The 72089-nt window shown below is 45.2% G+C and overlaps 2 protein-coding genes and 1 long non-coding RNA gene across 6 annotated transcripts in view; 1 reads left to right on the forward strand and 2 right to left on the reverse strand.

Moving 5' to 3' along the window:
* Positions 1–13049: 13049 nt before the first annotated feature.
* On the forward strand, positions 13050–18223 carry LOC143785829 (uncharacterized). Its single transcript, XR_013218101.1, has 4 exons — positions 13050–13797; positions 14533–14774; positions 14907–14965; positions 17966–18223. It is a non-coding gene; the product is annotated as an uncharacterized LOC143785829 (long non-coding RNA).
* Positions 18224–22172: 3949 nt separating this feature from the next.
* On the reverse strand, positions 22173–54754 carry LOC143784320 (lanosterol synthase-like). The gene is made up of 22 exons (XM_077272463.1): positions 54608–54754; positions 54132–54291; positions 53684–53822; positions 52944–53052; positions 47918–48039; positions 47699–47795; positions 46974–47109; positions 46652–46760; positions 46215–46333; positions 46038–46135; positions 44261–44288; positions 30434–30490; positions 30157–30228; positions 29516–29566; positions 29177–29326; positions 29004–29100; positions 28821–28926; positions 28179–28244; positions 27455–27535; positions 26608–26772; positions 26147–26225; positions 22173–22408 (listed from the first exon to the last, which is right to left on the reverse strand). Exons 1-22 carry the CDS (start codon positions 54661–54663, stop codon positions 22262–22264), a joined length of 2244 nt encoding a protein of 747 aa, XP_077128578.1. The 5' UTR covers positions 54664–54754; the 3' UTR covers positions 22173–22261.
* Positions 54755–59158: 4404 nt separating this feature from the next.
* Positions 59159–72089, reverse strand: part of LOC143785830 (endoribonuclease YbeY-like) — a 56067-nt gene continuing 43136 nt past the window's right edge. For 2 of the 4 annotated variants that reach the window (XM_077274969.1, XM_077274970.1), the window contains exons 2-5: positions 68926–69139; positions 68338–68469; positions 63943–64011; positions 59159–60364 (exon numbers count right to left, since the gene is read on the reverse strand). In XM_077274969.1, the coding sequence (XP_077131084.1) occupies positions 60269–60364; positions 63943–64011; positions 68338–68469; positions 68926–69139 (511 nt within the window). In that variant the 3' untranslated portion in view covers positions 59159–60268. Of the gene's footprint in view, positions 60365–63942; positions 64012–68337; positions 68470–68925; positions 69140–69503; positions 69853–72089 lie in introns of those variants that run through there. The other 2 variants (XM_077274968.1, XM_077274971.1) reach the window with 2 other exon arrangements.

The following is a 72089-nucleotide window of genomic DNA, read 5'->3' on the forward strand; positions in this document are numbered from 1 at the left end:
CCAATCTTGAAATCTGCCAGACTAACATCCAACATGATGAAACACACCAATTCATGGATTCAAGATATGTCAGTGCACCAGAGGCAGCTTGGCGAATATTGTCATATCCAATGCATAAACAATCTCATAGCATCATTCGCCTTGCTGTACATCTACCGCATTCTCAGCCACTCTATTTTCATGAGGATGACTCTATTGGAAACATCAAACAAAAGCTCCATCAAAATTCTACACTTATGGCCTACTTCAAGCTTAATCAGAACGACCATCATGCTCATATTTATTTATACCGTGAAATTCCTGAAAACTATGTTTGGAAAGAAGGTTCTTGGGAAGTTAGAAAGCGAGCAGGTGGTTCTGTGATTGGACGAATGTATACTGTCAGTGTGAAAGACCAAGAACGCTACTATTTAAGATTGTTATTGTTACATGTCAAAGGTGCAACCAGTTTTGACAGCATAAAAACTGTACACGGAGTCACACATGAAACCTTCAAAGATGCGGCATTAGCTCTTGGCTTACTATTTGATGATAGTCTGTGGAGAAATACATTACTTGATGCCAGTATTCTCAACATGCCAGCACAGCTACGTGACATGTTTGCCTACATTTGTATTTTTGGTCCTCCAGCTAAACCTCGGGACTTATGGGATGAATTTAAGGAACACTTTGTAGAAGACTACTGCCATGCATACCACTCCGACACTCTGGAGTGTGTCAATTGTGAAGGCTATGCTATGACAGATGTCCAACATGTTCTTAAAGCTCATGGCAAAACTTATACTGATTTTAATTTGCCACGTCCAGTCAAGAAACAACACCTCCTCCCACAGTATGATAAAGATTATGAGTTATCAGCAGCTGCTGAAATGAAAGCTACTCTAAATGAGGACCAACTTTTTGCTTTTGATGCTATCACTCAAGCTTTAGAAGACACTAATTCTACAGCAAAGTGTTTTTTCCTTGATGGTCCTGGTGGCAGCGGAAAAACGTACCTATATCATCTACTCCTACATCAGCTAAGAGGACAAGGAGACATTGTGTCACCTGCTGCCACTACTGGAATTGCCGCCAACTTGCTACAAGGTGGACGAACCATTCATTCTCTTTATGGGATTCCAATTCCTGTGAATGAAACATCTGTTTCCAGGATTAAGAATGATACCGATGGGTGGCCTGAACAGCAAAGAGGCAAGATGTCTGATCTGTGAGCTCCGAGACTCCAACTCATTAAATCTGCTAACATCAGACCAAGATCACCCTCTTTTACTCAGCTGACAACAGCAATCATAATTATAAGACATTAGATTCCTTACGAGACCAAAATTGCCTGGATTGAACTCTCTTTTCTTCTCCACCGAGTCAGGCCGCATGGTCTGGGCCTAGACGCAGGCCCCAAGCTGCAGTCGCCCTTATACCCAGACTCTCAACTTGGCGCCTCCATCCAAGGTACCGACAGCTATTTCACTCAGCCTGAGGGTGTTTCCCGCAACCCGCACCCTCCAACCCGACGTTGTTTATCAGGGGTCGGTGCGTTGAGCTGGGTACCCGTTCCTCCCCCTCAGGGACCGGGACGGCGTTAAGAAGAGTACTTCCCACCGCCCACGGCAGCTGCAGTGAAGGAGCTGAAAGGGACGCCGGAGAACGCCGAATGGCAAGACCTGAAACGCCCCTAGGCTGGATCTTACCCTCGCTGCAGCCGGACCTCGGAGGTAACGAGCAGAGCAGTGACACCCTCTCCTTCTCCCGCGAGGTGGAGGAGCAGTGAAGTCCGGGGATCCATCAGAGGACGGGATCACTAAAGCAGCGCCTAGACTTGCAGAGGGAAGACTGCGAAGGTGCACCACAGGGATCTCCTTCACAACGGAGGTAAGGGATCCTGTGATCAAAGCTCAGAGATCTGTCTCCCTGCTGCGGAGCGTCAAGAGAGGTGCGCCTGTGACTGCGGCCCTGACCCCTCCGTGCTCCAGCTCCTCTCTACCAAACCATCGTTTGGTTTCATCCGGTGCCCCCACACTTCCCTAGCAGTGGTGTCTGAGATTACAAGGAAACTCCTAACCCCACTAAAACTCATTGTGCCACATTACCGTTGAGGGATAGAGACAGTGGTGACTTACACAAAAGAAGAGCTGAGGTTCATTACACCCATCCCACTAAGCTTGGATCTGGAGGAGCCCTTCTTATCCTCTATAGCAGGGTTCACCTCCAGAAGCAATAGGAATAAGCTTACAGGACTTTGATAGAGGCTGACAACACCAAGAAACAGCTCACATCTATTGCTTTCAGTCCCTTCAAACAATCCACCCCATAATCAGCAGTATAACTAAACAAGAATTTTAGGAGACTGTCACAAACAAGGAAGAAGTGCCGTCTTATATCCTATACCTTATAAGGCCTCCGCAAGTCTCGCAGAACGAAGGGACATCAACCTACCCTTTACAACAAAAATCCAGAAATCCATAGATTTCAACCTTCAGAGAATTAGATCTAACCACAGGGTTTCGGTGGTCCTATACTGACACCTAGTGGCCACGCAAAAGACTGCCTGCCCAGTTTATATTTCAACTCCTTATTCTAAAACACCCCTAATACCCTCCAAACCTCCAACTAGTTAATCTTTAAATCGAAACGAACTTTTTTGACATCTTATAATTAACAAAATGCTTATTTAGTAACCTATTCCTGCAAATAGGAGGAGGAAACAGCAACTTATTCTACTCTTATTAACATATCACACAATGGTGAGATCCAACACAAAAACATCTAAGCAGATCAAAGCAAGCGGTTTAAACACCCAATCAGACCTAGATAAATACTTAAAGAAGCGCCTCATTGCCCCAAGTGCGGCCAAAACAAACTACACGCCTAACTTAGCACAGGAAGGAGAAACAGACACAGAAATGGAGAGCGACTCAGACATTGGCTCGAGTGGCAAAGACCAAGCGGTGACACGTTCCTTTATCAAACGCATTCTATCTGAAGCCCTGGGTCCCATAGGTAAAGAACTGTCAGACATTAAACAGGAAATAACCCAGCAAGGGCATAGATTAGAGACCTTGGAAAATACACAGACCAGCTACACCGAGCACTCCAACGCTATTCTAACATGCATTAAAGCTCAAGAAGAACAAATGCACATCATACACTCCACCCTTGAAGACCACGAGAACAGGGAACGCAGGAACAACATTAGAATAAAAGGACTGCCTGAGACAGTAGCTTTTGAAGCCTTAAATAAGGCTGCTACAGAAACGTTCCGCTCTCTCCTCCTAGACCAAGACCCTCAAGACATCGAAATTGTTAGAATACATAGAACGCTACACCCTAAACCCAAACAAGGAGACCCGCCTCGCGACGTTTTGTGTCGATTCCTTGATTTCCGCGTTAAGGACTTGATATTAAAGCGCGCAAGAGAAGCACAAGAGATCACCTATGAAGGCTCGCACCTAAAACTATTTCAAGATCTATCATCTATCACTCTGAGGAAACGACAACTCCTTAAACCACTCACTGAGGCGCTCCTTCAGAAAAAACTCCAATACCGTTGGCTCTTTCCATTTGGTATACAAGTTATCACCGAGGGGAAAAGACTACAGGCCAGATCCTCAGCCGAGATACGATCGCTATGCAAAGACCTAAACATATCCTTGAGCCAGTACCCAGTTATTGAGACTTTTCACGCAGCCTCTGATGTACAACCTCTCCTCCCCCCTCCCCTGTGGCAACAGGTCTCCACTCCAAGGTCTCAGAAGACAAAGCGTAAAGGCTCAAGACTGACTCCTTCTAAAGATCCAGACTCATGAGAAGGCCCCGGCCATTTAATATGATTTTTTTTTCTACATAGATCTATTCGATCATATTCCCTCCGACCGACATGATTAATACTCCCAGAAGCTTAAGTTTATACTAGAAACTTCTCTAGTAACAATATTGTTGGATGTTCACTTGTATGCTTAGTGTTTAAGTATTTGAATGTTTAAATGTTTAAATATTTTTTCTCTTCTCTCTTCTTAACAAGAGTAATGTAATGACTAACGAGAGCTAACTTGCCTCCTCCATTGCAGGTAATGCCTGACCTTTTCCAGGTATTTAATTCAATACAAAATGTATTCAGTTCAAAGAATGCTATGGTTTTTTTTCTACTTGTTAATTCATCTTCCTAACATTCCTATACCCTTTCCTTCTACCTCTACCACCCTCGCTTCCTCTCCCTTCTCTCTCCCCCTCCAGGCACCTCGGTGGGAATGTCACAAATGGACCAAACCTCCAGATGACTAACACACAAAAGGTATTTAAATTACTCACCTACAACACAAATGGGTTCAATTCCCCGATCCCCAGAGGCCAAACCCTTTCAAGATTTAAAAAAAATAACTATGACCTATTACTCCTTCAGGAGACCCACTTCACTAAGGATAAACTACCTTCCTTCGACAAAGCTCATTATAACAGATGGTACCACGCTACGTCACCCCAAGTTAAATCAAGGGGAGTGTCTATAGCAATAGCTAGGAACATCCCCTTCCTTCTACACGACCAATTGATAGACGAAAATGGCCGTTATATCCTAATTAAGGGAATTCTGGCAGGTGAAGTGGTTACCATAGGTAACATATATGCGCCAAATAAAAAACATCTAAAGTGGCTTCGATCTATATTTAAGAAAATAAGAGAATTCAGAGAGGGTATACTCATAATGGGAGGAGATTTTAATCTGGCTCTTGAACCTTCAATAGACACGACCAAAGGGACAAGTACAATTTCCATGAGAGATCTGACAGGAATAAAGTCTGCCCTACACTCTCTCAACCTCATAGATCTTTGGCGCTATTTTAACCCATCCAAACGTGATTACACATTCTTTTCACACCCACACAACTCGTATCACCGAATTGATTACTTTCTTGCCCCTAGATCATTACTACCAAATGTCCAACAAGTAGACATAATTCCCTCAATATTCTCGGACCACTCGTATGTATCAATTGAATTAATCCTCTCTAAACAGTATGCACCGTGCAGATCGTGGCAACTAAATGATACGCTTTTAGATGACCCTGCCTCAAAAACTCGCATTAACAAAGCCATCCGAACATATTTTGACCTCAACGATAACTCGGACACCTCCCCTCTAATATTATGGGAAGCCCATAAATCAGTGTTAAGAGGTGAACTTATTTCATTAGCTTCCTACCTTAATAAAACAAAGAATAAAGAAATTGAACTCCTTCATAAGAAAATAATCCTACTAGGAAAACAACATAAGTCAACACTACTCCCGCAAACACTTATTGAACTCACGGCTGAAAGACAAAAATTAAAGGACTTACTTAGAGAGCAATCGACCAAATTATATATGTCTTGGAAAAATCGTATATTTGTCCACGGCGACAAAGCCTCAAAATTAACGATGTCATTATTAAAGAAAAGACAAGCCCACACTTTTATACATACCATTAAAACTAGAGAGGGTACTAGAACCCAAAACTACTCTCAGATAGAAAAGGAATTTTTGCATTACTACAAATCTTTATATCAATTACGTCCGAGAGAGGAGGAGAGTGAGGTAGACAAAAGGAGACAAGATATTCAAACCTTCTTGAGAGATTTGAACCTTCCATCCCTAAATGATACACAACAGCGCCTACTGTCCAAACCGTTCACACTCTCGGAGCTCCGGTCCGCCCTGTCGAGCAGCCCCAAAGGTAAAGCACCAGGGCCAGATGGTTTTTCAACATATTACTATAAATCTAACTCTGAAGTGTTACTTCCCCATCTCCTTAACATGTGCAATTTTCTTCAAACGGGTGGAGATGTTCCCCGCCAATTTCTTGAAGCCAAGATCTCTTTGATTCATAAAGAGGGGAAGGATCCAGAACAATGTGGGAGCTATCGCCCCATATCTTTGTTAAATACGGATCTCAAATTATATGCAAGAATGCTGGCTGATAGAGTGGCGGGAGTTCTACCATCCTTAATCTCACCAAACCAAACTGGTTTTGTAAAGGGACGAGAGGGGAAGGATAATACTTACAAAATACTACATCTCATGCAATATGCGAAAATAAGAGGTACACCACTGGCACTAATGAGTATGGACGCAGAAAAGGCATTCGACAGGGTGGACTGGCTCTTTTTACGTGAAACTCTAGTAAAGTTTGGCCTCCCTTCCTCAACAATTATAGCAATTATGAGCATGTATACCTCCCCCACAGCACGAATTAAACTAAACGGCTCACTCACAGATTCATTCCAAATACTTAATGGAACGAGGCAGGGATGTCCCCTCTCCCCATTACTTTTCGTCATGACTATTGAACCCTTAATACAGGCCATACAACAAAACCCAGAAATTACGGGCATACAAATTCGAGATACTCATTACAAGACTGCTGCATTTGCAGATGATCTTTTGTTGGTGATCTCCAAACCCTTAAGAAGTATACCTGCAATAATGAAAACCGTGGAGAGTTACAGTAAACTATCTAACTTCAAAATAAATGAGACTAAATCAGAAATGTTAAATCTAGGCATACCAAATGATATAATGAGGAAACTCAAATCTACATTCCCCTTCCCGTGGCAACCCAAAAGCTTAACGTACCTAGGAATTCAAATAAGTGCGTCTCACAAAGATTTATTTGTACTCAATCTCAACAAACTATACCAAACTACAGCCACCAATCTCAGATCTTGGAAGGACCCCTTTCTTTCCTGGATTGGAAGAAAAAATATACTAAAAAGCCTTATTCTCCCCAAATTTATATACGTCTTCAATATGCTCCCAATCCATATACCCATATCCTTTCTAACTAAAGTCCACTCATTATTTTTTAAATATATATGGCAAAAATGTAAACCCCGCATTAATTTCCAAACCCTCACCCTACCGAAAGACAAAGGTGGCATGGGTGCCCCAGACATTGTCAAATACTATCAAGCCTCTCACTTAGCTAGAACGATCCAATGGATCAGAAATGATAAAGGGAAACAACAATGGCTTCAAGTAGAGGAAGCAATGTCTCCCATGCCACTGCGCTCTATCTTATTAAACCGCAATAAAATACTAAATCTTAAGGACCATAAAAACAATTTTACGCTAGCTACCTTAAAAATCTGGAAGAAGTGGGGTGAAATCCTGGCTCCATCCTTCTCCCCATTGACCAGAATCTCTGATTTGATAGACACTCTCCCCATATCCGCTGCCCATATATCAATTGAGCAATTGTTTGAAGATGGATCACTTCTCCCATTACATGACCTACGTAAAATCCCAGGCTTATCGGGCCTCACCTTTCTTCAACATGGGAAATTGGCCCATCTTTTCTCTCCACCAAACCGGCCAATTGATTTGAACAGATTATTAACTCCCTTTGAGGTCCTCTGTGCCAGATTTGAACCCCCTCGAAAAATTCTTTCAACAATTTACCAAACCTTATTAACCATAGATACACCCTTGAAACGAGCATACTTAGCCCACTGGGAAAAGGACATAGGGATCCCTCTAACTGAGCAACACATCAAGTATATTTATAAAAATTCTCATGGGCCCTCAAATTGCGTCCGCATACAGGAGAACTCTTACAAAATTATCACAAGATGGTATGTCACCCCCAAACAGATACATAAATGGCACAGAGCCTCATCTAATAGTTGCTGGAGATGTGGGACCAATGAAGGAAGCTATTTTCATATCTGGTGGACATGCCCACAGATCTGTCCTTTCTGGAAAGAAGTATCCCAAGTCATATTTACACTTTTGGGTAAACGTGTAACACTGAAGCCAGAGATCCTTTTTTTGAATCTTCCGATCTGGCCTCAAGATAGCAAAGCTTCAAAATTAGCTCAATATGTTCTAGCAGCCGGGAAAACGCTAATCCCATCTATATGGAACTCAACTATTACGCCCACCATCCAGCAACTTTACCTTAAAATAGATCAGTTATACTACGTGGAGAAATTAGCGGCAAGAGTCAATAATACTCACAACAGATTTCTTAACGTCTGGTCTCCATGGACTCAATTCAGATCTCAATTAACCTTTTTAAGTTCAGTATCAGCTAAATGAACTCACCCTTGGTGCCCACCCTTCTGTCCCCCTTCCTCCGCCCCGCCCTACCCTACACCCATTTCCTTCCCCACCTGAGTCCCCTTATTCTTACCTTTTTTTTTTCTTTCTCGTCCTCCTAGCCTACATTATCTTCCTATCACTTACTAGATACAGTTCTTCTTTTATTATCTGACATTTTTAAGTTGTATGTGAATGAATGTAATAATATACTTAATATGTCAATATTTCTTTTTGTTCGCTCAAAGCTCATTTGTAATATTGCATATTATTTAATAAAAAGATCATTGAAAAGAAAAGAATGATACCGATGCAGCAAAAGATTTGCACAGCACTAAACTTTTTATTATTGATGAGTGCACAATGCTATCCAAATATGCATTGCATGTCATTGATAGAGTTTTACGTGATGTCATGACAACAAATGTAGCTCACAAAGAAAAAACACCGTTTGGAGGTAAAGTGATTGTTTTTGGAGGCGACTTTAGACAATGTCTTCCTGTCATCCCTCATGGGACAAGAACTGATGTTGTAGAGAGCTGTATAAAATATTCACAACACTGGCAACATTTTACTCGCCTGCCACTTATTAACAACATGCGCTCAATTGATCCTCACTACAGCAGTTGGTTGCTTCAACTGGGAAATGGTGAACTATCTAATGAACATAACCTTGGAGATGATGTAATTGAAATTCCTCCAGACATGGTATGCACTGGCTCTTTAATAATTGAAATTTTTGGAGATAATCTTTGTATTGATGTGAATGACACCGAAAGCATAAATACAGCTGCATCTCATGCAATTTTATGTCCAAAAAATGAGGACGTTGAGAAAGTCAATTCCCAAGTCATGGATTTATTGATAGGTGACTATACTGAATATATCAGTGATGATTCCATCGATCCTGATGAAGCTGATGACCTCGATCAATACCCACTTGAGTTTTTGAATTCACTAACACCAACTGGAATGCCTTCACATCGGCTGAAACTTAAAATTGGCACCATTGTCATGTTATTACGTAATCTGAACACGAACAAAGGTCTCTGCAATGGTACGCGGCTCATTGTCACTGCCTTACATGCCAATATCATACTGGCTAAAGTAATTAGTGGGTCAGCAGCAGGAAATGTGGTATTCATTCCACGAATTGATTTGTGTCCATCAGAGACTGATTTACCTTTTAAATTAAGACGGAGACAATTTCCCATCAAGCCCGCATTTGCAATGACCATAAATAAATCTCAAGGCCAGACCCTCCATCGAGTTGGCATTTATCTACCAGAACCTGCTTTTGCCCATCGTCAATTGTATGTTGCTTTTTCCAGGGTGAAGCAATGTTGCAATGTGAGGGTAAGGGTATGTGCACACGTTGCGGATTTCTTGCAGAAAATTCCTGAAGAAAACCTGAAATTTTCTGCAAGAAATCCGCATTTTTTTTTTTGCGTTTTTTTTCCGTTTTTTTCGCGTTTTTTTAGCATTCTGCAAGCGTAATTAGCTTGCAGAATGCTAAAGTTTTCCAAGCGATCTGTAGCATCGCTTGGAAAACTGACTGACAGGTTGGTCACACTTGTCAAACATAGCGTTTGACAAGTGTCACCAACTTTTTACTATAGATGCAGCTTATGCAGCATCTATAGTAAAAGATAGAATGTTAAAAATAATAAAAAAAATAAAAAAATGCTTATACTCACCCAGACATCTCCTCAGCGGCGTCCGTTCCTCTTTCTCTAGCTGGCGTGTGCGCACAGGACCTTCCGTGACGTCACGGTCCGGTCACGTGAGCGGTCACATGACCGCTCACGACCAATCACAGGACAGTGACGTCATTCGGCGAGGTCCTTCAGCGCACACCAGCTACAGGAACCAGCCAGCGTGCAGCACAGAGGCGGGAACACAGCGCCGGACATCGAGGGTGAGTATAGGACTGTTTTTTATTTTATTTCTTATTTTTTTACCAATTATATGGTGCCCAGTGCGTGGAGGAGAGTTTCCTCTCCTCCACCCTGGGTACCAACCGCACATAATCTGCTTACTTCCCGCATCGTGGGCACAGCCCCGTGCGGGAAGTAAGCAGATCAATGGACCCCTAGGTGTGCGGAATCCCCGCAATTCCGCATTTTTAATGAACATGTTGCTTTTTTTTCCGCTATGCGATTTTTTTCGCGGAAAAAATCGCAACATTTGCACAAAAAATGCGGAATACCTTGTAAATAATAGGAGGCATATGTTAGCGTTTTTTTCGCGTTTTTATCACGTTTTTATAGCGAAAAAACGCGAAAAAAACGCTAAAAATCCTGAACGTGTGCACATGGCCTTAAAGTGGTTAATACACCACTTCAAGGACAATTATTGGCTGATAGTACTAAAGTCTTCACACGTAATATTATCTACAAAAATATTTTAGTTTAAAGTTACTTTTCTTTTTTTTCATTATTCAGTTTTTCTAATAACATAGACAGCAATAGGTAAATTCTATGTATAGAGATAAGGAAAAAAAACAAAAACAAAAAAAAATTAGTGTAGCCATAGACATATAGATTTTAAGTACTTATGTAGGAAATACGTATATAACATACGTACTCATTAGCATATAGGGTTAATAACTCTATATCATATCTACATAAATTTAGAAATATGATATATCAATACATATTTTTATAGGTAAGTAGAACACACATTAAGTACAAGATGTAAGATGTGTATCATCCAAATGCCTGTATTTGGTGATAGGAACCTGTATTTGAAGCTCCAGCAGTATAGCTGCTGAGAGATTTCATTTTGTTTTTAAAAAGGGTGAGGTTTTTGTGAACAGGTAAGAGACGGGTGGGATGGCTGTTCACACACATCTCTATCTCCAGGTGTGTTCTGTACATAGAAATAGATATATAGATAGGTACATATTTAGATAGATAGGGAAAGAATAGAGATTTTGCTTTCACATCAACATTTTTCTGCTATTTGGAGAATTTATGGTGGAAAAAAGGCTATTTCTGCACTTCCTGCCTAAGGGCTGACCCACGCCACTCTTGCTGTAAGTTGCATGCAATGTATACGGAATTTGTACTTCACTTGCGGCAGGTGCGGCACATGTGGTTTCTGCAGTTTTCGCCACAAAATCTCCACTTACCAGTGTTTTTGTTGTGGCTGCATTTAATGCAATTGTCGAAGCCGCGTTTGCCGCATTTACTGCAAGTTAACTCCAAGCTTCATCTACATTGCATGGCACTTGCTGAAAGTGTGTTGTAGGTCAGTTCTTTGGTGCCAAGTGTGGAAGTTGTATTGTTTTTAACATTACTTCTGCAAATATCAGAAACATGCAGATGTGAAAGAGGTCTGAGTATTAAGAAATAGGAATCAGTTAGTTAGGACCCATCAGTTCAAAGGCTACCGTGACGTGGTTGATGGGCATTTTATATTAGCCCATCGGTGTACTATGAACGTTGATTTCTTAAATTTTACACTTCTGTAAAAATAAACACAAAAAATTTGGGTACACAAAAAGGCTTTTATTTCTGTTGTACCTATTAGAATTATTTAAAATGAAGGCTTAGCTAAGCCCAAGAGATGATTAAAAACGTTTCATACCAACCCATCAGATGTAAAATTACTATGAAAATACCTCATGGGCACACAAGTATGCGCCAGTATGGGTACTAAGAGCCCTTCCACATAATAATGAAATATTTTAAAATGTCATAGAACATACCAATATACATAGTTATTGATACATATTATTTATTATTTACATTATTGTTCTTAAGCAAAGAACCGTTGTTGTGGCATTTGCCACAACACGCAAAGTTGTCGTCTGATGTCTTTCATCCCTCTCCTCATAAGCATGTTCATGGATCCTGTGTAACTGTACCTCTGTACCTTAAATAACAAGAATTGTCAAGAGCTGGTGAGTGCAGCCATTTTTTGTTCTTTCTTACTATTATTTATTAATTGTACTATTCTTACATTTGAATAAATAAAGTATATATGGATTCTAGACACCCGATTCTTTAGAATCGGGCTGCCATCTAGTATATATATATATATACACTCACTGGCCACTTTATTAGGTACACCTGTCCAACTTCTTGTTAACACTTAATTTCTAATCAGCCAATCACATGGCGGCAACTCAGTGCATTTAGGCATGTAGACATGGTCAAGACAATCTCCTGCAGTTCAAACCGAGCATCAGTATGGGGAAGAAAGGTGATTTGAGTGCCTTTGAACGTGGCATGGTTGTTGGTGCCAGAAGGGCTGGTCTGAGTATTTCAGAAACTGCTGATCTACTGGGATTTTCACGCACAACCATCTCTAGGGTTTACAGAGAATGGTCCGAAAAAGAAAAAAAATCCAGTGAGCGGCAGTTCTGTGGGCGGAAATGCCTTGTTGATGCCAGAGGTCAGAGGAGAATGGGCAGACTGGTTCGAGCTGATAGAAAGGCAACAGTGACTCAAATCGCCACCCGTTACAACCAAGGTAGGCCTAAGAGCATCTCTGAACGCACAGTGCGTCGAACTTTGAGGCAGATGGGCTACAGCAGCAGAAGACCACACCGGGTACCACTCCTTTCAGCTAAGAACAGGAAACTGAGGCTACAATTTGTACAAGCTCATCAAAATTGGACAGTAGAAGATTGGAAAAACGTTGCTTGGTCTGATGAGTCTCGATTTCTGCTGCAACATTCGGATGGTAGGGTCAGAATTTGGCGTAAACAACATGAAAGCATGGATCCATCCTGCCTTGTATGGAGCATCTTTGGGATGTGCAGCCGACAAATCTGCGGCAACTGTGTGATGCCATCATGTCAATATGGACCAAAATCTCTGAGGAATGCTTCCAGCACCTTGTTGAATCTATGCCACGAAGAATTGAGGCAGTTCTGAAGACAAAAGGGGGTCCAACCCGTTACTAGCATGGTGTACCTAATAAAGTGGCCGATGAGTGTATATATATATATATATATATATACTGTATATATGTTTTTACGAACATTTGAGCACATAAATCCATTAGATGTCGGTTTTGCAAGCCTGCGAGAAAATATCGCAGTACGGATGCCATACGGATTACATACGGAGGATGCCATGCGCAAAATACGCTGCAACACCCTGCCTACGGATGACATACGGATCACTATTTTGGGAACATTTCTGCGTATTACAGCCGTAAAAAACGGACCATATTTACATACGCTGAGTGTGACGCCGGCCTTAGCCTGATTAAGCAAACTCCTCAGTGTGCCTCCTCCCTGCTGTTACTAAAATGTCATAGTGCTCAGTACATGCTGCAGCTGTCAATCAGGCTGGGCAGGTAGAGATTGAATCCACTTGCACTCTTTATTTCTCACTCTTTATTTGGGACCCATGTCTTGAGTCCAAGTAATATTAATACTAGGATTGTACAGACATTTTGAACCTGGATTTTCATAGTGAGTACACCAGTTTTGTCAGGTCTCAGAAATCTATTTAATAATATATATAGTTTGAGTTGTGAAATCTAATGACTGATCTGCTTTAAGCCTATTTCCAAACTACCCAATCATACTCCTGGCTAGCTGTATTTGTCTAGAATCGCCTTTTCTTCTTACAGATATGGTAGAAATGATGCTTATGCAGAATGCCCAGATGCACCAGATCATTATGCAGAGCATGATGCTAAAAGCACTGACCCCCATGGCCTTGTCACAAGCTGCTGGTAATGCGCCACCAGCGCCACCTCAGACACAAGTACGCTTTTGGCTTTTCTATATTTCTATATTCTTAAAATGTAGCAGTTTTTGTTATTTTACAGGATGTTTTTTCAACTGACAAAGTATTTGTTACTTGCAGGTAAAGTTTTTGTTCTTTTGTGTTTTTTTTTTTTTTAGCCTGCAGATTAATCTGATATCTGCAGGTTACTAACATTATTTTCCATGACAGGTTCCCTTTAAATGGAATCTGTCAGCAGATTTTTCTATGTAATCTGAGAGTAGCATGAAGTAATCGCAGAGACCCTGATTTCAGTGATGTGTCACTTATTGAGCTGCTTGCTTTAATATTGATACAATCCCAGTTTTCTCTGCTGCAGGTCTGGCAGTTCTCTGAATGCTGAGCTCTTTATAACCGTGCCCACACCACTGATTGGCAGATTTGTGTACACTATATATTGACAGAAAGCTGCCACTCACTGGTGGGGGTGGGGTTACGCAAAACAGTTGACTAGGAGGCAGGAGACACCTAGTCCTGCAGTGATAATCTCCTGATGATAAAACACCGATTTTTATTGAAACAGCAACACAGTCCACTAAGTGAAATCACTAGAAGCAGGGTCTCTGCTCAAACATCAAGCTGCTCTCAGATTAAATAGCAAAAATTTGCTGACAGATTCCCTTTAATTAAATATATTCATAAATATCTGGTATGTAATATTGTGTAACTCTTTTACCATTTATTGCACTTTTTAACAGTTCTTCATCATTTTAGGATCTTCATATTGGGAACCCGGTCATGCTGAAAGCTGAGAAGATGCGTCCATCATCAGTACACCATCACCACCACTATACACCACCAGGCCTTCCCCCTGCTGCGCCCACAATGCAGCCGGGAATTGGATATCCTATGTGGCCTCAAATGATGCCATCAAACAGCATGGGGCAAGCGGGAGGGTTTCCTCAGGCCGTGCACCATGTCACCGGTCCAACTACTACACTTCCAGCAATGCACATGTAAGTCAACTGCACATTTCTTGATGGAAACCCCAGTACATGTCACTGTATGAATCAGCGTCATGTCTCAGGAACCCGGTGCGTTTGTGCTTCCGTTTTGTCCTCTGATATTGTTTCCTATTTTAAGCGCAGTAATGGATGGAATATCAGCCAGAGTCCCGAGCGCACTATAAGACCATGAGCTGACCAGGGTAGGTGGCAAAGATCAATCCGATTCATGCTTTATTATAGAGATTTATACTTTACACATAAAATAAAATGCTCTTCCAGTGTTATATTACCGGAAAGTATACAATAGTGATGAGCGAACGTGCTGGGATAAGGTGTTATCTGAGCATGCTTGGGTCCTAACTGTGACTTCGGCATGCTCGAAAAATATGTTCGAATCCTCACAGCTGCATGTCTCGCGGCTGTTCGACAGTCACAACAAATGCAGGGATTGTGTAAAAACAGACACTCTGCATGTGTTGTCTGCCATATTTTTCGAGCACGCCAACGACTCTCAGATAGGACCCGAGCATGCTCAGATAACACCTTATCTCAGCATGCTCACTCATCACTATTATACCATGCTGTAATATACGATGCTTTTATGCATTTACTATCCATTTGTAAGATATTTGGTTGCAGTTAGTGAATAACATTTTTTTTTACATCTAGAGTAAAGCATTTTTGCTTAGAAGTAGAAAAATTGCCTAATCTGTATACAAACAGTCTGTAGTCCTGGGAAATATATACACTGTAGCATTAAGGTACCTACACATTAAGCGACGCTGCAGCGATACAGACAACGATGCCGATCGCTGCAGCGTCGCTGTTTGATCGCTGGAGAGCTGTCACACAGACCGCTCTCCAGCGACCAACGATGCCGAGGTCCCCGGGTAACCAGGGTAAACATCGGGTTGCTAAGCGCAGGGCCGCGCTTAGTAACCCAATGTTTACCCTGGTTACCAGTGTAAAATGTAAAAAAACAAACACTACATACTCACCTTCGCGTCCCCTGGCGTCCGCTTCCTGCACTGACTGAGCGCTGGCCCTAACAGCAGAGCGGTGACGTCACCGCTGTGCTGTGCTTTCACTTTACAGCCGGCGCTCAGTCAGTGCAGGAAGCGGACGGCGGGGGACGCGAAGGTGAGTATGTAGTGTTTGTTTTTTTACATTTTACACTGGTAAACAGGGTAAACATCGGGTTACTAAGCGCGGCCCTGCGCTTAGCATCCCGATGTTTACCCTGGTTACCAGTGTAAAACATTGCTGGTATCGTTGCTTTTGCTGTCAAACACGACGATACACGCCGGTCTGACGACCAAATAAAGTTCTGAACTTTCTTCAACGACCAGCGATATCACAGCAGGATCCTGATCGCTGCTGCCTGTCACACTCAACGATATCGCTAGCCAGGACGCTGCAACGTCACGGATCGCTAGCGATATCGTTTAGTGTGAAGGTACTTTTAGGACAAAAGAGAGATTTGCTTAACAATACTGACACAACTGAATGTCTGGTGGGATAGTTTGCTAGCCATTTTTTTCTTCTTCCACTACTTTTTGACCAGCTTTGATATGTACCAACGCCAACTCGTTAAAAGAATCCCCTATGGGCTATGTTCCCAAAGTAAAAACTGTACAAATCCTCCTACAAATCTAAAAACTCTGCAAAAAGATTCTGTGTGGCCTTTTTGAGGGGTTTTCAGAGCAGAAATTAAGCAGAACCTCCAAGTTTTTGAAGAGTTTTGTGGAGAATTTCCGCTTATTAATTACGTGCACACGTCTTTTTTCAGGCAGATTCTGCAGCAGAAAACATAAAGAAGAAAATGCAAATGTTCAAAAGAATGAACATATGCATTAATATGGAAAAATAACTTGCTGTGCATATCTTCAGGCTTATGAATGTCTTTTAACTGCTTGAACAAACGAAAACCATCAAGAAGTTAAAAGAAGTTAATTTTTCTAGCCTTTTCCGCTTGCAAAACGCTCTGTACTTTACAATTCAATCAGCGGGAAAACTCAAATGACGCCTGAATGTCTGAGTGTTTTTCAATAGTTTTTGCTTAGGAAAAAAACGCTAACAGCGTCTTCATTATTCAATGGAGGGGAAAAAAACAACTGGAAAACATTAAAAAGACTTCATGAAAACCTTTTATAAAGCCCTGCAGAAAAAAACAGGTGGAAAAAAAAACATCCAAAAAATGTTCAGGAAATGACCGAAAAAACTCAAAGGCCATGTGCACACGTTGCGGATTAGGCTGAGGATTTTTTGGTGCGGATTCTGCATCTCTTGGCAGAAGACGCAGGTGCGGATATGACGCGTTTTTTGTGCGGATTTACTGTGTTTTTTACCTCTGCGGATTTCCATAATGGAATGGGTACAAAAACGCTGCAGATCCGCAAAAAAAGAAGTGACATGCTCCTTCTTTTAATCTACAGCGTTTCCGCACAGAATTTTCCGCACCATTAGCACAGCATTTTTTTTTCTACCATTGATTTACATTGTACTGTAAATCACTTGCGGATCTGCAGTGTTTCTGCACTGCAAAAAACGCTGCGGATCCGCAGGAAATCCGCAACGTGTGCACATACCCAAAAGATGAGTTGGGGGGGGGGGAGATAACTCGTTTCTTAAAGTGTCTTTTACTTGAAACTTGGTTGGTTCACCTGAGTTTAGACATTGTGTGCACATAGCCACTGAGCAGAAACTCTCCAAATCCTCATCCAAAAATATTGAATTTTTGCTCAGTGTCTGCTCCAAAAACAAAGCAAAAATACGTTGTTATCACCTAGCCCTTCAATATACTTTTATTACCTGCACTTCTTCTCTGGGCGCATCTCGCATTATTTAACGTTGACATGCAGTTCCTCCTTCTTGTGCCGTATCAGACGATCCACCCTTTGCCAGGCTCTGGATTCAATCAGAACTGGAGGAACACATCAGCGAGCGTACTGCGATAAGGTGTTATCTGAGCATGCTCGGGTGCTGAGTGTCTTCTGCCTGCTCAAATACTATGTTGGAGTCCCGCGGCTGCATGTCTCGGGGCTTTTGACAACAGCAACACATGCAGGGATTATCTGTTCGTTAGGCAATCCCTGCATTTAGTAATATTAATTGAATACTAATTGAATACTAATTATGATGTATTATATGTACAGAAATATTAACTTTTTTTTTTTTCTTTCAATAATATTTTCTTTTAGAAAATCACTTGCTCAGCCAGGAAATAACTTTTTGATTTAGCACGGAGCAATTTATGTAGGAATCCTGTCGACCACACAGCGTTATTCTCATTTAATGCAGTAACATCTACTAGGAGAATCACCGGAGAGAGCTGCTGTCGTCATTCTCAAGAGATACCTCTGACAATGTGCGCAAATATAATAAGAGAAGCCAAACGACTGTACGGAGATACAAATAAAGCAATTGGTCGTATTACGTATTTTATTAAAATGTACAAAGCCGGTTTCAATGTTTTTAATTATTAAAAAGAAAAAATACAAACAAGTTTGGAAAATTCTGAATTGAGAAAGGATGGGAAGTTTTGTGCATGGTTTGAAAAAATGTCCACTTGCCTACCGTTAGCTATGTACACACATCAAACCATGAAGAAGACACCCAGGGGCGATGAATCATTGATCATGGTTGTGCACGTTATTGCAAATCACCTCCATTCAACTCAACGGGGCAAAGCTGCAATACCCGACAGAAACCAAAGTCAGGGGTGGCGCCGTTTCTGAAAGACAACTGCCTTGTTTCTCTAATCCCGGATAACCCTTTTAATAAGAGTTTGTACATAGGTTCAAAACACTTACTATGACAATATCAACCTCAAAGTCTTAATTAAAGGGGAAAACACTACTACTACTTGACCAACCCCTTGTTAAGTGGGAACCGGTCATGTAAAATAATGCTACTTACCAGCACATATGGGGATAAACTGCAGGTTAATGGTGTTTTGAAACCGTGTAGCGCCGGCACTGAGAGCCCCCAGCCAGGAGGAAATTACCTTTATTCCTCCCGGCAGAGTACTACTTCCAGTCCTAGGGGTGGCGCTGACAAAACTTTATTTTAAACACAAAAAAAATTAAAAAAAACTAGATTTTTAATTCCTTCTCTCCAGCGAACGATGCTGGGGAGAAGGAATGAATGCCGGCTTCAGCACCACACGCAGGGGGGACAGCGCTTAACTCTAGCGCTGTCTCCTGCAGGGTCCGTGTGGTCCTTAGTCGGCACACGGGCGGCACATGGCTGCCACCTGTGTGCCACACTGATGTGCCACATGAGCACACGGACACGGATAACTCCGGTACCGATTTTTCCGGTACCGGAATTATCTGGACGTGTGAGACTGGCCCAATAGACACTTCATGTATTCAGCATAAAACAGAACTAGTATTGTAAAATCCTTATCTAATATATAATTGCCTAGAATACTACTTCCTGCAATTTGTGCCAACTTCCGTGGCTTTGTCCGGAGCTAATGTCCGGAGATAATGTCCGGAGCTAATGTCCGGAGATAATGTCCGGAGATAATGTCCGGAGCTAATGTCCGGAGATAAGTGACGTCACCAGTGTCCTACACCCAGGCAGAGCACAGGGGCCCCAGGCAGCATATGGGGCCCCAGGCAGAGCACAGTGGCCCCAGGCAGAGCACAGGGGCCCCAGGCAGCATATGGGGCCCCAGGCAGAGCACAGTGGTCCCAGGCAGAGCACAGGGGCCCCAGGCAGTCTATGGGGCCCCAGGCAGAGCACAGTGGCCCCAGGCAGAGCACAGGGGCCCCAGGCAGCATATGGGGCCCCAGGCAGAGCACAGGGGCCCCAGGCAGCATATGGGGCCCCAGGCAGAGCACAGTGGCCCCAGGCAGAGCACAGAAGCCCCAGGTAGAACATGGGGCCCCAGGCAGAGCACAGGGGCCCCAGGCAGAGCACAGGGGCCCCAGGCAGCATATGGGGCCCCAGGCAGCATATGGGGCCCCAGGCAGAGCACAGGGGCCCCAGGCAGCATATGGGGCCCCAGGCAGAGCACAGGGGCCCCAGGCAGCTTATGGGGTCCCAGGCAGAGCACAGTGGCCCCAGGCAGCTTATGGGGCCCCAGGCAGAGCACAGGGGCCCCAGGCAGCTTATGGGGTCCCAGGCAGAGCACAATGGCCCCAGGCAGAGCACAGGGGCCCCAGGCAGAGCACTGGGGCCCCAGGCAGAGCACAGGGGCCCCAGGCAGCATATGGGGCCCCAGGCAGAGCACAGTGGCCCCAGGCAGAGCACACACCAAATCGGAGGCCGAGGGTCCCCGCCCACCAAATCGGAGGCCGAGGGTCCCTGCCCACCAAATCGGAGGCCGAGGGTCCCCGCCCACCAAATCTGAGGCCGAGGGTCCACACCAACCAAATCGGAGGCCGAGGAGCCCCGCCCACCACATCGGAGGCCGAGGGGCCCCGCCCACCAAATCGGAGGCCGAGGGTCCCCACCCACCAAATCGGAGGCCGAGGGGCCCCGCCCACCAAATCGGAGGCCGAGGGTCCCTGCCCACCAAATCGGAGGCCGAGGGGCCCCGCCAACCAAATCGGAGGCCGAGGGGCCCCGCCCACCAAATCGGAGGCCGAGGGGCCCCGCCCACCAAATCGGAGGCCGAGGGTCCCGCCCACCAAATCGGAGGATAAGGGGCCCCGCCCACCAAATCGGAGGCCGAGGGGCCCCACCAACCAAATCGGAGGCCGAGGAGCCCCGCCCACCAAATCGAAGGCCGAGCGGCCCCGCCCACCAAAGCGGAGGCAGAGGGACCCCGCCCACCAAATCGGAGGCCGTGGGGCCCCGCCAACCAAATCGGAGGCCGAGGGTCCCCGCCCACCAAATTATTCTTACATTTGAATAAATAAAGTATATATGGATTCTAGACTCCCGATTCTTTAGAATCGGGCTGCCATCTAGTCTACTATATAATTGCCTAAGGGTACTTCCGTCTTTCTGTAACGGTTATTCGTTCGCTGACTGGTCTCGGCAGCTGCCTGTCATGGCTGCCGCGACCAATCAGCGACGCGCACAGTCCAGAAAAAAATGGCCGCTTACTCCCCGCACTCACTGCCCGGCGCCCGCATACACCGCTCACACAGGGTTAATGCCGGCGGTAACGGACCGCGTTATGCCGCGGGTAACGCACTCCGTTACCGCTGCTATTAACCCTGTGTGTCCCCAACTTTGTACTATTGACGCTGCCTATGCGGCATCAATAGTACAAAATGTAATGTTAAAAATAATAAATTTAAAAAAAAAACCTGTATACTCACAATCCGCCGCCTTTCTCGCTCCTCGCCACGCTCCCCGGACCGCTCCATTACAAGCGTCAGCTTGCGGTGAGGTCCCGTCCCAGGGCTGGTGTGCGGCAATGACCTGCCGTGACGTCACGGTCACGTGACCGCGACGTCTTCATAGGTCCTGCTCCCACCAGCCCTGGCACTTGCAATGGAACTCGGCTTCAGGAAAATGGCCGCCGCGATCTCGATCTTCGCACGCGCAGCATCCCGCGGCCATTTTCCTGAAGCCGAGCACTACCATCTGCACAGAAAGAGGATCCCAGGAAGAGGAGACACAGGACGCATAGGAGCAGCGACAAGAATGGTGAGTATGATACACTACAAGGGGCCCTCGGATCGTTAGGTGAGTATGTTTATTTTTTATTTTTTGGACCTGTGACATACGTGCCTCGGTAATATACTACGTCACTGGGCAATATCCTACGTGGCTCTGCTGTATACTACAAGGCTGGGCAATATACTACACAGCTGTGCAATATACTATGTGGCTCTGTGCAATATACTACGTAGCTGCGCAATATCCTACGTCGCTGTGCTGTATACTATGTAGCTGGGCAATATACTATGTAGCTGGGCAATATACTACAAGGCTGGGCAATATACTACATGACTGGGCAATATACTACGTGGCTCTGCTGTATACTACAAGGCTGGGCAATATACTACAAAGCTGTGCAATATACTATGTGGCTCTGTGCAATATACTACGTAGCTGCGCAATATCCTACGTCGCTGTGCTGTATACTATGTAGCTGGCCAATATACTACGTCACTGGGCAATATACTACGTGGCTGGGCAATATACTAACTGGACATGCATATTCTAGAATACCCGATGCGTTAGAATCGGGCCACCATCTAGTTTATTCATAGATATATTCACTTGTATCATTACTTTTCTTGTTTCAAGTAATTACATTATATCATCCTCGGTGCTCAGTTCTCAAGTTCTGGTTTTACATGAAAAACATATCTCAGAGCCTTCATTTAATTTAAATTACTGAAATGCCTAAAACTGAAATAACACCCATATTACCCTAAATTATCTACTGCGCACACCAAGGAACTCAGAACCGGGAAATGATCATTCTACAAAAAATAAAATTGGAAAATTAATCTGTTAATTCTTAGAAGAATATCAGCAGGGCAGCAGCCAGGACATTTCTTCATACTGTTATTTGCCTTCCTTCAGCCATGCCGGCTCTTATGAACTCCGGCCACGGGATTCTCTGGGTGAAGATGGGAAAAACGACCAAGTGTCCATATGGGGAATACATTTCGGTATGAAGTGTAGCTGATCGCACAGCTCTTGTTAAAGACACCTGATATATTTTCCTGCAAAGAAAATATAAGATGTATTATTACAGGTTTCTGTGGGTAAAGGGGAGTTCATAAGTGATGGATTGAATCCGAGCATGTTTAACCCCTTAATGACCAGGCCTTAAAGGGAATCTGTCACCAGGTTTTTGCTATCCCAACTGACAGCAGCATGATGTAGGGGCAGAGACCCTGATTCCACCACTTACTTTACTGGGTGCAGGAGTTCTGATAAAATCAGTTTTCTCTGCTGTAGATCTCTGAATCCTGAGCTCTGTATAACCTCGGCCACACCACTAATTGTCAGCTTTCTATGTACACTGTGCATAGGCAGAAAGATACCAGTCAGTGGTGGGGGCATGGGCGGACATACCGCCGGTTCAACCGGTGCAGCTGCACCGGGGCCCGGAGGCTCTGGGGGGCCCCTGCAGAGCGGCTAATATAGAGGGCAATCTGGCCAGTCTATCCGTCCCCGAGGCTCCGGGGGCCCCCTGGCCAGATTGCCCTCATGTGCGGCAGGCAGGGAGCAATCCCTGCAGCTCCGCTGCCTGCAAGAGAAAATGGCAGCGGATCTCTGCAGGGAATGAATCCATCCTGCTTCCTTTCTCACACAGACAGCAGCGGCTGAATGACATCATCATTCCGCGCTGCGGCTGTCTGTGCGAGACAGGAAGCTGCCGGCGTGCAGCTTCAGGATAGGATCCGTGCGCAGAGGTGAGACATCTCCTGTCTTCTTCACAGCTGCTCCTCCTGTCTGGTGCTTGTTGTTAGATCATCCCCTTCTCCCTGCACACACTTCCAGCCTGTGCAGAACGGCGTCTGCACACTCATGCCTGGAAGGAAGCTGCAGCTGTGTGCAGGACCTCAATCACCCCCTGAACAGGAGGTAAAGAACGGTCTGAATGTGACGGATTGTTTGCAGAGTAAAGAGGGGAGGCAGGGGCTGCAGTCAGAGACTAGAAGCAGTGATTTACTGACTGTGACCCCGGAGCTTTGTGTTCTCTGGTCAGTGCAGGATTTTCATCCACACACAGCAGGGACCAGAGAGCTCAGAACTCGGGAACACAGTCACTAAATCACTGGGTCTATTCTCTGACGGGACTCCAGTCATCACTGCAGTATCAGATCCAGGCTGGGACTGACCCCTGAGCCCATCCCCCAGTGAAGACTTTTTCACATATACTGTATCTGTTGCATTAAACACACAGGTACAATACATAGACACATATAAGGGTATGTTTCCACTGTCGGTAAACTCTGCGGATTGGACGCTGTGTACATCCGCAGCATCCAATCCGCAGCAGCCGGATGTTACAGCATAGTGCATGAGATTTCAAGGAATCCAATGTCTACTATGTATGCAGCGGCACCCGCAGCTTCCCTGCGGAGACGGACATGCAGCGCATCTTTTTAGACCGTAGCATGTCTATTTATCTTGCGGAGACGCTCAGTCTCCTCAAGATAAATATCACAGTCCACTGTATAGGATGCGGTGATTCCGCATGTGTTCAATGAACACATGCGGAATCATCACTCGTACAAAAGCCGGCAGCGCTTTGGACTGAGCGGACATGTGCTGCATCCAAAGCTTTGCCGATTCCTGACCGTGGAACCATACCCTTATACATTAATGTATAGTATGTCACATATGCAGTAGACACAGGTGTTTTTTATACATGGGCATATTCTACAGTATATGTATGCATTTTATTATATAGGTATGTACTATGAGTGCACTTCATATATATAGTTATACACTGATGCATTGATATACTGTAGGCAGCTACATCATTTTGCCTACTACTAGTTTTGAAAAGTCTCCCCAGACTGTATAAGCCCTTAACGAAATATGACATACTGCATATATCATATGTTGTCTTCATGCAGGAAGGGTTGATGGAGAGGGCAATGATGGGGCAGAAGGCAATGATTGGGTTGACGGAGAGGGCAATGATAGGGGTGGTGGGGGAGAAAGCAATTATGGGGGTGGTAGAAAGGGCAATAATGGGATGGTGGGGAGAAGGAAATGATGGAGGTCCTGGAATGTTTAATGATGGGGTGGTGGGGAGGAGGAAATGATGGTGGCAGTGGAAAAGACAATGATGGGGTGGTGGGGAGGAGGCAATGATGGAGGTGGTGGAATGGGCAATAATGGGGTGGTGGGGAGAAAGCAATGATGGAGGTGGTGAAGAGGGCAATTAAGGAGGTGGGGAAGAGGGCAATAATGGGATGCGTGGGGAGGAGGACAATGAGGGATGTGGGGGACTGGGGTGAGAGGAAGGGGGATTTGGATGGGAGGAAGGGGGATTTATAATGGATTTAGGATCAGGGGGAGGTGGAGGAAGACGGTATTATCGATTATTATGTCTAACACAGTCCCTTAGTATAAAGTGTACTCACTTATTATGTATAGCACAGTCCCTTAGTATATAGTGTACTCATTATGTATAAAACCATCCTTAGTTACATAGTTTCCTCTTCTGTTATGTATAACACCGTCCCTTATTACGTACCATCCTCTCTAGCTATGTATGATGCCCTCCTTTATTATATAGCTTCCTCTGCTGTTATGTACAGTGCAGTCTCTTACATAGTGTATTCTTGATATTTTTGTTATTCACAGCGCCTTCTTTTACTACATGGTCCCCTCTCTTGTTAGATATAAAATGGCTACTGATGGAGGAGCCGGTGACCAGACTACCAGTCCATCAGCTCCTCCTTTAGAAAAGAAGCTTTCTTATGCTCCATCAGCCATCATTGCATTTTACAGCTAACAAGACAGGACGGTATGTAATAAAAACACAGGGCTCTATAAAATCCAACATGTAAGGGACAGTGCAGTACATAATAGGAGAGGGCACTGTATAATAAGGGACGGCAATATACATAATAAAGGAGACTATTTAATATATATACATGTATGTATGTGGAGCTATATATATACTATATATATATATATATATATATATATATATATATATATATATAATGTAGCTTTGTCGCCTTTATAAGAGGGGGGGCCCAGACACATTTCCTGCACAGGGGCCCCAAGCTGTCTGTGTCCGCCCCTGGGTGGGGGCGTGGTTGGACTACCTAATTTCATCAGCTGGCATGAGCCCCTAATAGCCGCGGGTGGAATCGCAATCCACCCATGGCTGTTAACATGTTAAATGCTGTTACCAGCGTAAGACATGTAATGACTGACAGTGCACTCTACTGGTCAGCAGTGCCAATGCTTCGGCACGCTACACAGCGGTCATTGAGAGCTATGTAGCCAGTGAAAAAGAAGACAAATGCAGTAATAAACCACTTCTGTCTTCTCCACAGGGTTTGCATTTGATACCTGGAGACAGAACACGCTCATCCTATGAGCAGAAGCTTTAACCCTGCACCATCATATTTTTTTTTAATTAATTTTATAGAGGATTTTCCAACATAACAAGGTTACATCATAGAACAAAGAGCATTTCTCATTAACACTGTCTGGCAATGGTAACTCTGCGCTTAACATACTGTGGGTCTAATATCTTACCCAAAACCATAAGACCCCCCCCATGTCAGGCACCAAATATCCCATACTGTATCTCAAGAAAATACTCCTCATTATTTGGGGGCTATTTTGAGTCACAGAGGAATCAAACCAAGGCTTCTATAAATTACTGATTTTTGTTATATATTTTTTTTTTTTTAACAATGAAAGCATTTTTAGGTTCTTTGATATAAATCTATTTTATGTGTTTCTATATTTTGCTGTACCTGAGGCCAGTCTCCGTTGCTGAGCTGCTTCTCCAGTAGCAGTTTTACTCCTCTCTCCAAAACACCAACATTGGGAAACCTGCAAAAGATCAGCAAGCTCAACAGAAAGCTTCTATCACACAGCCCGACCCTGTAATCAGTACAGCACATAAAAAGCATGTCGCATTCACACATCCGTACGTCACGGTCTGAGCACGGGCCGTAATCCATGGACTGTCCACGGGTCTCCTGATCCGAACTTGACAGCGTCATAAGCATATTTGAGGCTGCCAAGTTTGGGCCAGGAGACCCGTGAACAGTCCATGGATCCATGCTCGGACCTTGACATGTGGATGTGTGAATGCAGATTGTGCTCTACAGCGAGAACCGGCCCCATATTTCCGGGAACATGCACAGTCAGCTTTTGTAAACCTCAGTGCAAAGAGAACATCCAGCACCAGTCGCCATAAAAGTGGTCGTACCTGACGGCCATCAGAGCCAGCAGTGCCCAGCAGGTGTTGTGTAGCTGAGAGCTGGCACTCTGAACATATCTTCTCTCTTCACATGATTCAAAGTCCTCCCCCCAGCCTCCATCTTCCATTTGGTGAGAGAGAAGAAAATCGCAGGCACGGGTGACCTCCGGGCAACTGAATGGTGTAGGACACAACAAGGCGGATTAGTAGAAATCAATTCATTTCACAAATGCCAGCAATAACTTCCTCTGCTAAGTTTTTCTTTGTTTCTAGGTAACATAAATGCCTGTTAGAGCTAAAGTGGCATTCCCATATCCAAGATCCTATCCCAATATGTAGCAGGTGCAATAATAATAATATTAGCAAATACCTCCAATTAGAAATTCAGTAGAGTTCTTCTGATTAGTCATGTCCCTTACCTCATGTGCAGGGTATAGCTTAGGTATCCATGGTTACGACCAGTAGCAACTATCACTACGCCAGTGGTTGTAACCATGGATATCTAAGCTACTGCAATGCCCTGCACATGAGGTAAGAGACATAGCGAATCAGAAGAACTATTCTACATTTCTAGTTGGAGGTATTTGATAATATTAGTACTACACCTACTAGATATTGGGAAAGGATCTTAGAGATGGGAATACCCATTTAGGACAACTGAAGAAAATAAAAGTCAGGGTCAACCTCTTCACCCTCAAGTTGTAATTTTTTTGGAGTGATAGTAGATAAAAAAGTAATCATTTTAACTAATAATATCCCCTTGCACAACCTTAATCCCAACGACTGCACACAACTCAACAACTAACATATCAGACATTGTTTTGCATCTACGTGTCGGCTCCTTGATGACACTCACCCATCTGAGTACTTATATCCCATGCAAGCAAAGGCCTCCAGTCCAAACCATATGCCATATGTAAAGCACACACCCCAGGACCTGGACAACGGGGAGAAATAGAAGAATATATTAAACTAAGAAAAAACAACAACATTTCTTGTCCTTAGCATTGGGGACCCAGCATCATTGGTTCAGGATCTGTCATTAGGAGGCTGATATTAGGTAGAATAAAAAGTAAACTGGTGGGGGTGATGTGGAAAGCGCCACACAAGAGAACATGTGGAGGGCAGCGTGCTCACACGGCAGCTTTTTAATGCAAATTTTCTGCTACAAAAACCATTATCCTCCCAACAGGTCCATTGCTATTACGGAGAAAATTAAACCTTTACACTTCTTGTAAAACCCCTTTGCTGTTGACTACACTAGGGCACACCAGTCCCACCCTATACATATTTTACTGCTCTCCAGAGTTGATTTCCGACCCCTTTGCACATGGCTCTCTTCCCCGGGTTCAGATCATGTTGGTTCTACTTTTACACATTTTTTTTTTTTGCTCTCTTGCTGCTTTTGGCACAAACCTCAGCTGGCCAGTTAGCCCACCAGACAGAGCCAAGGCTTCTTTTCTGCCTACTACTGGAAGGTTCTACGCCCAAGGTTCTGCGCTCCTTAAGGTATTCATCGAGAGAAGGATTTTACCAAAAGTTCAAAAGTCTAAATGATAACACAGTTCTAGAATACTTACCCTTCCCAGGATCCATCTTTACGCTGAACCCTGCGACAGTAATCCAGGCCTTGTTTGAGAGTTTCCCTAAGTAAACAAAAAAAAAAGGAGAAAAGTCCCGATAAGAAAATCAGTGCAGTTGCCTATCATAGTTTTGAAAAAGAACTCCTTTCTATATGAGGGCCATTTGCTTTCCCTGCTGGAAAGGGAATTCTGGACAAGAAGAACAGTACTGTGGATGCAATGTCACAGACCTAAAAGTGCCAGTGCAGCGGTAATACCAGAATTCGATCATTTACAAACGGTCATGCATTTATAATATATTATTGGAAGGTGCTTTAAGATGAAAAAACCTGAAAGAGGTTTTCTAATCTTAAGATACTGATGACTTTTCCTTTGGCTAGGCCATCAATATCAGATCGGTGGTGGGCAGATACCCAGGACCCAAACTGATCAGCTTCATTCTCCGTATAGCAGCCACTGCCAGGTACTGCAGAACAGCTCCTAGTCAAGAGGATAGGGCATCAATATCTTCTGACCACACAACCCCTTTAAATGAGTTTGCCATACAAATCCGAAAGGCAAATTTATATAAAGTAAATAATTTTCTGAACATCAGGAATATGTAACATTGCCTTTGAAGAAGAAGGTCTGAGAAATTACCCGATTTCATGTGCTCTGTAGTCCGGGTCCCAGGCTTGGTAATGTTTCAAGGCTTGCATTGCAGCAGATGTGCACTCCACATAGGTGTAGTCAATCATAATATCGCCTGCAGTGAGTGAAAGCATTGAATGTGATCTCCATGCTCCTCATCAGGATGTATTTATTACATTACTATGTACGTACCAAACACTTCAGAGGGATTGAGCCTTTCCAACAAGCGGCCACCTCGTTTGGTTTCATAGGTAGCAAATCCGCCATCAGAATTCTTCATACTAAGTAGCTACAGCACATCGAAATTATCAAGTTACATCACAGAAGACCACCAATTCCCACATACACGGCTGAACGTTTCTTACCACATCGACGGCATCCCGTAATCTGCTCCTCGGAATATGTTCAGATAAGAAAGAGCAGTTTTCTTGGAGCAGCATTGCAGACTTCAGCCCCTCTGCAGTACAATCTGCTACAACCCAACCACAGTCCCGAGTGCTGAATGGGAATCCGCCCTGGATTACAACAAAAAGTCATAGTACTGAAAATACTCAAAGGAAAACAAGATATCGGATACTGCGTTTCTAAAAGAGTCACTTGTTAGGAAGAATGATGTACGGTCATATAATTTGTATGGTAAATACACCTGCCCCCTCAGGAAACCTACAGATGACCATGAACACTCCTTTATAATATATACCCACCTTGTTCATCTGTCTGTAGAATTTCTTGTACTCTGGTGGGTTATCAGGTATCTGCAACATAAAGAAATTAATCATATATTATGTGTATGTGACTGACAAACACAACTGATCACAGAAAAAAAACAAGCCCTCATCTGACTTTGTCACCCAAAAACCACAACGTATGACTCCTGGGATGCCACAATAAATAAAAAGAACAGGCTTGCAGTTGTCGGTTATTAAAAATGTACTACTGTGTAACTTGTAGAGCTTGCATGTAATACAGAACAGTGCACGCTGCTCGATAGCATACTTTTCTCATTGCATCATGTAAGCTCTGTGACCTGTGCCGAAGCTAATCTAAGCTCAGATTCTTCATTTATGTTAATTTTATCTGTGTGTGTATATATATATATATATATATATATATATATATATACACACATATATATATATAAAAGCTAAGATTAGCTTCAAGATTCATCATCTCATCTGAAGTAATGAAGACAAAAAAAAGCAGCATAACCTGCAAGCTCTACAAATCGAAAGGCAAAACATTTTAATGAAATAATCAACTGCAAAAATAAAAAAAAAAATGTTCAAAAGATGTATATAGTGTTCACATCTCTTCAAGCTCCTTTTAACATTTTCCAAAACGTCACCTGTGTAATACGAAGAAATTCATGCGCCTTCTCCAAAGTTTTCTCAAATAGTTTTTTCCGGTGTGCTCCAGCCTGTAGACAGACGGCAAAAAAAATAAAAAAAACAAAACAATAAAAACATACTGAAACAAATTATAAAAACTGATATGAAAAAAAAAATATGGGCTTTATTGTAATTTTTTTTCATGTTTTTTTTCACTAATGTAAATAAAATAAATTAAATCTTACAAAATGTCCCCGAGATGAGGCACAACTGCTTGTAGTTCACATACTTTACCTCTAAATATGCCTGTATTGCAAATGCCGTGTCCCAGAGCTGCGATCCATTTGTTCCCTGCGAAAAATGAACAGACAACTGTTACATTTTGGCTACACACGTGGACACAGCACATGGTACCTACGAATGAAAAGCTACCAAGTTGTTAAAAATATCACTAAAATCTCACACGCACTCAGGCCTCATTCAGACGTCTGATTGTCGCGTACGAGTACAACTTGTGGTTTTCACGGATAGCACTCATACCCGTGATACACTATGGGGCCATTCACATATCCGTGATTTTCGAGGACCAAAAAAAGTTCTACACATGTCCGTTTTTGATCTAATTTTATGGAACCAAGGGAAAAAAAAATCATTATATATATATATGTATATATATATATATTTTTTTTATTTCTTCTTTTTTAAATCCACCATATGGTCCCAGATCTCTGGCCTTTTTATCTAATGCCAATGTTTATGTTCTTTACCAAGGAGACGTTGCTCCCAGGGTTATCTAAGGGCGCATATGTAACCTGTTTTGCATAATTATCTTATGAGCCCTGCCGCCTTGTAAAGACTATGAAAATTATCACTAAATAAAAAAGGCCTATATTTCTGAAACTGTATGTCAGATTTATGACAAAAAATAAAATAAAAATATAGAAAAAATATCCCAAAACAAAAGAATGGTCAGGGGAGCAGCGGGAATAAAAATCAGAGCAAAACCTGACCACTTTAGACCTGGAACTTGGTAAACACTAGGGTAGCTCAATCAACATTTGTTAGGCAATTCAAACACCTCCTAGCAGAAACACAATTGCATCATCGTCACGGGGAGAAAAACAAAAACATGCTGGGAATCCCTTTGTTGTAAAAATTTTAGAGATTCTAAATTCATAAACCCCAACTAATCTCCTGACACGTCACGTTATAAAGTGTTCTACCATGTAGGCAACCTGACTGCTTGTAGGGCGAACAGGACCTCCAAAGGGCGATATACGGCAGGAAATATCTGGGTGCAGTGGTGTAAGCAACAAAGATACCAATAAAATAAAAAAGACATAGATTTCAGCCTTTAGTTTGAGGGTATATGCACACGTCAGGATTTCTTGCAGAAATTTTCCTGACAAAATCCGGACATTTCTGCCAGAAATCCGCATGCGATTTTTTTTTGCACGTTTTTTACGCGTTTTTTTTTTTTTTGCGGAATTTTTGCGTTTTTTCCCAGACACTCCAATTTCATGGGAAATCCGCAAAAAATCCGCAAAAATAATGAACATATTGCTTCTTTTTCCGGATTGCGTTTTTTTGCGGAAAAAAAGCAACATTTGCACAAAAAACGCGGAATGCATTCTAAATGATACGATGCATAATGTATGCGTTTTTTTATGTGGTATTATAGCGTTTTTATCAGGGAAATCCTCAAAAAAAACGCAAAAAATCCTGAAGAAATCCTGACGTGTGCACATACCCTAAGGGTTTGTCCAGTAGCGATCTAAAGGAGATAGGAAATAGAATTTAAAAAAAATGATACTCATCTCCCAAAACCGGCCCCTCTCCTCCATAGTCAGTGTTGTGGGGCCAGTCTAGGAAGTATACTGAATAACAGGATTTTTGGTTGCTTACCGTAAAATCTGTTTCTTGGAGCCTCCATTGGGGGACACAGGAACCATGGGTGTATGCTGCTGCCACTAGGAGGCTGCCACTATGCAAATAAAAAAGTTAGCTCCTCCTCTGCAGTATACACCCCACCGACTGGCATTATACTCTTCAGTTAATGAGAAAGCAGTAGGAGATAAATAACAAGGTTGAAAACCATAACCACAAGCTTGAGAACTGTAAACGTGAGAACAGTCATAGAACATAAAACAACAGAAACTGAGAAACATTGGGAGGGTGCTGTGTCCCCCAATGGAGGCTCCAAGAAACAGATTTTACGGTAAGCTACCAAAAATCCTGTTTTCTTTATAGCCTCTCATTGGGAGACACAGGAACCATGGGACGTCCCAAAGCAGTCCCAAGGGCGGGAAGAAACAGACTTCCATCAGGCCAGAGGACTCACCACTGCCGCCTGCAAGATCCTTCTGCCTAGGCTGGCATCCGCCGAAGCGTAGGTATGGACCTTGTAAAATTTGGCGAACGTGTGGATGGAAGACCAGGTTGCCGCTTTGCAAAGCTGTAGGGCGGAAGCCCTGTGGTGCACTGCACAGGAGGCGCTGACTGCCTGGGTAGAGTGAGCCTTGATCCCAGGAGGATCAGAATTGCCATTCTGATCCAGCGAGCAATAGTCACCTTAGATGCCGGTTGGCCTCTGCGCAAGCCATCAGGAATGATGAAAAGAGAATCCGTCTTCCGGAAAGTGGACGTTCTATCCAGGTAGATCTTCACTGCTCTGACGAGGTCCAGCTTGTTCAACGATCGCTCCAGAGGATGAGTCGGAGCTGGACAAAAGGAAGGTAGAACGATGTCCTCGTTGAGGTGGAAGGTGGAAACCACCTTAGGAAGAAAAGAAGGCGGAGGCCTGAGGACCACCTTGTCCTGGTGGATGACCAAGAATGGAGGACGGCAAGACAGGGCCGCCAACTCGGAAACGCGGCAGATAGAAGTGATGGCCACAAGAAAGGCCACCTTCCAAGATAGAACTGACAGCGAATTTGTAAATAAAGCCGTAGGCACAACTATTGGTTGTGGTGCTCAAGTAGGTGCCCAAACCATATAATATTAGAGATAACTTGGCACACACGTAGTGAGATGCAATAAAGATTTAATCAGTAAAGGAGAGTACATACAATAGACGTTTCGGTCAAAATTAGACCTTCATCAATGTACCTCTCTTAGAGCATTTTAAGCTTATGGGTCACCAAAGGGTTAAGCCCCACTCTTAGTAGAGAGTCAATAGAGAGTCAATTGAGAACTGGCCAAATCCGGCACAAGTGGAAGATAAGATGGACGCGGTATCCACCGCTCGTCCAGTGTGTGCTAGGCCCGAATCCAGTCCTGCCTGAAGGAAGGCCAAAATGGAAGGCAGGGAAAAGGACATAGATGAAATGCGGTTGGACTCGCACCAACGGAAGTAAGCCTTCCAGGTACGATAGTAGATCCTGGAAGAAGGCTTCCGAGCCTGGATCATGGTGTGAATCACCCGGTCCAAAAGGCCGGACGCTCTTAGAACTGCGGTCTCAACAGCCACGCCGTTAAACTGAGCGACCGAGAATTCAGGTGGCAGATCGGACCCTGAGACAGCAGATCGGGCCTGTCTGGAAGGCGCCAGGGAGCGTCCGCGAGAAGATTGACGAGCTCCGCGAACCAAGCTCTCCTGAGCCAATCCGGGGCGATCAGAATGAGCGGCACCCCTTCCGCTTTGATCTTTTTCAACAGTTTGGGAAGTAATGGAAAGGGTGGGAACAGGTAGGGCAGCACGAACTGTGACGAAGGAATGGTCAGAGCGTCGACGCCCACAGCAAGAGGATTGCGAGACCTGGAGACGAACTGCGGAACCTTCCTGTTCATTCGAAACGCCGTGAGATCCACGTCCGGAGTCCCCCATCGAAGACAAATCTGATGGAAGACCTCCGGATGCAAGGACCATTCCCCTGCCGCGAGACCCTCACGGCTGAGGAAGTCGGCAGCCCAATTGTCCACGCCGGGGATATGCACCGCGGATATCACCGGAACTGTTGCCTCTGCCCAGAGGAGGATCTTGGATACCTCGGCCAAGGCGCTCCGAGTCCCCCCTTGATGGTTGACATATGCCACCGCCGTGGCATTGTCCGTCTGGATTCGGATTGGAAGGCCCCTGAAAATCCCTTCCCAGTGACGAAGGAACATAAAAATGGCCCGGATCTCGAGGACATTGATCGGCAAGGTTGACTCCTGCGCCAACCAGCGGCCCTGTACAGTCAGGTGGCGAAACACCACACCCCAGCCGAGTAGGCTAGCATCCGTCGTCACCACTTGCCAGTGAACTGGAAGGAAGGACCTGCCCTGGGAGACGAGAGGTGACGTGAGCCACCAGTTGAGAGACCGTTTGACCAGGGGAGAGAGTCGGATCGGGCGGTCCAGGGAGAAGACAGACCTGCTCCACTGAGACAGGATGGCTTGCTGAAGAGGTCGCGAGTGAAATTGGGCGAAGGGAATTGCTTCCAATGTTGCTACCATCCTCCCTAAAACCTTCATGGTCGAACAGAAGGAGGGAGACCGAGAGCCCTGGAGCACGCGTATGTCCCGACGAAGAATGGATCTAGTCTTCGGGAAGAAAGACCTTGGTCTGACGAGTGTCGAAGAGCATGCCCAGAAAGATGATGCGCTGAGAAGGAATAAGGCAGGACTTCTTCTGGTTGACCAGCCACCCGAAACGGGCTAGGGTGTCGAGAACGATGGACAGGCTTTCGTGGGCCTGAGAAAAGGACGGAGCCTTGATGAGGATGTCGTCAAGGTATGGAAACAGAACCAGGCCTCTGACCCTCAAGATGGCCATCAGCGCCACCATGATCTTCGTGAAAACTCTTGGGGCGGTTGCAAGACCGAACGGCAGGGCGACGAACTGAAAATGTTCCTGAAGCACTGCAAAGCGCAGGTATCGGTGATGTCCCGGGAATATCAGAAGATGGGACGCACCCTGCCGTCTTTTTTCGGTACCACAAAGGTTTGAATAGAAACCTGTGAACCGTTCTTTTTCTGGGACGGAAACAATTACCCCGGCTTTGAGGAGAGAAGTGATGGCTGCAAAGAAACCCAGAACTAGAGTGGGATCTCTTGGAGATCGGGATTCGAAAAAACGATCCTGGGGTCGTGAAACGAACGCTATCTTGTATCCCGAGGATACAACTTCCCTGAGCCATGCGTCCTCTACTGAGAAGATCCAGACGTCCCTGAAGAAGAGGAGACGGCGGCCCAGCCTGGGAGGTGGGCTGACGACTAGCCGAGAGTCATGCCGAGGTGGTTCCTCCAGTCCTGGACCTGGAAGATCTACCCTGGGAGTAGCGAGGATGCCAGGAAGGAGTGGGCCTAAAGGATACCGTCTTCTTCTCTTGACGTGCCTGTGGCCTCTGTTGCTGCTGGGAGAAGGAATTCGATGCCGCAAAGCGACAAAAAGGCCGAAAAGACCGAAATTGATGTCTAGGAGGAGGGCGACGAGGCTTGGCCTGGGGAAGAAGGGAACTTGTGCGCCCTGTAGCATCCTTAATGATTTTGTGCAGCTTAGAACCAAAGAGACGAGACCCCTGAAAAGGCAGGCTGTTAAGGGACTTTTTAGAAGACAAATCCGCCTGCCAGGCCTTAAGCCAAACGGTCCGGCGGATGGCAACCGCGTTGCCGGACGCCTGAGCCACACAAGACGCAGCGTCCAGGGAGGTGGAGACCAGATATTCACCTGCGTGAGAAATCTGGTTGGCAAGTTCCACCAGCTGTCCAGATGGAACCCCGTCCAGAATGCCCTGACGGAGCTGTTTGGCCCATTTGGATATGGATTTTGAAACCCAAGTGGAAGCAAAGGCCAGGCAAAGACTAGCTGAGGCCGCTTCAAAGGCTGACTTTGCGAAAGATTCTATGACTCTATTGTTAGAATCCTTCAGAGATGCTCCGCCGGACAGTGGGAGGACTGTGTTGGTGGACAGTCTGGAAACTGGAGGGTCCACCGAAGGAGAAGCAGTCCAATTAGCAGTGAGCTCCGGAGAAAAGGGATATAAAACGCCAAGTCGCTTTCCTCTCTGAAAGCGTCTGGTTGGGTTCTCTCTTTCTCTGGTCATAATCTCTTCGAATTCCGGGTGAGGAGCGAAAAACTTGGAAGGTGGTTTAGCCCGTCTAAACGAAACCGCCTGATCTGCGGGTTCCGTAGAGGACTCCTTGATGCCACAGGTTAGATTTATCGCTCCAATGAGATTCTGAACCATATCCCTCATGGTAGCGATTTGGTTCGAATCCAGCTCCGAAACATCCTCCGAAAGCGCATCAGAGAACGCCTCGCCTGACTCAGGAGAGGGAGGACGCCGACCGCAGAGGACCGAGTGGCGAGATGGAGCGAGAAGAGGACTCAGACCGACGTTCCTGTCTGGACCTTTTGCGGCTAATCAAGGAAGGCTTGGGCGGAGGCTCCTGCGACCCGCTGGCTACTGCGGGGGTCTGCAGAGTTAATCGGTCCAGCACGGACACCAGGGTTTGAGACACCCGTGTTAGATCGGCCACCAATTGTGACAGAGAGGAAGCCCAGCCTGGGATGGGGGTATCACTCTCGGGCGGATCGGCCGGGGGATCCTGGGCGGTGGGAACAATCGGGTTGCTGCAGGCCTGACAGAGCAGAGAGGACTGAACTGAGGGAAGTTTGCTGTTACAGCACGAACATGCAAAGTACTTGACTAAGGCAGAAGAGGAAGAAGTAGGAGGACAAGAGCAGCCCTGTTATGACCCCAATGGCGAGGGTCTCAGAGGAACGTGGAAGTCTGCAAGATACAAAAATCCAGCTCATAGGGCAGTGGTAACTGGGTTGACCATATATCTACTCCTAACGCCAACACTAGAAGTAGCCAGGGATCATTCCTACGTTGATTCTAGATGACACGCGCCAGCCGGAGAATCTAACTACCCCTAGTAGAAGAAAACAAAGACCTCTCTTGCCTCCAGAGAAAGGGACCCCAAAGCAGGATAGAAGCCCCCCACAAATAATAACGGTGAGTTAAGAGGAAATGACAAACACAGAAATGAACCAGGTTTAGCACAGAGAGGCCCGCTTACTAATAGCAGAATAAAGAAAGGTAACTTATATGGTCAACAAAAACCCTATCAAAATCCACACTGGAAATTCAAGAACCCCCGAACCGTCTAACGGTCCGGGGGGAGAACACCAGCCCCCTAGAGCTTCCAGCAAAGATCAGGATACAGATTTGGAACAAGCTGGACAAAAATACAAAACAAAACAAATAGCAAAAAGCAAAATAGCAGACTTAGCTGATATAACCGGAACAGGATCAGTAGACAAGAGCACAGCAGATTAGCTCTGATAACTACGTTGCCAGGCATTGAACTGAAGGTCCAGGGAGCTTATATAGCAACACCCCTAACTAACGACCCAGGTGCGGAAAAAAGGAATGACAGAAAAACCAGAGTCAAAAAACTAGTAACCACTAGAGGGAGCCAAAAAGCAAATTCACAACAGTACCCCCCCCTTAGTGAGGGGTCACCGAACCCTCACCATGACCACCAGGGCGATCAGGATGAGCGGCATGAAAGGCACGAACTAAATCGGCCGCATGAACATCAGAGGCGACCACCCAGGAATTATCCTCCTGACCATAGCCCTTCCACTTGACCAGGTACTGAAGCCTCCGCCTGGAGAGGCGCGAATCCAAGATCTTCTCCACCACGTACTCCAACTCGCCCTCAACCAACACCGGAGCAGGCGGCTCAGCAGAAGGAACTACAGGCACAACGTACCGCCGCAACAAGGACCTATGAAATACATTGTGAATAGCAAACGACACAGGAAGATCCAGACGAAAAGATACAGGATTAAGGATTTCCAATATCTTGTAAGGACCAATGAAGCGAGGTTTAAATTTTGGAGAGGAGACCTTCATAGGAATAAAGCGAGAAGAAAGCCACACCAAATCCCCAACGCGAAGTCGGGGACCCACACCGCGGCGGCGGTTGGCAAAGCGCTGAGCCCTCTCCTGTGACAACTTCAAGTTGTCCACCACATGATTCCAGATCCGCTGCAACCTATCCACCACAGAATCCACCCCAGGACAGTCAGAAGGCTCCACATGACCCGAAGAAAAGCGAGGGTGGAAACCAGAGTTGCAGAAAAAAGGCGAAACCAAGGTGGCGGAACTAGCCCGATTATTAAGGGCAAACTCAGCCAACGGCAAGAATGTCACCCAATCGTCCTGATCAGCAGAGACAAAGCACCTCAAATAAGCCTCCAAAGTCTGGTTGGTTCGCTCCGTCTGTCCATTAGTCTGAGGATGGAAAGCAGATGAAAACGACAAATCAATGCCCATCCTATTACAAAAGGATCGCCAGAACCTAGAAACGAACTGGGATCCTCTGTCTGACACAATATTCTCAGGAATGCCGTGCAAACGAACCACGTTCTGGAAAAACACAGGAACCAGATCGGAAGAGGAAGGCAGCTTAGGCAAAGGAACCAAATGGACCATCTTGGAGAAGCGATCACATATCACCCAGATGACAGACATGCCCTGAGACACCGGAAGATCAGAAATGAAATCCATGGAGATATGTGTCCAAGGTCTCTTCGGGACAGGCAAGGGCAAGAGCAACCCGCTGGCACGAGAACAGCAAGGTTTAGCTCGAGCACCCTCGAGCCAATGACGCCACTCCTCAAATGCCCATTTCATGGCCAACAACTCCCGATTGCCCACATCATAATTTCGCTCGGCAGGCGAAAATTTCCTAGAGAAAAAGGCACAAGGTTTCATAACAGAGCAACCAGGGCCTCTCTGCGACAAAACGGCCCCTGCTCCAATCTCTGAAGCATCCACCTCAACCTGAAAGGGAAGCGAGACATCAGGCTGGCACAAAACAGGCGCCGAAGTAAACCGACGTTTCAACTCCTGGAAAGCCTCCACGGCAGCAGGAGCCCAATTAACCACATCGGAGCCCTTCTTGGTCATATCCGTCAAAGGTTTCACAATGCTAGAAAAGTTAGCGATAAAACGACGGTAGAAGTTAGCGAAACCCAAGAACTTCTGAAGACTCTTAACTGACGAGGGCTGAGTCCAATCAAGAATAGCTCGGACCTTGACTGGGTCCATCTCCACAGCAGAAGGGGAAAAAATGAACCCCAAAAAGGGAACCTTCTGTACACCAAAGAGACACTTTGAGCCCTTGACAAACAAAGAATTTTCACGCAAAATTTTAAAGACCAACCTGACCTGCTCCACATGCGAGTCCCAATTATCAGAAAAAACCAAAATATCATCCAGATAAACTATCAAAAATTTATCCAGATACTTCCGGAAAATGTCATGCATAAAGGACTGAAAAACTGAAGGCGCATTGGAGAGCCCAAAAGGCATCACCAAGTACTCAAAATGACCTTCGGGCGTATTGAATGCGGTTTTCCATTCATCACCTTGCTTAATGCGCACAAGGTTGTACGCACCACGAAGGTCTATCTTGGTGAACCACTTGGCACCTTTAATCCGGGCAAACAAGTCAGACAACAGCGGCAAAGGATACTGAAATTTGACAGTGATCTTATTTAAAAGCCGATAATCAATACAAGGCCTCAAAGATCCGTCCTTTTTAGCCACAAAAAAGAATCCTGCCCCAAGAGGGGAAGAAGAAGGACGAATATGTCCTTTCTCCAGAGACTCCTTGATATACGAACGCATAGCGGTATGTTCAGGTACCGACAGATTAAACAGTCTTCCCTTAGGAAATTTACTGCCTGGGATCAAATCTATAGCACAGTCACAGTCCCTATGAGGAGGCAATGCACTGGACCTGGACTCGCTAAAGACATCCTGATAATCAGACAAATACTCCGGAACTTCCGAAGGCGTAGAAGAAGCAATAGACACAGGCAGGGAATCCCCATGAATACCACGACAGCCCCAACTTGACACTGACATAGCCTTCCAGTCCAGGACGGGATTATGGGTCTGTAACCATGGCAGCCCTAAAACAACCAAATCATGCATTTTATGTAAAACAAGAAAACGTATCACCTCGCGGTGTTCAGGAGTCATGCACATGGTAACCTGTGTCCAATACTGCGGTTTATTTGCTGCCAATGGCGTAGCATCAATACCCCTAAGAGGAATAGGATTTTCTAATGGTTCAAGAATAAAACCACAGTGCTTAGCAAATGACAGATCCATAAGACTCAGGGCAGCACCTGAATCCACAAACGCCATGACAGGATAAGATGACAGTGAGCAAATCAAAGTTACAGACAGAATAAATTTAGGTTGCAAATTACCAACGGTGACCGGACTAACAACCTTAGCTATACGTTTAGAGCATGCTGAGATAACATGTGTAGAATCACCACAGTAGTAACACAAGCCATTCCGGCGTCTATGAATTTTCCGCTCATTTCTAGACAGGATTCTATCACATTGCATTAAATCAGGTGTCTGTTCAGACAACACCATGAGGGAATTTGCGGTTTTTCTATCACATTGCACCGAATTAGGTGTCTGTTCAGACAACACCATGAGGGAATTTGCGGTTTTGCGCTCCCGCAACCGCCGGTCAATTTGAATAGCCAGTGCCATAGTATCATTCAGACCTGTGGGAATGGGAAAACCCACCATAACATTCTTAATGGCATCAGAAAGGCCATTTCTAAAATTAGCGGCCAGTGCACACTCGTTCCAATGTGTCAGCACGGACCATTTCCGAAATTTTTGGCAGTACACTTCAGCCTCGTCCTGCCCCTGAGACATAGCCAGCAAGGCCTTTTCTGCCTGAATCTCAAGATTGGGTTCCTCATAAAGTAAACCGAGCGCCAGAAAAAACGCATCAATATCGGCCAATGCCGGATCTCCAGGCGCCAGCGAAAAAGCCCAATCTTGAGGGTCGCCCCGTAAGAACGAAATAACAATCTTTACTTGCTGAGCGGAGTCTCCAGATGAACAGGGTCTCAGGGACAAAAACAATTTGCAATTATTCATGAAATTCCTAAACTTAAACCTGTCTCCGGAAAACAGTTCAGGAATCGGTATCTTAGGTTCTGACCTAGGACTTCTGATAACATAGTCTTGTAAGCCCTGCACACGAGTAGCCAGCTGGTCCACACTTGTAATCAAGGTCTGGACATTCATGTCTGCAGCAAGCTTAAGCCACTCTGAGGTAAAGGGGATGAAGAAAAAAAAAATGAGAGAGGAAAAAAAAAAACTCAGAATCTTCTTTCTTGTAATCCCTCTTTTGCAATGCATTACACATATAATACTGGCCTGGCAAACTGTTATGACCCCAATGGCGAGGGTCTCAGAGGAACGTGGAAGTCTGCAAGATACAAAAATCCAGCTCATAGGGCAGTGGTAACTGGGTTGACCATATATCTACTCCTAACGCCAACACTAGAAGTAGCCAGGGATCATTCCTACGTTGATTCTAGATGACACGCGCCAGCCGGAGAATCTAACTACCCCTAGTAGAAGAAAACAAAGACCTCTCTTGCCTCCAGAGAAAGGGACCCCAAAGCAGGATAGAAGCCCCCCACAAATAATAACGGTGAGTTAAGAGGAAATGACAAACACAGAAATGAACCAGGTTTAGCACAGAGAGGCCCGCTTACTAATAGCAGAATAAAGAAAGGTAACTTATATGGTCAACAAAAACCCTATCAAAATCCACACTGGAAATTCAAGAACCCCCGAACCGTCTAACGGTCCGGGGGGAGAACACCAGCCCCCTAGAGCTTCCAGCAAAGATCAGGATACAGATTTGGAACAAGCTGGACAAAAATACAAAACAAAACAAATAGCAAAAAGCAAAATAGCAGACTTAGCTGATATAACCGGAACAGGATCAGTAGACAAGAGCACAGCAGATTAGCTCTGATAACTACGTTGCCAGGCATTGAACTGAAGGTCCAGGGAGCTTATATAGCAACACCCCTAACTAACGACCCAGGTGCGGAAAAAAGGAATGACAGAAAAACCAGAGTCAAAAAACTAGTAACCACTAGAGGGAGCCAAAAAGCAAATTCACAACACAGCCCCCTTTAGAGTTAGACATATTGAAGAGGTCCCTGAAGAAAATGCGAGTGGGTTAAGGGACAGTGGGGCAGAGGGGGGTGTCAGTCTGCAGTGCAAAGCTACTCACGGCAGACGAGAAAACGGATACCAGGTTGCTGCCGGCCTGGATGTCCCCTGTTGTGAATTCTGCTTTTTGGCTCCCTCCGGTGGTTGTAGGTGGTAATGCAGTTGTTTCTGAGTGGCAGCCCTGGTCAGGTGTTTCTGCTGATTGCAGTTCTGACTGGGGTATTTAGGTTTGCAGGATTCATTAGTCCTTGCCAGTTGTCCATTGTTTTGGGAGGTTTTGTCCTTGCCTGGTTCCTCTGCCTTGCTGCCAAATCTACAAAGATAAGTGTCTGGTTTTCATGGCACACATGCCGTGTGCTTATGATTTAGTGCTATTCAGTGTTTTTTTGTCCAGCTTAGATTGTATCAGTGATTTCTCTGTCTTGCTGGATTCTCAGGAGTTGCAGATATACATTCCATGTCTTTAGTTGGATTGTGGAACTTTTTGTATTTTCTGCTGTGGATATTTTTAGTGTTTTAATACTGACCGCTTAGTATTCTGGTCTATCCTTCCCTGTTTAGCTAGAGTGGCCTCTTTTGCTGGAATCTGTTTTCTCTCTGTGTGTGTCCTTCCTCTCCTATTCACAGTCAATATTTGTGGGGGGCTGCCTATCCTTTGGGGTTCTGCTCTGAGGCATGTGAGTATTCCTATTTCTATCTATAGGGGTATTTAGTCCTCCGGCTGTGTCGAGGTGTCTAGGGTTGTTAGGCACACCCCACGGCTACTTCTAGTTGCGGTGTTAAGTTCAGGGTTTGCGGTCAGTACAGATTCCACTTCTCCTGAGAAAGTCTCATGCGGCTCCAAAGTCACCGGATCATAACACTAACCTGAGGGGAATGAGACGTCCACGGAACTGTGATGGACGTCCTCTTCCCCTCCAACCGACAGGCTCTGGTGGGCGAGTGGGTGGGGGACGGAGCCAGGACCGGACTTCTAAGCACGCTGGTGTGCTAGGCTCTTGGTCCTGGAGAGGGATCTATGAGGATACGAGGTGGCAGTACACGCCGTACTCATAGTCCGTATTATGGGACTACAGGTGTGACTGTTCACCCTGTATCCCTCCGGAAAAACCTGAAAAGAAACGACACACATTGAGGTAGATAAGGGTCTAATGAAACACCCGTGTCCACCTCCTACTGACACTAAGCTAAACTGAAGAGTATAATGCCAGTCGGTGGGGTGTACACTGCAGAGGAGGAGCTAACTTTTTTATTTGCATAGTGTCAGCCTCCTAGTGGCAGCAGCATACACCCATGGTTCCTGTGTCCCCCAATGAGAGGCTGTCAGGACTCTGAACATTTTTTACCTTTTGTGCATTACTGCCCTTTTCCAACATGGCGTCTTTGGTCTCATGTGCACTTGTCTTCCTGCTATAAAACTCCACCCCAGCCTTCAGTCTGTGCTAGATTATTCTGCTTTGCATCCAGCTCCTTATTACTCCCTGGCCTTGCACTTGCACCTGCTCCTGTGAACCTGTTTTGGAGATCCTGCCACTCTGCTCTGAGTTCCTGCTGCATACATCAGTGTTCAGTAATCCTCCTTCATCTGCTGCTCGTGTTACTTCCATCTGCATTTGCTGGACATGTAAGCTGTTTCTGCTCTGCAAAACCTGAGACTATTAACCAGGCCTCCCTGGTTGAGCTAAGATATGATTTGAACTGCCTAATAGCATATCTATCTGTGTCTGGACTAAGTCAAGGATCTATTCGTGTCAAGTTTCCTCAAGTATAACTGTGCTTCATAGACTTTCTGTTTGTTTGCATCTAACTCTGAAGTTTCCTATTGACTGCTAAGCTGCGTTTATTATTTGGACCAAGTGTTGTGGACTTGAGTTTCTCTCTGCACCTGCTTGAATCACCGTGTGATAATATAAACTTTACCACTTATAAAACTGTGTCCTGTTGTCTTGTTCCACGCAAAGAGTCTCCTGAATTATCCCCTATAATTATTACAGAGGCGATAAAGAAATTTTTTTTCTCATCACCCTGTGCCCATTACTAAAGGGTTGTCTAGTTCCTATTTTCCAAGTGTATAGGAAGAAGAAAAGATTAAAAAGAATTCATTTACCTGCATTTTCATTCCATCCAATCCGAGCCTGCAAGAAGATCATTGTTTAAAGAAAAATGGAGAAAGGAACTAAGTTTCAGTTACATGTGGCAGCATAAAATAAAATATTTTTTTTTCGAGGTGAATTCTTATGCTACATTGTACAGTAACATCTAGCTCTAATAAAAAAAGAAAACAGGTGCAATAGTTTTAGGTCCCCATGTGCAGTACCTGAGACGCCTTTCCCTTCACAGCTCAGCTGTGTGTGTCGCACTTGCAGATATCTTCTTCCTCTCAATGCACATGTTATTAAAGAGAATCTGTCAGTAGGATCCACCCTCCTAAGCCGTCTATATGGGCATGTAGGTCATAGGAAGCTGAATAACATGATACATTGATATCTGTGATCTGATGTCTTATTCCAGAGAAATCCACGTTTTTCTTATATGTAAAGGAGCTGTTCTAGGCTATGGGCCGGACACTGATCTGCATAAGAATCTGCCGCCAGAGATTAATTTTGAATGGCAGGGAGCGTTACCAGTGTAACTAACACAGAACAGTAGAACTGAACTTTGTCTTATTACACATTTGCTGCAGCTCTCACAGCTCTGCTGTATTGCAATACTGTCTGCCTGTGAGATGGAAGCTGAAGCTGAGAGGAACCTGCAGATGTGTCAGGTATAATCACACACAGCTCTGCAGTGAGATCAGGAGAGCAGAGAACGGACATTACACGTCACACTGGTAACCATTACACGTCACACTGGTAATACCCCCATCTATTTAAAACAAGCCCTGGAGGCAGATTCTCAGGGAGATCTATGTCCGGCCCATAGATCTTAACAGCTCATTTACACCTAAGAAAATTGTGGATTTCTCAGGAATAAGACATCAGATCGCAGATATCAAGGTATCATTATATTCAGCTTCCTATGACCTACATGCCCATATAATGCAGAGGCTGCTGTAATCATAGGATCTTATTAAGAACACGAGCACTAAGACCTGTATCTCGGCTGTTGTGAATTCTGCTTTTGGGCTCCCTCCGGTGGTTGTAGGTGGTAATGCAGTTGCTTCTGAGTGGCAGCCCTGGTCAGGTGTTTCTGCTGATTGCAGTTCTGACTGGGGTATTTAGGTTAGCAGGATTCATTAGTCCTTGCCAGTTGTCCATTGTTTTTGGAGGTTTTTCCTTGCCTGGTTCCTCTGCCTTGCTGCCAAATCTACAAAGATAAGTGTCTGGTGTTCGTGGCACACATGCCGTGTGTTTATGATTTAGTGCTATTCAGTGCCTTTTTTGTCCAGCTTAGATTGTGTCAGTGATTTCTCAGTCTTGCTGGATTCTCAGGAGTTGCAGATATACATTCCATGTCTTTAGTTAGATTGTGGAACTTTTTGTATTTTCTGCTGTGGATATTTTTAGTGTTTTAATACTGACCGCTTAGTATTCTGTTCTATCCTTCCCTGTTTAGCTAGAGTGGCCTCTTTTGCTGGAATCTGTTTTCTCTCTGTGTGTGTCCTTCCTCTCCTATTCACAATCAATATTTGTGGGGGGCTGCCTATCCTTTGGGGTTCTGCTCTGAGGCAAGTGAGTATTCCTATTTCTATCTATAGGGGTATTTAGTCCTCCGGCTGTGTCGAGGTGTCTAGGGTTTGTTAGGCACACCCCACGGCTACTTCTAGTTGCGGTGTTAAGTTCAGGGTTTGTCAGCACAGATTCCACTTCTCCTGAGAAAGTCTCATGCGGCTCCAAAGTCACCGGATCATAACACTCGACCCAGGGTGGGGAATCACTACTTACCAGAGGTAATCAGGGATGCGATCTACATGTTCCTGAAATGAAGAAGATTCTGGTCCATCGACATGCCACCGGACCAGCATATTAATCACTTTAGAGATCTGTGAAACAAGAAGATTTGTTTTTAAGACCAGACATTTTTAATAAAAAAAAAATAACTCATGTTTCCATGACACTTACTGGACCAATGCTGATACACTTTGTAAACCGGTCATCTGCTATTACATGGTCGTATAATTCATGCACCGCACGTCGGCGAAGGGCGGGAATGTGGTACGACTCGTATATATTCAGCAGGACTGTGAATAAAAGGGCAAAAATTACTGATCAAAATAAAATACTATATCTAGAGTATAGCTAAAAAATGTCGTTATTGTGCAGCCACATATATCTGCAGAATTACATAGGTGCAAATGCCACATTATTATTATTAATATTATTATTTATTTATATAGCAGCATTGATTCCATGGTGCTGTACATGAGAGGGAGCTACATACAAATTACAGACATCCCTTACAGTGAGCAAACTAACAATTACAGACTGATACAGAGGGGCGAGGACACTGCCATCGCGGGCTTACATTCAACATTCTGACCATAATCAGTGCCTCTTACCGTAAGCAATGTCCAGCAGTGCGCTGTGCGGTGTGTACAGGTCACAAGCAGCAACACAGTTCCTCTGCGTGGGCCAATTTATACTGCTATATTCCTGCACGTACAGCTCCTGCATGAGAAGCAGATGTGGAGATACTAGTGATGAGTGAACGTGCTCGGGTAAGGTGTTATCTGAACATGCTCGAGTGCTAATAGAGTGTCTTCGGAGTGCTCGAAAAATAGGTTTGACTCCTCGCGGACGCATGTCTCACGGCTGTTCGACAGCTGTAACACATGCAGGGATTGCCTGTTTGCTAGATACAAGTTCTTGTTATGCCTTTACCTGTCTCAAGCTGCGGATCAAGTCGTCCTCACAGGCCCTCAGACGTGTAGCATAGCAGTAACTCATGGGCAAGTAAACCTGACGGCAGTGACACCAGATGGTGCTGGGGTGGGCCGGAAACCACTGGGGAAGAAGCCTACAAGACAATGGTGGACGTTAGAGAAAATCAGTAAAGGAGAATTCACATCACTGTCCCTGCAAGATAGTTAGTAAGAGACAGGCGGTGACTAAATGTGACGCAGAGCAGTGCTGCTTAATAGGAGTTGTCCACTACTCAGAATCCCTATGTTTCCCTCTTGTAAAATAGTACCACCTATACTCACCTCCGGTGCTGGAGCCGTTCAACCGGTGTCGGCACCCATGTCTAATTGTTACGTCACGTGAGCCCCGGGAGAGCGACACCGCCGGAGGGGAGTATAGGTGTTATTATTTTACAAGGGGGGAACATAGGGATTCAGAAGAGGGATGTCGGAATAGTGGACAACCCTTTTGAAGGGAGCCTGAAAATGACTGATCACACCCAGTGCCGGTGTGCGGTGCACCCTTGGCGTTGCCGAACACTTAAGTGCAAGAAATCCAATTTGCTTGAAACTTGATGCAGGGGTCCAGGCCCATAGTCGTATGACTTTTAGTATATCCCACTAATAAAGGTATGGATAATTATCTGATGGTCACAGCCACCAATAGTGTCATATCAGGTCTGAATAATTCTAAAAGAAACTCACCACATCTCCGGGAACAGCGTGTTCATTCCCTCCCAACTGTACACATTGAGCACAGCTTGCCAAAATTTCCCCCAAGAAGGAATCCCAATGGCACCACCTGCAACAAAAGTAAGATGCATTAGACCAAACATGGAAAAAATATATATAGATACTGACTATCTGCTGCAAATGGTCGGCAAGTGTGAGATGTGCTAAAGTTAAAAGCTCGTGTGAACCTACCCTTACTGTGAAGATTGTTGCGAGCACGGGTCATATCTGGATCATCCTGCGACACTCCGAGAAGCCGCAGAGAGGTATAACTGAGAGCCGTGCCAAATACAGTGCTCTTGTCTTCAATATGCCTACGATTAGGAGAGTTATTTACTACGGGAACATAGAACCAATATCCATCATTGTCATGTACCATTAAAAATACAGAGGAACTCAATATTGAGACACTTAATCGCGACTGCCAGAGCGTGTATTCCTCTACTATGGGAAAAAAAGGCGCCACCCCAACAATCTTCCAAGGGCTTGCCAAGGTGAATGATGTGACGCTTATGGAGGACCTGACCTCTACAATCAATAACAAACGTTTTTATAAATCTTGGTTTTACTGGCTGCAATTTAGATCCTGTGGTGAATATCTGGCTCTAACTGGGGATAACTGAATCCGCATTTTCTCTAGCCCCATCCTTACATACATCCACCTTTCACCTCTCCTTCCTGCCCTCCCACCTTCCCTCTCTTCTCTTTCTCTCTTCTGCTTCTCTCTCTTTTTCTTCTGAACTTACTCATATGTTGCTTTTAGATCACTTTGACCCAGATTATGTTTAGGGAATTAATATTCTGCCTTCAATCTATGTTTTATGATGAGGTCCTAGTCTGGGTGCCAGATCCTTGGAAATGATAACACTGTCTATGGTTACTACTTTCTCATCGTGATTTTTCTTCATTTTGGCACAGTTAGTGCCTTGTGATTGTATTTCTTTCCTTCTTTTCTAACTCAATAAATAAAGAAAAAAAACCCATAGAATCTATAATTACCAATTTGATTTTTGGCAAACAAAAAACAAAAAGAAGTAATTCACGACCAAATCCACGTCTAAAAAGAACTCATTAAAGGGGCTGTCCACCATTCGGACATGCCCTTCTCAGCTGCTATATTTCCCAGTATAAAATAAAAAAGCATCTACTAACCAGTGCCATTCCAGCAGCATCAGGTCTCCTAGGGCTCACTTAATGTTATGCCGCGTGAGCACTGCAGCCAATCAGCGGCTGCTTCATGTGCTGGTGAACGTGTAGAAGTCCGTTCCTTACAGGGCAGGTGCTGGCTTTGTTATATACAGTACAGGTCCTTCTCAAAAAATTAGCATATAGTGTTAAATTTCATTATTTACCATAATGTAATGATTACAATTAAACTTTCATATATTATAGATTCATTATCCACCAACTGAAATTTGTCAGGTCTTTTATTGTTTTAATACTGATGATTTTGGCCTACAACTCCTGATAACCCAAAAAACCTGTCTCAATAAATTAGCATATCAAGAAAAGGTTCTCTAAACGACCTATTACCCTAATCTTCTGAATCAACTAATTAACTCTAAACACATGCAAAAGATACCTGAGGCTTTTAAAAACTCCATGCCTGGTTCATTACTCAAAACCCCCATCATGGGTAAGACTAGCGACCTGACAGATGTCAAGAAGGCCATCATTGACACCCTCAAGCAAGAGGGTAAGACCCAGAAAGAAATTTCTCAACAAATAGGCTGTTCCCAGAGTGCTGTATCAAGGCACCTCAATGGTAAGTCTGTTGGAAGGAAACAATGTGGCAGAAAACGCTGTACAACGAGAAGAGGTGACCGGACCCTGAGGAAGATTGTGGAGAAGGACCGATTCCAGACCTTGGGGAACCTGAGGAAGCAGTGGACTGAGTCTGGTGTGGAAACATCCAGAGCCACCGTGCACAGGCGTGTGCAGGAAATGGGCTACAGGTGCCGCATTCCCCAGGTAAAGCCACTTTTGAACCATAAACAGCGGCAGAAGCGCCTGACCTGGGCTACAGAGAAGCAGCACTGGACTGTTGCTAAGTGGTCCCAAGTACTTTTTTCTGATGAAAGCAAATTTTGCATGTCATTCGGAGATCAAGGTGCCAGAGTCTGGAGGAAGACTGGGGAGAAGGAAATGCCAAAATGCCTGAAGTCCAGTGTCAAGTACCCAGTCAGTGATGGTGTGGGGTGCCATGTCAGCTGCTGGTGTTGGTCCACTGTGTTTCATCAAGGGCAGGGTCAATGCAGCTAGCTATCAGGAGATTTTGGAGCACTTCATGCTTCCTGGCACCTGCTCACAGTGCCAAAACCACTGGTAAATGGTTTACTGACCATGGTATTACTGTGCTCAATTGGCCTGCCAACTCTCCTGACCTGAACCCCATAGAGAATCTGTGGGATATTGTGAAGAGAAAGTTGAGAGACGCAAGACCCAACACTCTGGATGAGCTTAAGGCCGCTATTGAAGCATCCTGGGCCTCCATAACATCTCAGCAGTGTCACAGGCTGATTGCCTCCATGCCACGCCGCATTGAAGCAGTCATTTCTGCCAAAGGATTCCCGACCAAGTATTGAGTGCATAAATGAACATTATTATTTGATGGTTTTTTTGTTTGTTATTAAAAAACACTTTTATTTGATTGGACGGTTGAAATATGCTAATTTATTGAGACAGGTTTTTTGGGTTATCAGGAGCTGTAGGCCAAAATCATCAGTATTAAAACAATAAAAGACCTGACAAATTTCAGTTGGTGGATAATGAATCTATAATATATGAAAGTTTAATTGTAATCATTACATTATGGTAAATAATGAAATTTAACACTATATGCTAATTTTTTGAGAAGGACCTGTATATGTCGTTGACAGCGGCATTGAAAAAGTTTGGTTGCCAATACACGCCTATACCATCACCAATCGCGATGTGATTGGGGGTTGCCACAGCTACAGAATTGACATTTTTTGGGTCACCATGCCTTCCCCCCCAAAATGCAATGAAAAGAAATCATACATACCTCAATAAATACTATGGCTCGCTAATCAATACATAAAAAAAAGTCCTCACAGAAGAAAAATAAAGCTATTTGCATCAGAAAATAGCAATCGAAAACAATATATATATAAATTTAAATCTGCTAAAACAAACAAACAAAACAAGAACTATACTAGCTAGGTATGACTGTCATTGTACTGACCTAAGGAATCAATGTCAAGTCATTTTTTCCCACACACCTAATGCAGTAAACAGTAAAACCCAAACATTTGTGTTTTTTGCTTTTTTTTCTCACCATTTCATTCCACTTGAAATTTTATTTTACCCGTTTTTTCAGCCATTATACAGTTAACTCAATTATGCCAATCAAAACTATAACTCGTCCATCCAACAGAAAAAAAAAGTTATGGCTCTTGGAAGAAGGGGAGAAAAAAAAATAAAGGAAAATGCAAAAACAAACAAACAAATAAACAAACAAAATACCTGTTTAAAAATTAAATGGTAATGCAAAGTTTAAAAAAATAAATAAATACTCTGGAAACTTGTCAATTAACCTTTGGCTAGTGCTCTCACAGTCGGTCTAGATAAACCTATAAGTAAACCTTAAGGGCAGTCTCACACGTCCAGATAATTCCGGTACTGGAAAAAATCGGTACCGGAGTTATCCGTGTCCGTGTGCCCGTGAGCTCACGTAGGCCATACGTGCAGCACACGTGTGCCACCCGTGTGGCGAGTGGGTACCACACGGAGCGTGCAGACAGCGCTAAAGTTTAGCGCTGTCCCCTGCATCGTGCTGAAGCCGCCATTCATATGTTCTCTGCAGCAGCCTTTGCTATGTGTCCGCCGCCCCCCACCCCCTGTGCGCCCCCTCCCCCGCTGTTCTGAAAATACTCACCCGCTCCCACGTTGGCCGTCACTCCTTCCTCTCTGCCCCGCGCCTTCTACTGTATGCGGTCACGTGGGGCCGCGATTACAGTCATGAATAGGCGGCTCCACCTCCCATAGGGGTGGAGCCGACTATTCATGATTGTAAATGAGCCGCCCCACGTGACCGCATACAGTGGAAGCCGCGGGGCAGAGAGGAAGGAGCGACAGCCAACGTGGTACGCGGGTGAGTATTTTCTGACCAGCAGGGGGGCGCACAGGGGGTGGGGGGGCGGCGGACACATAGATCTGTCTTTTAAACACTATTATTCATATCTTCTCTGCAGCAAAGGCTGCTGCAGAGAACATATGAATGGCGGCTTCAGCACCATGTGGGGGGGACAGCGCTTACTGTAGCGCTGTCTCCTGCACGCACACGGACTGCAGACGGAGAATGTCCGTGTGAGGTCCGTGTTTTACACGGACCCATTGACTTTAATGGGTCCGTGTAATACGTGCGCTCCCACGAATACTGACATGTCTCCGTGTTTGGCACACAGAGACACGGTCCGCAAAAAATCAATGACATCTGCACAGATGCATTGATTTTAATGGGTCTACGTGTGTCAGTGTCTCCGGTACGTGAGGAAACTGTCACCACACGTACTGAAGACACTGACGTGTGAAACCGGCCTAAAGGTATCCTGCACAATTAGGCTATGTTCACACGCTGTGGTTTTAGCTGCGTTTCCACAGCTGTGGGTCCGCAGCAGTTTCCCCTGAGTTTACAGTACAATGTAAACCTATGGGAAACGCAATCCGCAGTGCACATGCTGCGGAAAAAAACGTGCGGAAACGCAGCGGTTTACATTTCCGCAGCATGTCAATTCTTTGTGCGGATTCCACAGTGGTTTACACCTGCTCCACAATAGGAATCCGCACAAAATCCAAAATAAATCCACAGTAATTCTGCAGGAAATCCGCAGGTAAAACCCAGTGCCTTTTACCTGCGGTTTGGAAAAATCCGCAGACCCCAAAAAGACGTGTGCACATACCCTTATACATACAAAGGGCAAAGTCAGATGGCCGTATAGATCGGACAGAGATTGCACCTCAGTGCTCGGACAGAATGCAGTTCTCCTGACCTGAGAGTGACAGCTGCATAGAAATACATGAACCTGTCACGCTCGGGCTGGGAGAGTCACCGGCCAGTCCATGCATTGCAGTCTGATCTCAGTGCGATTTATACGGCTGTCTGACTGTGCGCATATACAGCGCACATAGATTCTGCACCCTGCTTTATGTATGCGGCATGGGTGATCACAAAATATGAAGTCAGTCAGATACTCACAGGCCCCATCCGCCATCAGGTAGCTGCACAGATCGCAGGTAGCGCACCATCTCCTTCTTGGTAGCGTCAGGGAGGGGTGTCTGTGTCACGTGACATACAATAAGGAGACCTAAAAAGTGTCACAGGTTTAGGCCACATTCACAAGTTTTTTTCACATACATGAAAAACTGACCAAGTTTCATCAGTGATTTTTGGTCAGAGTTTCATCCAAGTGTCATCAGTTTTTCTATATTCTTTTCCAACATAACACTCCGTAAAAACAGACCACACTCGGATGTCATCTAACTGCTGGCCATTTTTTTTACGGACCCTTAGGCTGCCGTCACACTAGCAGTATTCGGTCAGTATTTTACATCAGTATTTGTAAGCCAAAACCAGGAGTGGAACAAATAGATGAAAAGTATAATAGAAACATATGCACCACTTCTGTATTTATCACCCACGCCTGGTTTTGGCTTACAAATACTGATGTAAAATACTGACCAAATCCTGCTAGTGTGACGGCAGCCTTAGTCTTGCCGTGCTGTTTATGATCAGACACTCAGATCACAGTTGTTGCACTCGGTCTCCGGAAAATCACGGACATATGACTGACCGCATTCACTATTGTAGGTGCGAGCGCTATCCGTGGAAAACACTGATAGCACTCTTATGAGAAGTCTGAAGGAGGACTTACCGTGAGTATATTCTATGGCAGACAGATCTAGTCATAGTGGTCCAATGTCGCTGAAAAGCCTCACCTGGCATCAAGAACAGTGGTCCGCCATAATCCCCCGCCCAATGCCCATCCTCCGCTTGTAAGGCAGAATAAAAAGTTAGTCCATTTTCTGCTCCATCGTGGGCCGTATGCGCCTTGGGTAAGTCTTTAAAAAACTCGTTCTGCAGGAAGCAAAATCCGCGTTATTGATGATCAGCGCCATTTACAGATCCTAGAACAGATCAGACATTCAGCTCATCTGCTATGAACGCCGGGCACAGGGCTGCGCTCAAAGCAGATCGGCAATGACAAAAATGTCCCCAGAGGTGGACAACCCCTGGTGTTTGCTCTCCTGCAGTTAAAGGGAGGGTTTCACTTTCTAATAATAAAATAATATTATAGTTATTTAAAGGGATTTTAATACTGGATCATTTTTTTGCTCTAAAATCCTTAGCGTATAATACGGGCTGAATTTAAGTAGTCTTATGTACCGGGTCCAGCCCCAGAGAGTGCGCCTCCAGGGCAGTTTGTGGGCGATCTTCTCCCTCCACATAGCGCCAGGTTTGCCTGCCCTCCGTACATGAGAGGCGCCAGCGTGTGAGGTCTGTTGCTGGATCGGTCTTGTACGGACCCCCCCTTCTGCGGAGACGCCTGGAACAAAACATTGCAAAATTACTTTTTAGGTTTCTTTCATTACAATGACTACAGTACGTGGACTAAAATATCGGACAACTGCATAAATAGCAACTCCCATTTATAAGCAGGAGTGATGACATGAGTAGAATACTACAAAATCACTCCGGGGCTGTAAGCACCAAAAACTGATTCTATTCAAGGCTATATGATGCAATAGTGTTAGATCAGGCAGCACATTTGTAAAGTTTGCTTTTCTACAGTCTGTGCTCCCCTATATGCCTATGCAGCAGAGATTCCAGGGACCGTCCCCATACAGCTGCCTAATACTCACGTTCCTTCACTCATTTCTCTGCGCTTCACCTGGTTACAGTCTAACGATAGATCCATCCTTTAAAACCAAAGTGGCTACTGCATTAAACGCAAAGCATTCTAGGACTTGTAGTTCTTGAAGCTCCCCAAGCCCTAGTAAGTGTTACAGTAAAGGACTACATTTCCCAGACAACACCACGCCTCCAGATTTACGTCACACTATCCTGACATGAGCAGAGGCAGCAGGAACCAATCACGGCGCAGATAGATGTATACACGTAGGCGGGGCCATCAGCTACCAGCCAATGGGTGATGAGAAATATGGAATAGCGTGTTCCTTCCAGCGCTGTCGCTGCTGTAGTTGTGCAGCTGGTCTCGTAGTGAGAGGTCAGAGCTGTCGGGAGACGGAGAAGCTGCGGCTTTGTGTAGTGATAGCATTGACAATTACAGCTCGACCTCATATTAGTGTGCGGATGGTATGCAGAGTGAAAGGAACGTGTTAGCCCCTTCTATAACACCCTGCCACTCAGTAGGTGACATACACCCTGAAAGGGTCCTTCCTAAAAATAAAAGTTATCCTCCTTCCATAGGTCCCACAAGTGGGACCCTCAAAAATGGGTGTTATGGGCTCACCTGGAGAGGTGGAGCCACTAAGTCGTTGTGCCAGGTGATGATTCAGTGGACTGGCCTCACCGGACAGCATGTGAATAGCGAGGACTAGCAGAGCTGGATGTGCAAGGCAGCAAGAGGAGCAGCACAGCTGGAAGTGCTAGATGCAGCAGAGTTAAGAATGCAGTCGGCACCTTGAACAGCAGACAAATAGGCTGTTGGATACCTTGATGCTGCAGAGTTGAGTGTGCAGACAGCACTGTGAATCAGCTGAAATGAGAAGGCGGACAAGTACCTCCATACAAGTGTGCAGACAGCTCCTTGGATTAGCAGAGATAAGTTGGTTGTCAGCTCCTGGTTGTAGCAGAGTTGTATGTGCACACAGCACCCAGGAACAGCAGAGCTGTGTTGGGATTAAGGCACCTTACTGCAGAAGAGCTGAACACAATCGGAAATGTGGATAGAATCCTATACAGTGAGTGGTAGCAGCGTGCACCTGCTACCTCAATACTCCGGCCGTGCACAGGTGCCTGACCTGAAAAGATCTTATCATAGGTGCGTGCCACGTTACTATAGGAACTCGACGTATACTGGCACAGATGGTGCAAGCTGTAGGGGAAGGAGGGAGAAAATCACTGGGCTGGAGTCAAACCACATGATTAAGGCTGGGGTTACACTTGCGAGAAACTCGCACGAGACTCGCGTTTCAATACCCGGCACTGCCGCCAGCACTCGGACTGGAGCGTTCAGCTGCATAGAAATACATGCAGCCGCACACTCCGGACCCGACTGCCGGCGGCAGTGCCAGGTATTGAGACGTGAGTCTCGTGCGAGTTTCTCGCAAGTGTAACCCCGGTCTTACAAAGGGGCTCGGAATCCCTAAGAAAAGGGCTCCGCAGCCCCCTCTTGTATGGAGCAGAGGTGCGAATTCTCATCCTCTGCTCCACTCATTGCCTATAGGACTGCCAGAAGAAGCGAGCGTTGTGCTCTGCTTTCTCCAACAATCCCAGAGACAGAGCTGAGACCAAGCTGGGCTCCTTCACTCCATTCAGGACCCCCAGAGACAAAGTCATCCTCTATCCAATTCCTCATTCCTTGTAAGGACGCAGACTAATTTGGCTTTCAATTATTTTTTTTTCATGCCCACCTTCTGATAGCAACAACTTTCAATTACATTTTTTTGGGAGAACAAAACAAGTGAAGCAAACAGCACTAGGATCCAACATTAGTCTGTTTTTTTCGCAGATCTAATGACTTAAGCCGGGGTCACACTTGTGAGTGCAATCTGAGAAACTCATGCGAGTCTCTCGCCTCAATTCATTCGAGACCGGAGCGTGCGGCTGCATAGAAATACACGCAGCCGCACACTCCGGTCTCGATTGTCGGTATTGAGGCTCGAGTTTCTTGCATTGCACTGGTAAGTGTGACCCCGGTCTAAGATGGATGATTTCACTTCCCAAATCGGATTCAAATTGGACATTTCTTCAGTTTTATTTACAAACTGCAAGAAAGTTCATGTAGAAAAGGCCAAAAAATATGAGAAACATATATAAAACACATCCAACAAAAATGAATGAATAAGAAGTAAAGCACAAAAATTAAGTTGATCTCTATACATAGATATGTCATATTATTTATATAGCTGTAGAAGAACTAAGGTTTGAGCCGGAGAATCAGAAAGCTCTGACTTAGTTTTCAACAGTCAGGCCCAAATGTTTTGAGACCGACACAAATTTTGGTTTTCAGATTTTGCTACTTCAGTGTTTTTAGACCTTTTAGTCAGATGTATCTATAGTTCCTGAAGAACAATTACAAGAACTTCATAAAAGTGTATAATATTTTATTGACAAATGGCAAAGACTCAATATACCGGTATACAGCGTTGTCCCTTACTTTTTCAAAACTCCTGCAACTCGTCCAGGAGTCTGGATATCAGCTTCTGGGCCAAATCCTGACAACACAATCTTGTCTAATCAGTGTTTGAAGTTTTTCACAATTTTTGTTTGTCCACTCGCTATTGTGACTTTAGTTACTTCTCACGGTAAGAATGTGAGGCAGAAAAGTCAGAGATTGCGGGGTCAATACCAAGAGAGCACGTACATAACCAAGGGAAAAGACAAAGTTGTAAAGGTACCGTCACATTAAGCGACGCTGCAGCGATATCGACAACGATGCCGATCGCTGCAGCGTCGCTGGGGAGCTGTCACACAGACAGCTCTCCAGCGACCAACGATGCCGAAGTCCCCAGGTAACCAGGGTAAACATCGGGTTACTAAGCGCAGGGCCGCGCTTAGTAACCCGATGTTTACCCTGGTTACCAGTGTAAATGTAAAAAAAACCCCAAACACTACATACTTACATTGCCGTGTCTGTCGCGTCCCTCGCCTTCAGCTTCCCTGCACTGTGTAAGCGCCGGCCCTAAAGCACAGCGGTGACGTCACCGCTGTGCTTTGCCTTACGGCCGGCACTGACACATTCACTGCAGGAAGCTCTGAGCAGCAGCGCGGACGCCGGGGGACGTGACAGACATCAGAGGGTGAGTATGTAGTGGTTTTTTTTACTTTTACAATGGTAACCAGGGTAAATATCGGGTTACTAAGTGCGGTCCTGCACTTAGTAACCCGATATTTACCCTGGTTACCATTGTAAAACATTGCTGGCATCGTTGCTTTTGCTGGCAAACACGACGATACACGCCGATCTGACGACCAAATAAAGTTCTGGACTTTCAGCAACGACCAGCGATATCACAGCAGGATCCTGATCGCTGCTGCGTGTCAAACACAACAATATCGCTATCTAGGATGCTGCAACGTCACGGATCGCTATCGTTGTTAAGTCGCTCTGTGTGAAGGTACCTTAAGTCAGGTCACAGTCCAGGGTCAATAACAAGAAATAGCGGATCAACGCAAAAGGAGGAGACAAAGGGATTTTCTGAACACAGTTCAAATGGTTAGGCCGGGGTCACATTTGTGAATGCAGCGCGAGTCTCTTGCATCAATACCCGGCACTCGGGACCAGAGTGTGCGGCTGCATGTATATCTATACAGCTGAACTCTCCGCTCCTGAGTGCCGGCCACAGTACCGGGTATTGATGCAAGTTTCTCTCATTGCACTTTCAAGTGTGACACTGGCCTTAGGCAACAAAATCAGGCTAACACTCACCAGGAAGCACAAACTACAGGGATCAGGGGCAGACAGATCAGGTAAATAGGCTGGGACAATCTCCAGAACACTGAACACCTGGAGAAAGTCCCGCACCTCCTAATCACAGATTGGACAGCTGACCTGTCAATCAATACACTGACACTCCAGCAATAATAATAATCTTTATTTTTATATAGCGCTAACATATTCCGCAGCGCTTTACAGTTTTGACACAGTATCCATCGGACAGCATAGAAATCACTCACTGAGTGGAGGAATTGTGACAGATTTTTGAGGATTGATCACAGATTTTCAATCTTTGCAGTTTCCTGGCCATTGGCGCAAAATTTCAATGTTTTGTTCCCCGAGTCTCTCAGTTAACACATTTCTCTTTGTGAAATGCTGGGAAAAGCATTGTTCATCACCTAAATTCCACCTGGATCATTGGGAGAACTTGCTCTAGGAGGATGTCTACCATTCATTATTCATAGCAGTGTTCTAAGGTGAAACTCCTGTTCGCTCGCCTTTTCTTCCCCAATCATTCTTCTAGATGTCCCAAACAGTCTGAAGGGGGCTTCATCAGAGGAAATAACTTTACCCCAGTCTTCTGCAGTCCAACCCCTGTACTTCCTGCAAAGTTACTTTCTCTGATGAAGGCCTTTTTGGATTATTTAAGACATCTACAAGAATGATTGTCCTGTAAAAGTAAAAAAGTGCAACATTTTGAATGAAGCTGAATTGAAAAAGTGATTTTTAACCCCAAATAAAAAAAAACAACAACATTGACCCCAGCGGTAAACAACCCCATTAAATTATTTTTTATCAAGTTATCAAGGTGATGAGTTGTTTGTCAAGTTAGACTTGGATAAATCTGTAGTCTGATGCTGATTGAAGAATAATTTTAGCAGGTAGAGAGACTTTTCTGCACAGTGAGTCAAAGACCTCCATACCCAAAAGATAGGATCAGTAATGTCATTGTTGTCACAAATTTGGGGCTATTCAGGTGATAGAGTGTCCGTGTGAAAAACAAATTAAAGAATTAGCTATTTTCTTCCAAGACTCCATTTGTCTCCTATTTAAGTCTATGGGTGTGTAAAAAAATTGGATCCTATACAGAACATCCGTATTTCACCTGACTTTTTTAACCTAGGAAACTGTATTTGATCATATACATTTTTGAATGTAAATGTCCGAAAAAAGATCGCACACGGATGTAAAAATGGGACACAAGGAAAATCATCTGAGGTTTCTGGATGAAAACCGAACGATTATACATACACTTGTGTCACCCCTGCCTAAGTCTTATTGCTCCCAGGACAATATTTTGTATTTTTACTATTCTTTCTCTTCATTTCTGATTTTCATAAACTCTTGTCCAAGTTTACTTAGATCCTGTATCTCATTTTGCCTGTGGCGTACCTCTGGACAACAAGCTACCACAGTGCGCAGAATTGTTTTTCATTGTAAGGTAAGGCCACCATAAGATTTGCAAAGATGATAACTTACAGTCAGGACATTATCAAAATCCCGCTTTGTTGTTCGTAATGTTAATAAACGAACTCATCTCAAGGGAAATGCTTCCAATATTGCATTCAACTAGTAATGTTGGATTAGGCAGTCATCTGGGACACAAATTGTGGAAGTATACAAGTACAGGATCATCGAGTTAGCTCATACCTTCATGTCCTATAATTGATGCATAATTTGTTTTAGTTTACTTACACAGCCGATTAATTATCACAGCACTTTACAGACATCATCACTGTCCCCATTGGGGCTCACAATCTATATTCCCTATTAGGATGTCTTTGGAGTGTGGGAGGAAACCGGAGGAAACTCGGGGAAAACATATAAACAAATATAATTGCAAATATTCCATTTGTGCTTTCTCTGCCATCTGTGCACCCCATGACATGGAAGTGATAGATTATTCTCGGTCATAATGCTCTGAAGTCAGTGGCGTAAGTGCAGATCCAGTAACTCGGTTTATCTCCATTAGAACTTCACTTTCCTTCTCAAACATCTGTTAAAGTGAACAAATGATATGAAAACAATTAGCATTTATTAACATAGATTAATCCTAAATATCTGAATCCTTGGGTCAACTTTTATATTAGTGTTCCTTTATAAAAACAAACAAACCATAATATACAGGTCACAGAGACTACAGGTATCCCCAATGGCCAGAAGACCTTGCTACTACAGTTCAACAATAAAAGCAGCATTGTAACGGCCACGTATTTGTGGATCAGCAGCAAACATTTTCTTTAGTGGACAGGATGGAATGGAAAATATTTAGCATAATAGGCCACCTCCTGATATGAAAACCTGCTGCATGACCTCAAATCCTGAGTAGAAATATCAAATACTACTAGCACATCTTCTGTCTGCCAGGGCGCACCGCTTCCCTGCCTTCAGCCTTCCTGCTTGCCTCGTGTAATGGTGTGCTCATGAAGACTGACAGTTCACACCACTGGCATGTTTGCATCACTGGCCTGAACGTTGCTCTCTCCCGTGCTGTTAGTACAGACAGGTTTGTCTTTGCAGCATGGTATGGCAGGGACACCAAAGCTGCCCAGATCCAGCAATCCTGCCAACTTCAGAGTGGTGCTAGCAAGTTGTATAACTAAATATTCACCCGTTCTTGATATCGGAGAATAAGACGTACATTGCAAAGTTTCTTGTTTTTACAAGCACTTTGCCGTTTTGACCATTATCAAACATGAGACGTCTTTAAAGGTCCATTCTCTTTATTAATGGGTAAAGTTGTAAAAATGAGCAAAATTGCAAAGAGGGTTTTTCATTTTTTTGTTTACTGCTTGTTGCCTTGTTTACTGACCATCAATGCAATCTAGCAACGGTGGCCGAGCATGTGCAGTGGTTACAACCTCTTTCTAATAGCTCCGGGTCCCAGAAGTTTCAGTGTAACTACGGTCTTCAAATGGTACGGAGGCAAAGCTGCTTCTGCTTGCAGCATTGGAGCACACAGTTTGGGCCAATTACAGGACTATACCACTAGTCTGTACTGTCAATCATGCAGGAGCACACTGCCCCTATCAAGCACGAAGCCAGGGGCCAAGGGAGCGGTGCGCTCCCCCAAAATGCACATGCAGGGCCGGACTGGCCATCGGGCAGTTCTGGCAAATGCCAGAAGGGCCGGTGGCAGTAGTGGGCCGCTCGAGTGTGCCGCTGTCGGCACACTCTCCCCGCTGTCGGCGCACTCCCGGCCCCGCATTCAACTATACCTACGTCATAGACGCCGGTACAGTTGAATGCAATGATGGAGGAGAGAGCGTCTGCTGACGCCCCCTCTCCCATCATTCCCCGCTCTGCCTGCCGCTGACACTGCGGGTGCGCGATGACGTCATATCATCGCGCACCTGCTGTGTGTCCGGGCGGGCAGACTGCGACTGCTGAGACCAGAGCCAGAGCAGCGCGGGGCAGGAGGAAAGGTGAGTAGAGTGTTTTTTTTGTTTTTTTTTAATCAATGAGTGATGACTGGATTGTGGAGCTATTGGGGGGGGGGGGGGGCTGTGCTGCATTACATTCTATGGGGGCTGTGCTGCATTATATTCTATGGGGCTGGCTGCATGCCATTCTATGGGCCTCTGCTGCATTATATTCTATGGGGCTGGCTGCATTCCATTCTATGGGCCTCTGCTGCATTATATTCTATGGGGCTGGCTGCATTCCATTCTATGGGCCTCTGCTGCATTATATTCTATGGGGCTGGCTGCATTCAATTCTATGGGCCTCTGCTGCATTATATTCTATGGGGCTGTGCTGCATTCCATTCTATGGGCCTCTGCTGCATTATATTCTATGGGGCTGGCTGCATTCCATTCTATGGGCCTCTGCTGCATTATATTCTATGGGGCTGGCTGCATTCCATTCTATGGGCCTCTGCTGCATTATATTCTATGGGCCTGTGCTGCATTATATTCTATGGGCCTGTGCTGCATTATATTCTATGGGCCTCTGCTGCATTATATTCTATGGGGCTGGCTGCATTCCATTCTATGGGCCTGTGCTGCATTATATTCTATGCGCCTGTGCTGCATTATATTCTATGGGCCTGTGCTGCATTTTATTCTATGGGCCTCTGCTGCATTATATTCTATGGGCCTGTGCTGCATTATATTCTATGGGGCTGTGCTGCATTATATTCTATGGGCCTGTGCTGCATTATATTCTATGGGCCTGTGCTGCATTATATTCTATGGGGCTGTGCTGCATTATATTCTATGGGCCTGTGCTGCATTCCATTCTATGGGCATGTGCTGCATTATATTCTATGGGCCTGTGCTGCATTCCATTCTATGGGCCTGTGCTGCATTCCATTCTATGGGGCTGTGCTGCATTCCATTCTATGGGCCTGTGCTGCATTATATTCTATGGGCCTGTGCTGCATTGTATTCTATGGGCCTGTGCTGCATTCCATTCTATGGGCCTGTGCTGCATTCCATTCTATGGGCCTGTGCTGCATTATATTCTATGGGGCTGTGCTGCATTCCATTCTATGGGCCTGTGCTGCATTATATTCTATGGGCCTGTGCTGCATTATTTTCTATGGGCCTGTGCTGCATTATATTCTATGGGCCTGTGCTGCATTGTATTCTATGGGCCTGTGCTGCATTCCATTCTATGGACCTGTGCTGCATTACATTCTATGGGGGCTGGCTGTATTACATTCTATGGGGGCTGGCTGCATTACATTCTATGGGGGCTGTGCTGCATTACATTCTATGGGGGCTGTGCTGCATTACATTCTATGGGGGCTGTGCTACATTACATTTTATGGGGGCTGTGCTGCATTACATTCTATGGGGGCTGTGTAGCATTACATTCTATGGGGCTCTGCTGTATTACATTCTATGGGGGCTGAGCTGTAATGCTGGATACAGCTGTAATTATATGTTATATAGTCGTGTTACACTCCCCTCACTTCTTGTAGCCTACAAGTGTACAAAGATATTATACAGTCACCATGTGACAAGTGGGCCTGTGTGACTTCAAATGCCAGGGCTGAATTTTAGTCCCAGTCCGGCCCTGTGCACATGAAACAACACCTTATGTCTGGAGCTACTGGAGATCTGTAAAGAGATCAAACCAGTGGTTTTCCGTTAAAGAAGAACTGTCACTAGATTCATACTGCTTGAACTACAAGCAGTATGAATCAGATGCTGGCTGCACATGTAACTTTAACTGTGAAATGCTGGGACATTTTAGTGAAAACACAGATTTAAAAGCTGGCCGGGGAGGATAGAGAGAAAGCTAGCTCATCAGGTGCTGTTCCTGTTCTGCTCTTGTTGATTTTCAGGTCTCTCCATGTATGTGCATTATGAACAGACCTGGCAGTAGATGACTCACGTCTCTACAGCCTTTTAAACTATGTTTTCTCTGAAACGGAGGAGCATCTCAAACTAAAAACAAACCTGGCTGTAATTGCACAGAAGAGTCTAATTTATGCTGATTGTAGCAGATTTCCTATAATAAAATAATACTGCAAATATAAGCCATTACTATATACTCATGTAAAGCTAAAAGCCTTGTAATATCAGCACAATCTTAATTTAAAAAGAAAAATCCCACAAAACTAACCTTTCTCCAGTCTTCTGGGCTATGATGAGTATAACCTAGTAGGTGACATAAGCCATGCACTGCCGTCACCTGGGAGAAACGTAATTTATATTTGAGTTTCCGTCAGTAGAAACACATTATAAATATTCACTGGAAGGAACAAGACCATAAAATGTGACCAGCCAGACTTAGGGCAGATTCACTTACTACACGCAGGGCCGGCGTTGGGGGCAGGCAGACCAGGCAGCTGCCTGGGACCCCGCTCCCCCAGGGGCCCCCAGCTAGCGGCAAGTCACGCAGCCGCTATGGGGCCCCTGTGAGGCAGGGGGGCCCGCCTGCCGCCAGCGCCGACTCCCCCGCCGCATTGAACTATACCAGCTTCTGCCGATACAGTTCAAAGCAATGATGGAGGAGAGCGCGCCACCTGACGCTCCCTCTCCCACACCTCTGACACAGCGGGTGCGCATCATCGCGCACTCGCTGTGTGTCAGGCAGTGCGGCGGCCGCCGCCGACACGGGAGCAGGGAGGGAGCAGCGCGGGCTCGGGGAGAGGTGAGGAGCTTGTTTTTTGTTTATTTTTTTTAACTAGACTATGCGGCCATTCTCGGGAGGAGAGAGGCGGGGAGGGAAGGAGGGATGTGGACAGTGCTGTATACTCCTGTGGGCTGTGCTGTATACTCCTGTGGGCTGTGCTGTATACTACTGCGGGCTGTGCTGTATACTCCTGCGGGCTGTGCTGTATACTCCTGCGGGCTGTGCTGTATACTCCTGTGGGCTCTGCTGTATACTCCTGCGGGCTGTGCTGTATACTCCTGCGGGCAGTGCTGTATACTCCTGCGGGCAGTGCTGTATACTCCTGCGGGCAGTGCTGTATACTCCTGCGGGCAGTGCTGTAAACTACTGCGGGCTGTGCTGTATACTACTGCGGGCTGTGCTGTATACTACTGCGGGCTGTGCTGTATACTACTGCGGGCTGTGCTGTATACTACTGCGGGCTGTGCTGTATACTACTGCGGGCTGTGCTGTATACTACTGCGGGCTGTGCTGTATACTACTGCGGGCTGTGCTGTATACTACTGTGGGCTGTGCTGTATACTACTGTGGGCTGTGCTGTATACTCCTGCGGGCTCTGCTGTATACTCCTGCGGGCTCTGCTGTATACTCCTGCGGGCTCTGCTGTATACTCCTGCGGGCTGTGCTGTATACTCCTGCGGGCAGTGCTGTATACTCCTGCGGGCAGTGCTGTATACTCCTGCGGGCAGTGCTGTATACTCCTGCGGGCTGTGCTGTAAACTACTGCGGGCTGTGCTGTAAACTACTGCGGGCTGTGCTGTATACTACTGCGGGCTGTGCTGTATACTACTGTGGGCTGTGCTGTATACTACTGTGGGCTGTGCTGTATACTACTGTGGGCTGTGCTGTATACTACTGTGGGCTGTGCTGTATACTCCTGTGGGCTGTGCTGTATACTCCTGTGGGCTGTGCTGTATATTACTGTGGGCAGTGCTGTATACTACTGTGTGGGCAGTGCTTTATACTACTGTGTGGGCTGTTATATACTACTATGTGGGCTGTGCTATATACTATGAGGGTATATTATATTCTATGGGGGAGGCTGTATTATATTTATATTCTTTGAGGGGTGATGGCATCATACTCTATGAGGGGGCTACATTATACTATATGGGGGGGCTGCATTATATTCTATGGGGAGGTTACATTATACTCTGTGGGGGGTTACATTATACTCTGTGAGGACTGCATTACCGTATTTTTCAGACTATAAGACGCACCGGACGATAAGGCGCACCCCAAATTTGGGGTGAAAATTGCAGAAAAAATATTTTTTATAAGATGGGGGTCCATCTTATTGTCCGAATTTACAGAATCTTACCTGAGGGCTGGTGGTGGCAGAGCAGGATCACAGGAGGCATGGTGTCGGCAGAGGTGGGGTGATGCGGTACGGCGTGCACCTGAGCAGGGTACCTTCCTGCTTAGGTGGGCGACGCCACGGCATGGTGTCCATGGGAGGGTGGCAGCAGTGGTTACCGACAGGTGCTGGGATGAGGAGGCACAGTGAGAGGTATGGCGTGAGAGGGGTCCCTTTCCCCGGTGAGGTGATGCAGCAGCCCGGTAATGCAGCAGAGCCGGATGAATCCTCTTGTTATCGGTGGGCGCAGCCATCTTCCTGAGGCCGCGCGTGCGCAGATGGAGGGCTCTGCTGCTTGGGGCTTCAGGAAAATGGCCGCCGCGATCCCCATCTGTGCACGCGCGGCATCCCGCGGCCATTTTCCTGAAGCCCCGGGCAGCAGAGACCTCCATCTGCGCACGCGCGGCCTCAGGAGGATGGCCGCACGCACCGATAACAACAGGATTCACCCGGCTCTGCTGCATTACCGGGCTGCTGCATCACCTCATCGGGGAAACGGACCCCGCTCACTGCGCCTCCTCATCTCCACACCTCTGCCGCCACACCTCTGCCGCCGCACCTCTGCCACCGCACCTCTGCCGCCACGGTAAGCCTGCATTGCGACTATTAAACGCACCCCCCATTTTCCCCCCTTTTTTTTGGGGGGGAAAAGTGCATCTTATAGTCCGAAAAATACGGTATACTCTGTGGGGTGGCTGCATTATACTATATGTGGGTTGAATTATACTGTATCGAAGACTATGGGGAATACATTATACTATATGAAGAACTATGGGGTGCATTATACTATGGGAAGTGAATTGTACTACATGGATGACTATGGCGGTGCATTATACTATATGGAGCACTGCGAGGAGTGTATTATGCTATATGGAGGACTGAGGAGTATATTTTAATATATGGAGGACTATGAGGAGTGTATTATACTATATGGAGGACTATGGGAAGTGTATAATACTATATGGAGGACTATGAGGAGTGTATTATACTATGTGGAGGACTAAGGGGCACATTATATTATATGGAGGACTATGGGGTGTGCATTTTACAATATGGAGGACTATGGTACACATTAAAATATATGGAGGACTATGGGGTGTATTATACTAAACAAGCAAAATGCTGCATATTTATTGGGTGATTGGATTGTTTATGCCGGAATAAAAATCATTGTTCTCATCAGCACATCGCCGGTGTTAACTGTAGATGTGCTGCTGATAACATAATACTGTATGGTGATCTGTTAGTGATCTACTAGTGATGGTTCTGTCCCCTTCATTCTTTCTCAGATGGTGGAAAGAGGCGGGGAAACAAGCGTCCAACGACTTCAGTATTGTCGATCACACTCGTTTAGCGGCCTGAGATCAGCGCATGTAAATACAACCGAAATGCTTCTGTATGATGCGCAATACTCGTATGTTAGCATTTGGGGCCCCATTTTAAACTTTGCCTAGGGCCCCACTTTGCAAAAAACCGGCCCTGACTACACGTACTCGCTTGTGGAGCAGATACTAGCGAGGGTAGTTATGTTTCACCAGTAGATCTACCCCTGAATGTTAGGTGCTACTCTCAGTGAGGACACAACTCTTTACACATTCCTGAAGCATCAGTACAAGTAATAAATCCTTTGCTTCTCTACTTTTTTTTTATTTTTACCAAATCTTCTACAAGTCCTTATCCAACTCAGCTCAGATCCATTTTACTATGTCGTACCTCGCAACAACCAACCTTTGAGCTACAAATAATTTGCCATGGGTTTACCATGACAGATAAGAGCCAGAAGATCGCAGTGTCTGATTTCTCCTACTCCTGCACTGTTTAGAAGCACTTCACCTTCATATTAAGCGGTACAAGTTTCTTTTAGCAGTGTAGAATCTGCTCAGTTGAGAGTTCTTAGAAGCTTTCCTGCATTAAGGCTCTCAGCGGTTCACTGGTAGCCACACCCCTCTCCAATATATTGGGCCCCGTCAAGCACTCATTGCCAGAGCTAGCTTATGCTGCATGGTTAGGAGATGGTGGTTTCTTGTGGTTTAGTGGATTTATCGGACACTGTTGCTAGGTTTTGGTTGTGTGATAATTCCCTTCCTTCCCTTACTTTGTTTTTTTCCCCATTCTCAACTCCCCGGTGTTTACCTCTGTTGTTTGTGTGAGTATATTTGTATGACTGGGAATGTTCCTTTATCCCTGTTTTTATTACCTACCTTGTTAGTTTGGTTGGTGTATTACGGAACACTACTACTCTCCTCTTCCCTGGGTGGGGAAAGGGTACATACAGACTGAGCTAGGATTCAGGAGCTAAAGCAAAGTATGTGGTGCCGGCTTCTTCACCATAAGAAGTAATTCGGTGCATAAGGCAAGATAAGGCGCCCCTGGCGTTAGGGACAGGAAAGGAGCCCCTGGTCCCGGGACACCCGACAACAGAGTCGTGACAAAATTGTTGTTGATAGCATGATAACACCATTTGATTTCCATTCTCCAAAACTTACAGTCAAGACATTGTTAAAATCCTCCTGCTTTTCTTCACACTGGTGATATATAATCTCTACTCCAAGGTAAATGTCTCCTAAATTGTATTCATCTGGGAATGCTGGATCAGGCAATAATCCGGGACACAAATTCTGGAAGTATACATGGATTACACACTGTCAGATGCAGCTAACACATATTGTATATAAGTGCAATTACTTAAAGAGTTGCTATCACCTGAGCAAAAGTTGCTTGTATGCAGTTTTTTTTTAAATCTGCCATATGATTCTAAATATATGGGCCTTTTTATCTAATATTAATTTTGATGGTGTTTACAAGGGTGCGTGGCTCACAAGAGAGGATCCTCAGGGGCGTGTCTTTAGGCTCCTCTGAATTATTACTCTGAGCCACACCCCCTTATAAAGACTATAAAAATTAGCACTGAATAAAGAAGCCTATATCTCTGGAACGGTATAGCAACTAAAAAAAAGCAAAAAAACTGAGTGCTCAGGGGAGTGATAGGAATAAAACCAGAGCCAAAAGTGGTTACTTTTTATACCTGGTGACAGGTTCCCTTTAAAGACAACCTGCTCTGCTATTTGGTGTACCTCATGAAATGGAAATGATAACACGTCTGTAGCTTTGTCTTGTCGTCTATAACGTTTGTTCAGTTGTCGGATCTTGGTATCATTTATACATATTACCCCAACATCAAACCTCTTCACACCGAGACAGCTTCTGGTAATTTCTAGATTCTTGCGTAAATGGGCTCTGCGAAGAGGGATCACATGCTGCAGGTTCCGTATAAGAAGAGACATTACCCTGTTGGGACAAATAATACATAGAGACTTGGGGTACAGGTGTTGTCTGCTTTGGACGATGTCTGCATGTTAGAAGGGCTCTTGGACAATAAGATGACGACAAAGTTTTCCATCTCCAGGACCATCCACTGTATTCAGAGGGATAACCAGACAGCAAATGATTTATTTCCCTACAGCTCTACCACAAGCAAAATTACAGGGGTTCTGAGACAAAACAACCGATGACCTGCTGTATCTGTAGGATAGGGCATCATCATGAGATCGGGGGTGGTCCAACACTTGGCACCTGAGACAATCAGCTGAAATCAGCCCCAACGGTTACCAGATACCAGCAATGTGCAAGGTGAAGCACAGCAGCCCCGTACCATGCTAGTGAGTATGACACGCCGCTGGCATTTTCATGAAGGATCTTCGGCTTCATAAAGTATGCGGATATGGTGGCCTTTATAATTTGCTGTGTGCTCACGATAAGTTTTGGGTGACTTTTTGGATGTTGGATATTGTCCTGTGTCCCAAGACTCCAGAGTCACTCAGACAGAGAGGCGGTGTCGAGGGCGGGCAAAGTAACAAGAAACAGGTCAGTGATGACCCGTGCTGCAGACTCACACAGTGCAGTGTGTGCGTGCGTCCCTGTCTTCTCCTCTCTGACTCACACACACAGTCAGTCAGCTCAGCTGTTTCCTTGGACTGTGCTGGCAGAAGTCAGTGAGGTGAGGTCGGCACTCGCACCACGCTGCGCACGGGCTGCAGCCTGCTCTTATCAAGAGCACAGACTCGGCGCCGTCGGCAGCAGTGCGAAAGATGATCATTTCATCAAGTGAAGGAGCGAGCAGCTGCCGCGCAGCACTTCAATCACATCACATTCTTCCTCTTTGGTACAGCCTGCTGTGCGCCGGGCCCCGGCTATAGAATAAATAAACTATGCTAAATAAACGTGCACCGCATGCAGGGCAGGGACAAATCACAAATGAAGGAGGATGGGGGCGGGGCCCACCGGAGGATTCTCCGGTGTCCCGGTGCCCCAGTCCGAACCTGATCACACACACTAGAATTAGGCGTGGATCGTGCCTGACTCTGCCTAGACGACTCTTCACAGCCTGAGAGGTAACTACCCCTAAAGAGAAATATAGCCTCACCTTGCCTCAGAGAAATTCCCCAAAGGAAAAGGGCAGCCCCCCACATATATTGACTGTGAGTTAAGAGCATGGCACAAACACAGGAATGAGACAGGTTTCAGCAAAGGAGGCCAGACTTACTAAATAGACAGAAGATAGATAAAGGGATCTTTGCGGTCAGCACAAAAACTACAAAAAGCCACGCAGAGTGAGGAAAAAAACCCCCGCACCGACTCACGGTGCGGTAGGTGCCACTCTGCAACCCAGAGCTTCCAGCTAGCGAGACAATATCATGATAGCCAGCTGGACAGAAACTTAGCAGGTACTCAGAAATATATTCAGCACACAAATGAACAACAAATGAGCTTAGCAGGGACTTAGCTTCTGTTGAAGTATAGAAGAAATAGGAGACAAAAAAGCGCAAATAGGGTCTTATCCTCAGGACTGCTCTTAAAGATTTATAAGAGAACTGCTCACCTGATGGTGCAAAGTAAAGGCGTGTAATTTGTCAGCTGCTGCAGATCCACAGGTCGGCGCTGCGACCTCTTAGAGACGTTATAATAGATGAAATGTGGTTATAATCTGCGCTGCTGTAACAAATAATGAATCCAGATATAGTTGTAAGGTGTTCGGGTGGTTTATTCAACGCGTTTCGAAGCTCATGGCTTCTTCTTCAGGAAGTTTCCACACAGAGTTATCTCTGTGTGGAAACTTCCTGAAGAAGAAGCCATGAGCTTCGAAACGCGTTGAATAAACCACCCGAACACCTTACAACTATATCTGGATTCATTATTTGTTACAGCAGCGCAGATTATAACCACATTTCATCTATTATAACTTCTGTTGAAGTAGACAGGTCATCAGGAGATCCAAGTGAGATCTGAACCAGTACTGATACATTGACAGCTGGCATCAAGTAACGATCTGAGCAGAGTTAAATAGAGGAACCAGCCCAGTCCTAAACGATGCAGCTGAGGAAGCCACTTCAAGACCAGCAGCTCCACTTTCAGCCACCAGAGGGAACCCACGGACAGAACTCACAGAAATACCATTCCTGACCAAAGGAGGGAGTTCAAGAACAGAGTTCACAACAGTACCCCCCCTTGAGGAGGGGTCACCGAACCCTCACCAGAACCCCCCGGCCGATCAGGACGAGCCAAATGAAAGGCACGAACCAAATCGGCAGCATGGACATCGGAGGCAAGAACCCAGGAATTATCCTCCTGACCATAGCCCTTCCATTTGACCAGATACTGAAGTTTCCGTCTCGAGATACGAGAATCTAAAATCTTCTCCACCACATACTCCAATTCTCCCTCGACCAACACCGGAGCAGGAGGGTCAACGGAAGGGACCATAGGCGCCATATATTTCTGCAACAACGACCTATGGAACACATTATGGATGGCAAAAGAAGCTGGAAGGTCCAAACGAAATGACACAGGATTGAGGATTTCAGAAATCTTATAAGGCCCAATAAAACGAGGCTTAAACTTAGGAGAAAAAAACCTTCATAGGAACATAACGAGATGACAACAAACCAGATCCCCAACACGAAGTCGAGGACCAACACGGCGACGGCGGTTAGCGAAACGTTGAGCCTTCTCCTGTGACAATGTCAAATTGTCCACTACATGAGTCCAAATTTGCTGCAACCTGTCCACCACAGAATCCACACCAGGACAGTCCGAAGGCTCAACCTGCCCTGAAGAGAAACGAGGATGGAAACCAGAATTACAATAAAAAGGTGAAACCAAAGTAGCCGAACTGGCCCGATTATTAAGGGCGAACTCAGCCAATGGCAAGAAGGTCACCCAATCATCCTGATCAGCAGAA

Source organism: Ranitomeya variabilis, chromosome 7 (assembly GCF_051348905.1).
Source record: "Ranitomeya variabilis isolate aRanVar5 chromosome 7, aRanVar5.hap1, whole genome shotgun sequence".
In the NCBI taxonomy this organism is placed as follows: Eukaryota; Metazoa; Chordata; class Amphibia; order Anura; family Dendrobatidae; genus Ranitomeya; species Ranitomeya variabilis.

Coding starts and splice junctions, on each gene's coding strand:
- LOC143784320 (XM_077272463.1), bottom strand. CDS start 54,663: ATGGATCTATCGTTAGACTGTAACCAGGTGAAGCGCAGAGAAATGAGT. Junction 46,136..46,214: donor AGTGTATCAGCATTGGTCCA/GTAAGTGTCATG, acceptor CTTGTTTCACAG/ATCTCTAAAGTGATTAATAT. Junction 30,229..30,433: donor CAATACAGGCATATTTAGAG/GTAAAGTATGTG, acceptor GTCTGTCTACAG/GCTGGAGCACACCGGAAAAA.